Here is a 67660-nt window from a genome sequence, read left to right as displayed (position 1 = left end):
TGCTCCCTGGCCAGACCTCGCATTCAAGGCTGAGGCTGAGGGGCTAAGTGTCTGGGAGGTTCTCTTACCCATCTCCCCCTCTCCTCCCTAAGAAATATGTTTGCATACAGCAGGTGGCCCATAAATGCTAAGCCACTGGATAGAGAAGGCATCTGTACATACAGTAGGTGACTCATAAAGGCCAAGCTTTCTGGGCAGGATGTGGCACCCTCCCTGCATGCTACTGCTGTCTCATGGTCTCCCCCACATCTCCCCCTTCCAGCTTGCTAACCACCAAGGGCCGGCAGATCTGCGCCCATCCCGAATCGCAGTGGGTGAAGAGGATTCTCCAGAGGCTGGTCATTTGAGGAAGGGTCCTGCCCCGATGACCGTGGCCTTGGCTCCTCCAGAAAGGCTCATGGATCCCTACCTTCCCGCCATTACAGCTGCTCCCTAGCCAGAGACTCTGTGCTCCCCGATCTCCAGCCCTGCCGCTGTCATCCTTCATGCCACAGCTGTCACTTTCATCTCCCCTCTTCCTCCTCTAACATCCTCTGTCCCCCTGTAGCCAGAGGGTCCAAAGCTCTGGTCAGTCACTCCCCTGCTCCAAGCCCTTCCATGGCTCCCCACTGCCCGAGGCTTGGGTCAGAGCTCCCGAGCCTGGCTCCCCGCTGCCTCCCCTCTACCTCCTGACCCAGTACCCTCTCAGTCTCCAGCCCCGCCTCATTTCCCAGCATGCACATCGAACTCCAGCTCCCTGTCCTCCAAACCCGTGCCATACATCTCTAGGTTTGGGTCCTCGCCTGTGTGCTCCTGATACCCACAGTGCCTCCCCAACACCAGCACGTGTCTGACCACCAGCCCTCCAAGGCATTGCTCAGCCTAAGTAGCCAGGAATCGAAGTTTATTTTTATTATATTTTCCTTTTATGCTTAAGGTTGGCAGAGTCAATGTCTGTTACTCTCTGCCAAAGAGTCCTAAGAGACACACTATTTCTAAGTAATTGAGTTTTGGTTTGTAGACTTCCGCTGACCCTCTGCCCCTTCTTAAGAGCCCTGGTTACAGTCTGCCCAGAACTTCTGGGACTTGAGAGCTTGTCCTCCAACCTCCCTGGCTGGACCAAGATCCACACCTGAGCCACTTCTGTCTCCTGGCCTCCAGGACAGAGCCCAGGGCCTGGCCCAGAATCCGGGCCCAGTGAGTGGCTGCAGACAGAACCCATAAAAGCAGTGTCCCTCTCCCACCCCCCAAAGCCCTCACACATCAATACTGAGACTCCAGGCCATCCAGGAAGGAGCCAGCGGGGGCAATGGTGGAGCCTCTGCCCTGCTCACATTCACCTCTCCCCCATTTCACTGTGTATTGGGTCTCTTCACGCTTCTTCCTTCCCTCGGGTTTTTACCGCTCCTATAACCTCTCAAACCCAGGCCTGACCTTTTCAGAGTTCCCCACTTTCCCTTCCTCTTTCTCCACATAGCTGGTCACTAAATTTATGCTATGGTGTGAATGACTACCCTTGGCTCGGTATTACAAACTCTATTATATTTGTATATGAGAAGGCAGAAAATGCTTAAGAGGTTTAGGAGGCCATATGGATGGTTGGGAGAGTTTTAGGAATTATGTGGAAAAAGAACAAGGCAGAGCTCTCCTGGCCCCGGGAGAAGTACCCCGGGTATAGTTAAGTGAAAAAGCCTTGGGTGGAGGTCATTCTCAGGTGGCTGAGGCCAGGCTAAGGCCTGGGACTTGAGACTTAATTGCCCCTCCATGGGGACAGTAGGTTGCCCAGGTAAAGGAAATAAGTTTTACACGTCCTGATTCCTTTCCAAGGGAGCCTGATGCCACTCAGTGGGGTGGCTGTCACTCTGTGACCCCGAGGAGACCATCTCCCCTCCCCGAGCCTCACCTCTGAATGGGAACACCCATTTTGCTGAGCTGCTGGGGACTCAGGTCCAAGACATGGGCAGTGGCTTTGGCCATGAAACTCAGTGCCTTCTAGGGCTGGTGTCCCCCCTGTAGTCTCGCCCACCTGCCCACCACGGGCACCGGAAATGCTAGCCTGCATGCTGCCCCTCCACAGAGCCCACGAATGTCCTGGGATCCCCCCCTCCCTTCCTGTCCTACCCCTGGCTCTCTGACCTCTTAGAAATAAATCCTCAACAACAGTGTCTGCTTGTTCCTTGCCATTTGCTATCCCTGGGAGGAGGGGGAGGAGGCACCTGGTGGAAAGCCCTTAACATTGACATGTGAGCTGGCTTGCCCAAGGGAAGGCACCCTGGGAGGGGGTGGGGAGCCAGGACCAGACAGACCTGGAACGTAACTGTTCAGGTGTCAAGAGGGAAGCCTACGCAGTGGTCCACCAGGCCTGGCCCACCCTGGACCCGCTGGTCAGGAGGGTCTGATGAAGGCCTCCACTCAGTCCCCAGGCCTGGAGCTCTGGGGCACATTCCTTCATTCAGTCAGTCATTCAACTATCCAGCCCCAACCTTTCCCCTTCAAGGGTAGACTCGAAGGAAGAGGAGTTGTGTTAGTCAGGAAAGTCTCCTTTATACAACAAACCTCAAAATCTCAGTGGCTTAACCCCATAGAAGTTTTCTTCTTCTCGTGTGAAGTTGAAGTCCACGGGAGACCTTCCCCATGGCCATTCAGGCACTCGGGCTCCCAGAGTGCCTGGACTTCTCACCACTCTGCAGCCAGTGGGGTCAGGGAACAGAGCCTATTGGTGGAGGGCACTATATGAGCCACACAGGAAGAGGGGCTCATCACATTGGCCCACATGCCATTGGTGAAACTTAGTCACATGGCTACCCTGGCCGCAAGGGATGCTGGGAAATACAGTCAAGCCATGTGTCCAGAAAGTAAAGGGAGTTGGTTTGGGGAACACCTAGTTCACCTGGTGCTGAGCTCCCCAGGGTCTTCAAACAGGCCCACTCTCCTGGGGTTTGTGGACACAGCTCGCTCTGCCAAAACAGCAGAGAGGACAGGGAGAAGCACCGAGAAGGGCGCATGTCACGGTTTTAGGCAGACTAGGAACGCTCGCTGGCTGGTGTCCAAACAAGTTGCTCATCCCTCTGATCCTCAGTTTCTACCCCTGTGAACGGGGAGCATAAAAGCAGATGCCAGGCCATGTGGCTGTGAGGATCCAATGCATAAAGAAGATACAGCCCAGTAACAACACAGGCAAAGACGTGAGCAGGCATTTCTTCAAAGGAGACATGCAAAAGGTCAATAAACACAGGAAAAGGTGGTCAACATCAGTAATCATTAGGGAAATGCTAATCGAAACTCCAATGACATGCCACCTCACACCCATTAGGATGGGCATTACGTCCATATTTAAAACAAGGCTGGTGTGGAGACATCAGAACCCTCGTGGTGGGTGGTGGGAATGGAAAATGCCGCTGTGGCCGTGGAAAGCCGCATGCTGGTTCTGTTAACATAGAATCACCATCTGATCCAGTAATTCCACCTCCGGGAATATACACAAAAGAATTGAAAGCAGGGACTCACACACATATTTGCACACCCGTGTTTAACGCAGCACTCCCCACAGTAGCTGAACGGTGGAAACAACCCCAGCATCCTTCGACGGCTGAGTGAATAAGCAAGATGTGATCTACACGATAGTGTTCGGCCTTAACGAGGAAGGACGTTCCGACACCTGGGTGAAGATGCTGTGATGAGTGAAACGAGCCAGTCACAAAAGAACCGATACTGCGGGATTCCTGGAGGGGTCAGACTCACAGAGACAAAAAGTGGAGCGGCAGTTTCTGGGGCTGGGGGAGGAGAGATCCGGAGTTATTCAATGGGTCCAGACTTTTGGTTTTGCAAAATCGAAAAGTTCCAGGGATGGATGGGGTGCTGGCCGCACGACAGTGTGCACTGCAGTCTTAGAAATGGTTGAAATGGCATTTTACCGCAGTAAAGAGAGGGTGTGAGCACAGAGGAAATACCAAGTGCATGGGGGCAACCCTCCTTATCGGCCACAAGCCGGAGCTGGCCAGAGTTGGGTGGGGCAGCGAGGGGCCCTGGAGACGGGCCAACCTGTGCCCCCTACCACCCTGGGTCCCCACAGGCGTGCCCTGAGCCCCCTGCCCTGCTCCCCACAGCCTTGCTGTTCTGCCTCCAGGGCCGGGGGAAATCCCTCATGTCCCCACAAGACCGGTGCAGGCTGCCTGCTCTCTGGGGCACCCAGGAAGGTGTGAGCAGGGATACCCTTGTCGCCCCCACCCCACTGACCCCACTGACCCCACTGCTCGACCGCTGTTCATGGCTTCACCACACCCTTGGCTCTATTTATTCCTCAGCTCCCGTTGGCCCTGAACAGCATCCTCATCTCTTGCTCCAGCTTCCAGCTACCTGCAGCCTCTCTGCCCACTCCTTCCTTGGAGCCAGCGGCATCGGATCATTCCCCATCCCCTGCCTAGGTCTTGCACTTGCCTCCTGGGTTAGGTTTTTCCCTGCGCCTGGAAGGGTCTGGGAAAATCCCACCCGGCTGGGCACTGTGGGCTAGTTGTGAATCAGGAAAGGGACGCTTCCCCTGCAGAGAGCTCTGTTAGTGGAATGACCCGTCTGTTGTGTGACTTGTGGTGAGGAATTCCTGCCAAGAATGTAGCCAGGATCTCCCCAAACCCGCAGATCTAACTCCCGGGTTATAGGAAATGCAGAGGATAGGGGAATCGATCAGATGACGTCATAATCAGAGAAGTTCTTGCCAAGAATGTAGCCAGGATCTCATCAAACCCACACATCTAACTCCCAGGTTGCAGGAAATACAGAGGGTAGGGAATAAATAAGATGACATGATGCTTAGAGAAAATAAGAATGATCACAGTGTGTGAGACAATAGTCTTGACCCTTTGAAAAGTCAATGCCATGTAAATGCACCCGGGCAGCATGGATATGTGGGGGGGATTCAGAATCTGTTGTAGACTGAAAAGAAATAACCGTATACTATGCATGAACCTAGATTGGGTCCTGATTCAAAAATCTGAAGAAGGAAACAGAGATGGGAGGGAGGGAGGGAGGAAGGGAAAAAGGAAAGAGAAAGGGAGAAGAAACTATAAAATGCGTCTTGGGGACCATTAGGGAAATCTGACATTAACTGAGTATTATCTGTAGGAATTACTATTAATGTTTAGGTGGAATAATAGCATTATATTACTAAAAGGCAGTATCTTTACACCATGGAGATGCATGCTGCTGTATTTCAGGGCAAAATATCGAACGTCCATCCTTACTTTGAAATGGCTGGACCAAAAAAAACAAAAAGGTGAAGTAAATAAGGGAAAATGCTCATCATTGCATGGAGGTGGTAGAGATATGAACATTCTTTGTCCCACTTCTTCTTTATTGTTTAAAAATTTTCCCAATGACAATATGAACGAAACAAACCAATCCTCTGCCCATCTTCTAACTGAGCCATCGCCTCTCACTCCGCCTTCCTTGATGCTCAGATAAGAAGGAAGGCCTCCCCTCTCCCCCAGGACTCACACTTTCTTTCTCCTGCTGAGCTGGAGCTCCTTGGGACAAGGACTTGCCTTATGGACTTGCCTTTGGGTCCCCCATCCCACCAGAGTGCCAGGCACACGCCAGGGCTCAGGGACAGCCACAGGTCACTTGCACAGGCCAGGCAGTGAAAGTCTTAGTTTTATTAACTTCCCTGGTGACTGACTGGTGATGTGGCTATAGCATCCCATTTTACAGGTGGGGAAGCTGAGGCCCCAAGAGGTTAAGTCACTTGCCCAAGGCGATACCCTTTGTATGTGGTGGAGTCAGGTTTGGCGCCAGGTCTGGCTGACTTGAAAGCCAGGGTACTGTGTTGGAATTGAATCTGAACACAGTCTTTAACACCCCGATGAGGTCGGTGGGGTGACCATTCCAATATTGGGGGAGGGAAAATTGGACCAGAAGAGGGCAGGCAGGGGACCTCCCCAAGGGCTGAGCAAAGAAGAGCAGTGTCATTCTTTGTGTTTTGGCAGCTGTTTTGTGCTGGGCCCTTATAGACACTAAACTCAATTTTCATAGCAGTCTTCGAAGTGGGGGTGGAGGGGAAGGTGGGGTAGCCTGGTGGTCGTGGGCTCAGACCCCAAAGCTAAGTGCCTGGCGCAGATCCAGGCTCCCCTGCTTCCTGACTGGAGATCCTCAGAAAATTCCTCAGCTTCTGCATGCCTCAGTTTCCCCATCCATTAAATGGGCCACGACAGTGATATCTGGCTTATACCCTGGATTTGTGACCATGATTGGGCAATTTAATCATGCAAAGCACTTAAAACAGTGGACATTGGCCCATGCGGGGGTGGGTGGTCTTTTTTGCCAAGCAGAGTCCAGCTATGGAGCCCCACACTCCAGGCAGCCCTACTATGCGTGTAAGAGCAGCCCCCTGGCCGTGGGAGCTGGCTCCGTAGCCTGGGACTGTGACTCACAGACAAACTGGTTTCCCTGTGGCTGGCAGCCCAGAGACACAGTTAGACTAAGCGGGTTCACACTCACCTCCTACCGCCGGGCTAGGCCACTGCCTTCCGGGAAGATACTAATAAAGCGACTTCATTTCTACCAGCACCTGCAGCAATTCACACAGGCCTGTTGGGAGCTGCTGGCTGTTTGGGTCTGGCCCTGTTGTCCTGGCCAGTCAGAGCTGTGAAGCCCCCTCCTCAGTGGGCCGACCCAACTCCCCGCCTTGTACGGGAGGAGAATGGGACCCCCGAGACAGGCCAGGCGCACTGCGGGTGGAGGATAAGCACCGAGCGGCCTGGGTGAGGTTGCCAGTGGTGGTGTTCACAGAGGCCAGAGCCGGAGATGGGAGGTGGGGGAAAGGGGGAGGCCAGTCAGGTGGGGGTGCTGGAGGCTGGGACACGGGGCCCCTTTCTGTGTCCTGAGCTGCCCACACCGCGGCTCGGGCCACGGTGTCTTCCCTGTGGCATTCTTCCACCCTGATGCTTTCTACGTCCTGGGGTGATGCTGCCCCCTCTCTGTGCCTCAGTTTCCCTGTCTGTCCCTATGACATTTACCATACCAAGCCCCTGCTTACTGGGCACCTGTAGGGGGATGCACTGATGAACAGGTTCCCCCAGGATGAGGCTTCGAGGGGTAAAGGCTGGGGGTCCTTCATGGTGTGGGGGAGATACGGCCAGGCCAGGTGACAGCTTCTCAGACCCAGAGCAGCAGGGCGCTGGGCCTCTCGGTTGCTCACAGCCAGTATTCTCTAATCCTGGGCCCCTCTGTCCTTGGTTTATCACCCACTGAGGAGCTAGGGCCCCAGGCCTGACCAAAGGGCCTGTGCCATCTCCCAGTATGGAGCTCACTGGGTAGATGGGAAGAGAGGGGGCTCTTTGAGCCGTAGCAGCCCTGGTCCAGCCTTCCCAGCAGTTTCTGGTTTGAGGAGCCACGGAAAGCAGCCAGCCCAGTAGCCCCCGCCGTGGGCCCTCCCTCTGCTGAGCCTTCGGTTCCTTGGCAACATCCAGAGGAATCTCATCCGTGTACTGGCTCTCTGCCTTTCCCCTCCCACCGCCTCCCTGCAGGGGGGCTGGGAGGCGGAGGCAGAGGCGGAGGCTCTGAGCCTGGCTTCTTAAGGACAGAGCGCTGGCAGGTCGGCTGCGGGACGGCAGAGAGCTCGGAAGCCGGCCTGGCCACCTGCCCTGGCCTTACCTGGATACCGGCCTGCACCACCGTCTGGCTCAGCCATGGCTTTCCCGCTCTCCTGGCTGCTCCGCGTGGCTGCCCTCTGCTATCTAATTGTGCTGCTGGCCGGTGAGTGGGGTGGACCTGGCAGGAGCAGGGGGGGGTAGCCCCCAACCCCACTTCTGCCCCTCAGGCCTGACATCAGGGCAGCAGACCCTTCCTGGGTAAGGCTGAGGTCTGTGGCATCCCCCTCCCCGGGGATGTGCTGCAGGCGGATGCGGGGCTATGGCTCCTGAGGGAAAGATTTGGCCCAATGGGCAAGGTGGCTACTGCATAGCACGCAGGGAGGTGGCGAGGGAGGAACAAGGGTGCCAGGTACGGGGGTGCCAGGAAGGCGGGGGCTAGGAGCAGCAGGAGGCAGCCTCTGCTGGGAATCAGGGTGGGACCCAGGTTTAATATGTAACCCGAAGTGCAGGCTCCTGAGTCTCAGGGCTAGGGCACAGTCAGGACTTCCTCCTGCCCTGATTTCAAAGCCATCCAGTAGTAGGGGGCCCAGGACCAGTGGAGATCAAGGTCATTGCAGCTCAGAGTAGGCTCATCACTGTTGCTGTGGTCTGTGGCCCCAATCCCCCTGCCCGGGTCTCCCCCGTGGTACGGTCATCCTCCTCCAAGCATAGCTTGGAAAATGTGTACGCCCCCAGTCACTTGCTTCCTGGAGCCTGGGACCTGGAGAGCACTATACATTCATCCCTCCAGCAATGACTTAGATGGAGGCCCACGGAGGTTCAGAAACTGGACCGAGGTGGCAGAGCTGGCAAGAAGAGAAGGATAGGCTAGGGCTGGTTGCAGGAGGGAGCAGGGATGCGTGCTCACCCACTCTGTGGGCCACAGCGAGAATCATCTGAGTCAGCCCCATCCTCCCCGAGCGTCCAGGTTGAGGCTCAGAGAGGGTGGCAGCCCACTTTAGGGTACACAGTGAGTCTGGGAAGATGAGAACTGCTTTCCAGCTCCCAGAACACCGCCATGGAGCAGACCGCCTCCCGAGACCCTCTGTGTGGGGACAACCCACTAGTGGGGCAGGGAGTGGGGGGGTGGGGGTGGCATGGGTGGCCTAGGTGGCAGAAACCCAGTGTTGCTGGCTTCCTGTTTCCTGGGCTTGAATTCTGAGGCCCGAGGTGTCTGGAGATAGTGAGCCCCAGAAAAGGGCAGTAAATGGAGGTGCTTTGCCTTGCCCCTGAATGTGGTTTTTGCCATCTTTGGTCCCAGCTGCTGCACCTTCAGACGTTCGGGAAGTGGGAGGAGGAGGAAGATTATTTATACTAAGCCAGGGGTGGCAGTGAGGGGTGCTACACTAGGGGGGAGAGGGGATCCTGGGGGGACCCTGGATGCTCTGTCTGACAGCCTCAGGTCTCAGGACCATCAGGTTCCTGTCCTGATCTCGGTCACTGACTTCTCTGGGAGACACTTGCAGTATTTCAACCTTTCTGAGTCTCCATTTCTCCTCCCGTAAAAAATGGGCACTTGGCCAGGCCCACCCTAGAGGTTCTCACCCGCACTTGAGTTTGTGGCTCTCAGAGGCCCCCCCCCGGGACCCCCCCGCAGGATTAGCGTGTAGTCAGCAAGCCAGAGAAGCCCTGAGGGGAGGCTGGGGTCTTCTTGTCTGCTGCACTGGCTGGTGCAAGGCAGCTACGTCAGTTCCTGCGCTGTGTCTCCTCTGCTTTATGTAACCAACCTGCAGCTACATGTCAGAGCAGGGAATTTTTCTCCCCAGGCACTGACGCATTCGCTCCCACTCGAGCCCGGCAAGGAAGAAAGATGCTGCCTTCCTCTGCCGTAGTCCTACCACCTGCTTAGCGGTGGGGGTGGGTGGGGGAGGCAGGGGAGGACAGATTCAGGGTGTCACATCCAGGTCCCTGTCGAATTTAAATAAAAACTCCTCTAGTTCTCCATTTGTGAGGGTCTTCTACGTCACAAAGTGCTTCTGTGTGCATTTTGTTGATTCCTCCCACAAACGTTTACCAGGCACTCAGGATGCGCCAGGCACCGTTCCTGGTTCTGAGACCAGCTCAGCGAGTAACACTGCCCAAGACCCCAGCCCTCAGGGTGTGAGCATCAATAAAGGGCAGACACAATCTACAAGATACATTAGTAAATAATCTGATCTTTTAGAAAGAAAAAAAATGCTGAGATTGTTTTAAAGGAAAGGGTGGAGGGTGGGAGAGAGGTGTTGACATTTTAAGGAAGGGGTCAGGGACACCTCCCTGAGAAGGGGGCACTGAGGGAGGGTGGGAGGGCCCTGCACATCTCTCCAGGCAGTAATCCTCAGTGGGGGCTTTGGCCTCCCAGGGAATATTTGCCAATTTCTGGAGATATTTTGGTTGTTGCAAATGCCCCACCATTTTTGGTTGTGGGGTAGTGCTCAGGCACCCGGAGGGTAGAGGCCAAGGACGCTGCCAAACATACTATAGGGCACAGGATGGCCCCCAGGACAAAGAACTGTCTGGTCCAAGGTACCAGTGGTGTTTGCGGTTCAGAAAACCCGCTCTAAGGGCCAGGTATTTAGAAATCATTATCCTCGCAGCTGCCTGAGAAGCAGGTGTTATCATGTCCCCTTCCCAGAGAAGGGAATCAGGACTCACAAAGCCTACATCGCTCATCCCAAATGGCCACCTTGCATGGCTCGAGCCCTCTCTCTATCACCTATCTCTAACATTCCCGCCTCTCCCTGTCTGTAAGCCTCTTAGTGGTCCTTGAGGGCCAGCCTTAGAGGCACCTCCTCCAAGGAGCCTCCCTGATCACTTGCGGTTGGAAGTGGTTTCTCCCTCGCATGAACCCCAGCACAGCTGGGCTGTGTTTTAGAACATGGTGCTTCTACCTGGTATTTGAGGCAGCCTGGCGAAGCGGGCTATCTAGGGCCTGGGAGGACAGCCAGATTTGCCACTAAGCAGTTGTGTGGCCTCGGGCATGTCATCTATCCTTTCTGACTCTCAGCTTCTGCCTCTGTAAGATGAGGATAGTAATACTCCCTTTGCAGGGATGTTAAGAATTAATGAGAGCAGGTGTGTAGGTGTGTGCTGAGCATAGGTTTTAACACATAGTAGGGGCTCAAATAAGAGGGCTCTGGTACTTCGTGTGTTTTAGCTGCCCCCCCAAGCTGGGGGCCTCCTGAAGGCAAAGACCGGCCTTGTTAATCCCATTATTCCCAGCAAGACAGAGGGTAAGCGTTTGTTGGTTAGCTGAGCAAACACAACTATCTGGTAGCATTTATTGGCATTGAGGTTATTACCTCTCTAAGCTTGACACCGGCACCCGTGAAGTTCAGGGTTGAGGACAAGAGGACCAGGGTCTTTGTAGATATTCAGAAATAATTCAAACAAGGTTGGCTGAATGAGGGACATGGGTGGATGGAAGGGTGGGTAATGAGTGGGTGGATGGGTAGGTGGATGGATGGGTGTGGGGGGACGAGATCGAGACATTATTTCATTTAGCGAATATTTATTGAGTCCCCCCCCTTGTGCTGGAGAACATTATGATACCCAGACAGACAAGGGCCTGCCCTCCTAAAACTCATGTGACAAATACTAAGTGACTGGCCAGACGGAGGCAGTATCTCCATCTACAGGAAAGTAAACTTGAGTTTGAAGAAGAAAATCTCCCATAGGTTAGTTATACGAACTACCATGGGCAGGACCTAGAACAGAGCCTGGCCAGGGGCATTCAGGCACTGTGACAGAGAGTGGGGACTTGGGGGACAGGCCAACTCTGTGGCTCCAGAGGGCAGTGGCCCTCCCCACCCTGGGAGGTCGAGTCCAGGGAACAAACTGGCCTTACCTAGCTTATCCCTCCTGCCCACTGGGTAGGCACCCCCTGGCTCCAGGTCACCCGGGGGGGCACCTTTTGGCTGGGGCTTTTCCCAGGAAGACAGCTGTCAGGCCAGTCCAGGGGGGCTGCCTCCTGAATCCACTAGACAGGACCCCGGGGGATTGCCACTGAGTGATTCCAAAGTCCCGCTTGGGGAGAAGGGGGAGACGAGGCAGCAAAGGAAACTGTCACATCCTGGTCCCTGAAAGAGAAAGATAGCCCATGACTCAGGGCCCAGCTGCTGAGGGCTCCCGTCACCCCGCCCTCCCCGGGAGCACATTTGCAGGTCCACGCGTACGCCTCTGTGCATGCGTGGTGCGTGTATGGGTGGAGCTCAGGGACCAGTGGGCGCCCCTAAGGCCTGCAGAGCTAGATAAGATCCGTTTGCTCTGTCTACTCCCCCAGCCACGGAAGTTCTGGTCTCTGGATTTTTGCAGAGCCTTCCAGGGTCTTGCTTCTGCTGCACAGGACCTTGACCCAGAACTGAAACTCAGTCTCTTCCTCATTTTTTTACATACCCCTGCTCAGCTTTCACCAGAGTCAAGATTTTAAGGGAGAGGGGGAGGCGGAAATGCAAGGCAAACAACCCCAAGCGTTTATATAAAATATGTGGGGCCCTGACGCACCTGGCTCCGTTGGTGGAGCGGCACCCTGCAAAGCGAAACGTGGCTGGTTCCATTTCCACTCAGGGCACAGGCCTGGGTGGTGGGCTGGCCCCCTGCTGGGACATGTGTGAAAGGGAACTGATGGATACTCTCTCCCTTTCTCCCTCCCTTCCCCTCTCTTCTAAAGAAAATAAGTAAATAAAGTGCCTATCTTTAAAAAAAATCTGAGTTTTCAACTGGTGAGTCAGCCCCATCCTGTGCTGGGGTGGGCAGCCGGCTGAGACCCCGCCCCCGCCTCTGCTCCCACCCATGCGCCTCCTTCCTGCCCCGCCCCCATCTTGCCCTGAGATCGCCAAAGGGCCGATTCACTTAGCTCCGCTGCTCACCTTCTCCCACACTCATCCTGACTCTTGACAGAACAAAGCACGGTCTACTCAGCAGCACACGCCCCACCCCTTCATCCACGGTCCTTAGAAGGCAGCTGTACTTACACATTTAAAAAACTTTATTGTATTACCTGTGCCCTGTGCCTGGTTGTATGTATGCCTTTACGTGTTTGTGGGCAAGGATGGGCACATACATGCATGCCACTGTGCTTGTTGGTGTGCATGTGCGTGTCGCAGGTCGTCCCACGAGATGTGGATGGCAAGAGGTCTGGGTGTGTCTCAGAGGTGGTGGAAATCCATGGCTATAGACAGCTTGGGAGGGAAGGATGGGATGTGTGTGTTCCCTGCACCGTGGAGCAGGCGACCCAAGGGAGTAAAGGCCCGGGATGGGGGATGGGCAGCACCACAGACCCAGAGGCAGGATGGGAGCCAGGCCTGGCAGGAGAGCCTGTTCGGTCACTTGCCGGCTGTGTGGCCTCGGGCAGATCCCTGTCACTCTCAGACTCCTCTCCTCTGCTTACCACAGACTGACAATAGCAACTTAGTTTTTAAAATTAAACACGTCTGATGTCCCAGGCAATAAGAGCTCTGTACATCAGAATTCACTTCCACGGGTTCTTACAACAACCCTTCGAGGTAGATACCATCATTGTCCTTATTTTACAGGTGGGGAAACTAAGGCACAGAGAAGTTCAGCCAGAGACGAGTGGGTGGGGAGTGTGGCAGCGTAGGAGGCTGAGGTCAAGGACCGGGAAGGCCAGGTGCTCACGGCGTTGGTTCCTGGGGAGGCTGTGGCTGGCGCACACTGTCACGGGGCTGGGAAGCCAGATGCCCCTGGACAGTCCTGCTGACCGGAGACCTCTGTGGGCTCAGGACAGCACCACGGTGTGAGCAAGTGCAACATCACATGCAAGGACATGACCAAGAAGATCCCTGAGAATCTTCTAGTCAGCTACCAACGCAACCAAGCATCGTGCGGCACACCCGCCATCATGTAGGTACCACCCTCTCAGCCTCCGTGCCCCCATCAGGGCCCTGGGGACGGTCCCAGGCCTCTGCTCACCCACGTCCGCGTCCTCCCACCCCCACCTGGACTCCTGGCCAAGGGCTGTGGCCAACGCTGTTCTCCTGGCCCGCTGACCCCGTTGTTGACCTTGATATTGTTCCACATGCAAGGTGGGGAGCAGCTTCCTGCATGGCCCATGGCCCAGAGCGGCTACCAAGGGGGGCCATTTCTCCTGGGCCAGAGAGTGCTCTGCGCAGCTCTGGAGCCCCCTGGATTTCGAGGGGAGGTGTAGCGCGGTGGTCTCGGAGTGCTGGTTGCCCCACCCGGCAGGCGTGAGAATCCTGCCTTCGCCATTTATAGGCTGGGCGGCCCTGCTCCCATTGCCCACCCCGATAAGGCGGCTGGTTGGGAGGATGGATGGGGATAATGTAACTGAAGTGCGTGGCAGGGTGCCCAGGAGCTGCTGACAATGAGAGGCAGAGATGGTCTTCTCCAGGGGACAAGAAAACAGGATGTCTAGGAGACTTCGGGCAGGAGTCCAGCCAAGCCAACTTCCTCCATGGCTGTGGGGACCCCCAGCCATCTTGGCTGCCTGCTCCTCACGGGTGCCTCTCAGGTACTACCAATGGCCCAGCCCCGAGGCCTTTTTCTGGGACTGGACTTTGGGTCCCAAAGCTGCGCTGCCAGAGGCCTGGCAGCCAGCAGTGGCTAGGGAACCTTCGAAGTGGAGGCTCAGCTAAAGGAGGCCATGGCTCACTCCCATCACGGGGTCCTTGGATGGTGCAGTTGCTTCAAGAGGGGCCATTGGCTTCTGCCTGGCTTCTCTGGTCACCCACCAGGCTCGCTTCCCCAGGCTCCCCCACACATTTGCTTCTGTTTTCTGGGGTAAAGGGAAGTGGGAAGCACCAGGGAGGGATCTCAGCCCTGGGGCCACATTGGCGCCTGTGAGGCCTACAGGGTCACGTTACCTTCCTGGGCCTTGATTTTCTCATCTGCAAAATGGGGATGAGCGTGGTGGCCTCCTCGAAGGAGGGGCGAGAGATTTAATCAGGCAAAATGCCTGGCACCGGGCAGCTCTGAGCTGTGGTCTCAGCAGAGAACCAGCCACACACGACTTCAGAGGAAGCTCAAGATTTGGGTGGCACTTGGGGTCCCAATGAGGCCACCACATACGTGGCTGTAGCTCACGAGGTGTCATTTCAACCCGGGGACACACACTAGCAGAGAAGGGGCAGCTTGTAACAAAGGGAGTGGGGGGAGACCATATTGTGACACTGAGTCCTCTCCAGAGTGAGGCGGTCCCACCAGAGAGCTTGCCAGTCACACACCTGGTGGCAGTGGACGCCTGTGACCTCTTCTCCCAATCAGAAGACTCAGCCCAGAGCCCCTGCCTTAATGGCCAGGACAATATTATTAGCAGTGTTATTATTTTCAGCTATTACTGATCTCCTACTCTAAGCCAGGGGCCTTACATACTTTAGGTTGTTTTTTTTTTTCCATGATGACACAGAAGCAAAGCAACCAACTTGTCTGGGTTTGCCTGGACTTTCCCCAAAAGTCCTGCCTCTCAAGAACTCCACAGTCCCAGTTTTTCTGGGACGGTTGATCACCCTGCAGAAAGTAGGTATCTTATCCTCACTTCTCAGGTGAGGACACAGGTGAACTGAGGTCCAGCTTCCCCACCTCAGTTCTCAGCTGGGAAGCGGTTGGGGGCAGAATTTTCGGCCAGGCCTGTTTAGCTGCAGAGCATTCCTGGGAGACCCCTGCCCCACACGGCTTCTGGGCATCACTGGGTCCCTGTCTTCCTTCCTTATAGCTTGAAGACCAGGAAAAACAAAACATTCTGTGCTGACCCAGAGGAGGAATGGGTCCGCAAAGCCATGCGGAATCTAGACCAAAGAGCAGCAGCTGCCGTTGAAAACGATGGCGTATTCGAGAAGCGGACCGCCGATGAGCCCTCGACCACCCTGGCTGCCGGGGACACAGACAGGTCTGTGGGCTCCGAGCCCAGAGCCACAGGCGAAAGCAGTACCCAGGAGACACAGACAGCCTTGGGGACTTCCCCGGAGCTGCCTACCGGTCTGGGTGTTTCCTGGGGGACCAGGCACCCCAGCACTTCAAAGGCTGCCGATGGAGGACCCTCGGCTGGGCCCCAGAGAACTCAGCTTTTCAGCACCGCTGCCGTCACCAGAGCTTGGAGGAGCTCTTCTGGTCACCAAACTGGGTCGGACCTCTGGACTGAGGGAGAGGCCTCTGAAGTCCCCTCCACCCAGGCCCCCTCCACCCAGGCCCCCTCCACCCAGGCCCTCCCCACCCAGGCCCCCTCCACCCAGACCCTCCCCACCCAGGCCCCCTCCACCCAGACCCTCCCCACCCAGGCCCCCTCCACCCAGGCCCCTAGCACCCAGGCCCCCTCCACGCAGTCACCCACTCTTTCACACAGGGCTCCAGAGGACAATACTGGGTCTGAAGGCCCATCCATGCAGATCAGCACCCAGGACCCCCCATCGGAGGGCTCTCTAGGGCCCGCAGATGCATCCACGGGGGCTGGCAGCGTGTCCCATGTCTCCACGGTCCTAACCCCCTCTGAAGGGGCCCTCCCCAGGATGCTGGGGACCTCAAGCAGTGGGGCCCTCACAGCCAAGTCCGTCCTCAACCCCCAGGAAGCTACCAGGAGACAGGCAGTGGGGTTGCTGGCCTTCCTGGGCCTCCTCTTCAGCCTGGGGGTGGCCATGTTCGCCTATCAAAGCCTGCAGGGCTGTCCCCGCAACGTGGCAGGGGACATGGTGGAAGGGCTTCGCCATGTCCCCCGCAGCTGTGGCAGTAACTCGTATGTCCTGGTGCCCGTGTGAGCTGCCCACCTGCCTGTGTCAGTGCGCCACTCAAACAGCTGCCTGGGGTCCCCCACCCCCCCTCCTACCCTCCTCACCCAAGGGCCTGGCTGGAGCTGGGATGGCAAGACCCTCTGGGTGGGGCTGGGCTGCTCCCAGGTCCTGGGAAGAACCCGGGGGGCCACCTTGACCATCACTAACCTACTAGAAACAGAGGGTGTGGCCCCTGCAACTCATGCCACTGTCCCCAAGTCAGAAAACTCTCTTCTGCTGCTGATTGGCCAGAGGTCTCCTCTGACACCGTCCCAGTCCCAATGGACAATTATTTATTCAACGCTTGACCCCTCGGGCCCGCGTCCCCATGTGGGTACCACGGTCATCCCACCTCACGGCGAGCCTCAGGCCAGGCCCTCTGCCCACTCCCTCCAACCTCATCGTGTCTCTTGATCCTGCTGCTGTCACCAGTCACCCCGGCCACCTGCGGTGCTATCCCCCCTGCCCCTTGTGCAGAGCCCACGCCCCGGCTGGGACCTGTCTTTTTCTCCCGCATGAGGTGGGTGTGGTGTTTGCTGGTACTGTTCCCCACGAAGGTTCTGCCCTCAGTGAGGCGTGGGAAGGGGAGATGAAGTTCCCAGCGGTTTTGGTCGTTTTCCCTCCTCGGCCTGCACCGTGTGGTAAGGGAACCTGGACTCTGAGTGGGAAGCCTGGAGCCCTAGTCCCAGGCCCGCCATCAGCCTGACAAGGCGTCCGTCCCTACGGCTTCCCATCTGTGAAAGGAAAGGGGGACAGCAGATATGTGGCGATAACCTGTGTTCCCGACTGTTGCCATCACTAAGTGGTCCAGGGACCCCTTTCCCCAGACCCTGGGGACAGCCTAGCAGCTGTCCTCGGCAGAGCACCTTAGCCATTCTCTACCAATCGGTGAAACTGGCACGTCATGGGCCCTGTCACCAGGAGAGCCCAACGGCCCAGTCCTGCCCTGTTGGAGGGGGTCAGCACCATGGGTCCCCGGGGTGGGGGCACTTGTGGGACAGAGACCAACTTTTAAGGACCCTTTCTGACTTTGAGAACAGCCCCTCTCTGTGTCCACCAGGCTTACAGTGACACTGACACAGCCCTGGTGACGCGTGACAGGCTGAAGGAGGCCTGCAGGCTCCCGGGAAGGCTGAGAGGCCCTCCACAGAAGGGTCCAGATTCCCACATTTGGTCTTTCTGCCTGAGGCCAGGGTTCCCCAATCCTCTCTCCAGCTCCCAGAAAACACTGTTTTCTGCACACCGTCTTCTCCCCACGGTGGGCAGGGCCAGAAATGTCCCTGATGTTTTCTATAGGCTCGGAGCTGCTCATGTTTCTTTCTGAAAGGAGCTCTGTCCGTGGGAGAAGGGATGTTGTGGACGTGGGCTCCTTTCAGCTGCTGAGGACTCAGGCAGGCCGACCTGGGTGAGGCTGGAGGCCTACCGGTCGGCCAGCGCCCTGTGGTCAGAACCTGACCAGCAGGCCTCACCCTTCAAGGTCCCTGGCGGCAGGTCCCCCACCTCCCTCTGATTGTCCCCAAGGGTGATCCTTGCCCTCCACCTGAGAAACCTCCCAGGGGCTGGGCTTCCTCCAGACACAGGTGACACATTCCTTTGCAGATGGCTACTCAGAGGAAGCAGAGGGGACCGAGCCTCCCCACACTCCACTGCTGGGCACGGTGCCCCTCATTTGGGCTTGGCTTGAGTTGGGGGGCACTTTGAGGGGGACAGCAGGTCCAAACGCACTTTTTTTTTGGCTCCTGCCAGCTGGGAGCCTTCAAGGGCTGGGATCCCCGTGACGGGGCTCCCCTCCTTTGTCAGAAAGCAGCTGGGGCAGCTGGTCCCTTCCCACGACTTTGTTCGTCCCCCTCATGGGACACGGACAAGAACAATTCGGGGAGGGCTTTAGAAGAAGTTGGTTGATCCTTTTGCTTTTCCGACCCTCTCACCAATGTCTGTGTCATTTTGTATTTTACTAATAAAATGGAAAAGTCTTGTGAGTCAAACCAAGGTGCTTTTTCTAGGAGCCCCAGGAGGGACGGAAGGAACCAGGGAGGGGACAAGACTCCTTGGGTCAGCCCTGGAGACCCCGTCTCCAGTCCCCGTGGGGCACAGCGGCAGGCGCTTTTACAGTCAGCAGGGGACGGAGCCCTGGCCCGGCTCTGCTCCACCCGGGGCCTTGACGGATGCAGGTGTGGGGCTCCTGTCCCCGTAGGGATCAGGATCCCTCACAAAGCCGCCCTCCTGCCACCCTGCCACATGTCAGCTGACCTTGGTGACCTGGCGGCCCTGAAAGAGAAAATAAACCCCTCAGTGACCGGGTGGCTCACGGGAGCCAGCTGAGCTACATTTTCCTCTTTGCCGCTCTGACTCGTGTCTGGTCCAGATAAAGAATGAAAGAGGGATTGCTTTCCCAGAGCCTTGGGCCTTCATAGATGTGACCCAAACACGGACCGGCTGGTGGCCCCTAAGCCCTTGGCGTCCGGGGGTGGTGTCCTAAGAGCTGCTAGGAACAGTCCTGTGGAATGGGAAGTGCGCAAGGTGACGCAGGGCGACTCCAGCCTGTTGACGTACAGTCGCGTGTGAGTTCTAAGATGCATGCTTTGCCACATCGTGACATCTCTGGAATTAGGATGAGTCTTACCATCGATGGCTTGTCACAGTTTAACGAACAGTTCTCTTTTTCCTTATTGGCTCATTAACTCTCAGAATGCCTTACAGTCCATGGCATCTTAGATCCTATGTCTATGCCATGTTTTTTAAAGTTAAAATCACCATGGAAAAATCAGGAAATTACACACACAAACCCACTTTGTATGCTCTCTTGTTCTTATTCTCTCGGGTGATTCAGAAGGTTTGTGCCCCCCCACAACCCTGCTGCCCAAGGATGATGGTGGGCGGAGCCTGAACCACAGCTGCCCCTTGACCCTTGACACGGGGCAGGCCAGGAGGAGAGCCCAGGCCCCTGCTGTCCCCTCCACCCCAGAAACAGTCCTGCCTGCTCTTGCCCATGCCCGGCCCCAGCAAGGAGCTCTGCCTGAGGCCAGGTTCCAGTCTCCCCGCAACCCCTCCCCAGCACCGCCCTGCCAGCAAAGAACACCAACAGAGGCTTTGAAATGAAACTACTCTTCACGTTAAAAAGCCTGCTGCTCAGGAAGAGGATGGAGCGGGAGAGCCTTCCTTCTCATTCCAGAGCCATTCCCCAGGGATCTGGGGATGGTATGCCTTTTATTTTCTCTTTCAGTTAGAGAGCTAAACTTTAGCTGAAGCGATTCCCACAACGAATGCGGAGGGTATGGGGGTTTGAAGGCCTTCAGAAATCTGTGGCAGAACTACCAGAACTCTGAAATAATAATGATAATAAAAGGAGTAGTAATAATAGCCACTGTTTGTTTCCTGTTTACCATGTGCCAGACAATGTGCTGAATTCTTTTTGTACAAGGGCCCCCATCTTAACAATGACTAGAGTAAAACTCTCCAAGGATGTGTGACCTGCAAGCTAGGCTCTGACCCCAAATCTTCATCCAGAACTTGCAGCTTAACCTGCTGTTTCCTGAAACCTGAAGCCACAGACCCTTCCAAGTGTGCTGGACCCGCCCCACCCCCGGGCCCCATCTCAGACCTACTGAATTCAGACTCCAGGGCTGGGAGGGCTGGGAAATGGCGCCTCCAAACTGTTGCCTCCAAACTGTTGCTGCCTTTCCCATCTTTTTCCTCTTCTGTCTCCCTGCTCCCCAAGTCAGAGGGTTTGGTGCCCAGCCGAAGTTTTAGAGCCACCCCCCCCCCCCGCACCAGGTCCCCCCGCTGCTATCTGCCCAAGGCTGGCAGGGCCCTTTGAATCGCAGCTACCTACAGCCTCCCGACTTTGTCCTGAGTGCCCTCCCCTGCACTTTGTCCCCCCAGCGTTCCTCCTCCCTAGTGGAGAGGCCAGGTGGAAAGGAACTGCTGGGAATTCCCAGCCAGGGTGTGTGTGTGTGTGCGCGGATGCCCTGTTCCTGGGTGTGGAGAAACATGGGCCTGCTTTACTTCTGCTCAGTCACGTGCTTTCTTGGGGAATGTTTCAGCTGCTGGGATTTAAGAAAAGGTCTGGTGCCAGGCTGCCTTTCCTGAGCTCACCGCGAACTTCAGCAGCGGGACCCACGTGCTTAACCTCTGAATGGAGGAAAATCCCAGAGTGGGGCAGGTTTGGGAAGAGAGGCCCCTCTCCTACCTTCAAGGGATCTGTTGCCCCCAGAGAGCAGAATAGAATTACTGGTAGTAAGCATCTTGCTTTCCAGCAAACAGGTGTGGGATATAATGTGGGGCTCTGGCTGTGTGACTTTGGGCAAATTGCTTAATCTCTCTGGGCCTCAGTTTTCTTCTTTGCAGAGTGGTAATAACAACAACTTAATACGTAGATGAAGATGCCATAGATCATCTTTGCTAAACCCTTAGAAAAATGGTATGTCTGTAGTGAGCTCAGGGTAAGTGGAATGTATGATTGATTATGCAACAGATGTTTCCAGAAACTTTGAAACATCCTATTTTCATCGGCTTTTGTTACTGGATACCCACACAAGACTGTGGAATTATAGGATTTCTATAAAGAAATGCGACCATCTTCGTTTTCAGTAAAGCAGGGTGGAAAAATGTCATGGTGTCATTAGGCAGATAAGAATAATTTGTATATATTCCCTTGAGCCAATAGAGGCTGTATAAGTTCATGTGCCATTTCTAAACTGCTTTTGAACTTGGCGAAATAAAAACTCATGAATCCCAACTAATTAAAACCAGATTGGCAAGACTTCTGAGTCTTCGGCTTGGACGGGGAAGAGAGCTCATTCATGTTCAAGTTGGAGACTGCAGTGTCCGGCCCCCTGAGTATTTCTGGCTTGCTGCTCTCTGGGCACAGAGGCAGGGCACTCTTCCTAACTCCTCGGGGATGATAGGGGCCAAACGACCAGTTCTGGCCAGTGAGCTGGGAGTGAAACTGACATGAGTCTCAAGATTCAAAGATTTAATGGTGAGGACACAGTCCCTCAGACCCAGCCCCTGGCCACCTATCAGGAAACGAGGGCACCACTATCCTGAGTCCCCCAGTGGAGATGACTCAGGGCCTCCAGCCCTGGGAAGAGCCCCACTAATCTCTGCGGAAGCAACCAACCTTTGTGCTTCTAAGGCCCCGAGGGACCGAGGTTAGTTGTTACTGCAGCACAATCTCGCCTACCCTGACTGATGCAGCAGCCAGGTAGAAAAAGTGTGCTGATTCCGGTGTTCAGTAGGAATGATCGCCATTCCGACTTATCATTCCCACTTGCACGATGCTGTGAAAAGGCTCGGCAACATTCCTTAACTGGGATAAATAGGCTTTCCATCACGTAGCTTGGCCTTCTTCATGCGCATTCTCTGCAGACAGAATAAAGGTCAACCTCAGCTTGGCTAGCTGTCTACGAATTTATTTGGCATTCTCACTGACTGGAGTGGAAGAGAGCTCTGTCGGAGTTTCCCTGAAGTACGTTGGTGTTCAGTCACTCTAATGCTCAGATGTGCTGCTGATCGAGTTAGCAGACAAGGAAGTAAAGAGGAAGAAAAATGTTAACAGTATTGAGCACCAGCTGTTTGCCGGACGATTTGGAGGAACCAGTCCTGCAGGCAATCTGGGCCTGTTGCCACGGGAACCCGGTGACGCTGCAGTTCTAGGAGCTGAGGCGTGCACTTTCTGTGTCTTTGTTTTCCTGGAAGACTTCAAGACTTCCTGAAAGACTGCTCCCCTCCCCCACAACACCTTTGGCCATGCATTTTCTTATACCCTCAACTCGATCTTTTCTCTTGCACCTCTGAGCCATTGAACTGTGTGCCCTTTATTGTTCTCTGGGCCAGCTCCTCCCCGTCAGCTTAGAGGTCGCTTCCTCCAGGAGGCCTTCCCTGACTTCTTAGCCCAGTGAAGGTTCCTACAGTGGAACCTTCGCCTTCACCCCAGCCATGCCTATCACAACCCTCAGGGGACTTGGCTGTACCTGCTTGTCTCAATGTTCTTCTGGAAGACCCCTGAGGGCAGTCACATGTGTTTCTTGTTCCCCTTTGTGGGAACATGTCCCATAAGGAGTGGGGCAGGACAAAGGCTATCTGTGGCCATTGGCATGGTCTGACTGGTGCCGGTCCCACGCGGCTTTCTGATTCATGGAAAGCGCCCCCGTTCCTGTGAGATTCATGGAAATGCATCTCAAGGCATTTCCTGATGAGAAAATACTACCTCAAAGGGATATCAGAGACCAAAAGTGACCGTCTGTGAAGATGTGTCCAAGCCACCCCGGGGCCCCTTGGACCCTCCACCGTCACACATCCTGGTGAAGAAATGGTTCCCCAGGTCCAGCCAGGACCACCAGGACACCCGGGCTGGGTCAACGCTCTGACTGTCCCCCAAACCTCCGAGAAGAATAAGCAGTTGGAGGGGGAATTTAGCAGCCCCGAGACAGTGGCCCTCTGCTCATGAAGGTCCCTGTCCCCACCACATACCGCTGTGAAACTTACTGAATTTTCTAATTTAAACCCGATGATAGGCCCTGCTTATAGGGGCCCTACTTTCCAGATGGAGGTCCCAAAGCACAGAGGGATTAAGTTTACCCAACATCACACAGCTAGCAAGTGACAAAACCAGCAGGCATGTATACACATATATACACATATATGTATATATTATATTATAGTTATAGAACATAACCATATACTATATAAGCCTATTTTAATATACATATATACATATATGTATATATAGTTCATATGTGTGTATATATACATATATATTTATATATTATATAAATAATATATAAATAATAATATATGATAATAATAATATATGATATATATAATAATATATGATTATATTATTGGAACTGGTGAAAAGAAAGAAATACAGCCCCGGCTGGTGTGGCTCAGTGGACTGAGCACCAGCTTGCGAACCAAAGGGTTGCTGGTTCAATTCCCAGTCAGGGCACACGCCTGGGTTGCAGGCCAGGTCCCCAGTGGGGAGCATGTGAGAGGCAACCACACATTGATGTTTCTCTACCTCCTTTTCCTTCTCTAAAAATCTTTAAAAGAAAGAAAGGAAGAAATGCATGGGCACCTGTCAACATGACAATCAAGTTCAGCTGTGGAGGTCAGACACCGTATGCTGATGTTAACATAAGGCTTAAAGACATGCATCAATACTGCTCTGTGTGGTTTGAGGACACACACACATCTCTCAGTAAACCATGAAGAAATGTGCGGTGCCCAGATGAGTTTCCATCGGTCCACAGAGGGGTGAACTAGGTGAGGCAGGCATGTGGGGCCTCGGTGGGCAGTAATATTTACCTCTTCACCTGGGGCTGGGTTCTCAGTGTGGTTAACAAGACTGGTTCCCTGCCCAGCACCGCCCCCAACCTCCTTTCGCAACTTTCGCTTCTAATGCCAACTCTGGCGCCCCCGTGTGGCCAGGTGGAAGTTACCCTCCTGGGACTTGGTCTGAGCTCAAGGCTCCCATCCCTTCCCCACCCTCAGGCTCCTACTCCATACCCATCTCCCCTGGGAGCACACCTTTAGTGAACCCCACCTGAGGCAATGGAGGGGGTCAATCCCCCAGATCGCCAACCTGCAGCCCATGGGAAGGGCAGGAGGGAGGAGGCACTGGCAGGGGCAGGAGGGATCAGACGGGTGAGGAAAGACTTCGAGGAGTAGAAGGAAAATGGAGGGGAAAGACCACCAGCTCCTTGAGTAAATCTACACGTTCAAAGTGACCTCAACAAAAACACCAAATCATTTTTGGAGCTAGATTAGATCATTTCAGCGCCACTTAAAATTTTTCAAAAAGCAATGATTCAGGAGCGATGAAAGGAGCCTGGCAAGGCAGGGAGGAGGGTGGACTCTGCGATAAGCCAAGCTGGGGCTGAGGGGAAAGCCCCTGAGTGTGGAATGACAAGCCACAGCCCGGCGGGCCCTGGGCCCATAGGCTGCGGAGACGTCCACTTCTCTCTGGAAAGGGAACGGGTGGGGGGCCTGAGTCTCCTCTGGGGGCCCATGCTCCCCCAGCCTTCACCCAGCTCGGAAGCAGCCCTGCACCCTTAGCCCCAGCCCGAGGGAGCCATGATCTCCGTGGGACCAGCCACATGTCAAATGCCAAATGGTGATGGTGCTGTCCCTAATGGCTTCCCGCCCCCCTCCCCCGTGGCTGAGACCGAACAGGAATGTGGGGGGATCGCCAAGCCTTTTGAAGGGGCCAGATCCCCAGGCTCCTTAGAAAGGGTGCCCTGGTCTCCTGCTGGGCGCTTAGCGCTGACCCTGGTGCTGAAAATATCTTCCTGGGAGCTCGGAGGGCTGGCTCTGGCCAGAAGGGTCCTCCTGCCCTCTCCCCCGAAACAGGCCCCCGGGGATTTCTGACCTTTAAAGGAAGGGCCTGGTTTTTGTGCCCCGAGGGGTGAGACTTGCATTGGTCACTCAGCAGTGGAGCCCTGCAATGTCCCAGTGCCATGGGGAGACCAAAGACCTGAATGTGAAGTAACTTGCCCCCAAATGCTCCCTGAAAAGAGAGTTGGGCCCTAGCAGTGGATCAACAGAGCTGACTCACCAGCCCGAAGTGGGAGCCCAGACGGAATCCTGCAAGCCCAGCCCCGGGAGAGGCGGAGACAAGTCCGTGGGTGAGAGTGTTTGTGGACTTGGCCCCAGAAGCAGACCAGCTGTCGATTCATCTGCTCGCTGAATTCAACAAGTAAGTATGTACGGAAGGTCGACCACAGGCCAGGGAATATGCTTCATTGAACAAAAGGGACAAAAGTCTCTGTCCCATGGAGCTGCATCCTGTGGGGATGGTGGGAGCTGGGTGCAGCTGGGAGACAGGCAATGGACAGTAGATAGAATAAGTAAATATAGGAAAGGGTGGGAAGTATTGCAGCAGAAAAGAAAAGCCAGAGAGGAGGAAGAGGTGGGGGTTGTTGCAGTTTTATAAATAGGGCAGGTTTTATTGAAAGGTGACATTTGAGCAAAGATGGGAAGGAGACGAAATAGTGCGTCACGCAGGGATCTAGGGAGGGAACATCTCAGGCTGAAAGGCCAGGCTGTGGGAGCATCCCAGGGTGACAGTGTGCCTCGGTGACTGAGGCACAGAGGAGGCCAGTGTGGTCTGGGCAGGGGAAGCAGGATGGGGTCTCGTGGTCATTGTAGGGTCTCTGGCTGTTCCTCTGAGTGTGATGGTGGGCCACCCCCCTTCCCTGAGGCCGCTGTGCCAGGAAGAGATGATGGGGGGCACGGATGGAGGTAGGGAGCCTTCTCGGGGGCAGAGGAGGCGCCCAGGGGAGAGATGGTGGGGTCGGGATGAATTCTGAAGGCAGAGCCAAGGGGTCACCTGACAGGTGGAAAGCGGGGGGGAGAGAGAGAGGCATGGAGGATGGCACCCTGGTTCTGGCTGGAGCAACGGGAAGGAAGGGGCTGGGGAAGGACGGGGGAGGAGCTGGCGCGGGGGCGGGCGGGAATCGGGGATTCAGAGTCGAACTTGGTGGGTGTGAGATGCCTGTTCATCGTGCTGAGTGGGCACGCAGCTGGCACTCAAGTCTGGAGTCGGCGGGCGAGAGGGACGTGGGAGTCGCCGGCAAGTAGATGACATTTCAAGTCAGAAGCACGAGCTCTTTGCCAGATATATTCGCTCCAAGGCGGTTGGTGTGAACCGAAGCCTTCCAACGTAGTTGCGGTTATTATTTCCGTTTTGCAGGTGTGGAGCCTGAGGCTTGGAGAGAAGCGACTTGCTCAAAGTCTCACAGCCCATTGAAGGCAGAACTGAATTTACACCCAGTTCCCCGACTGGGGGTCTGCTCCTGGCCCCTCGGCTTGCCGTGACCCCCCTGCTTAGTCTTCTATGGCATGGTATGTAAGAGACATGGATAGCATTTGGTCCGAGGGGTGAGTAGTACGGAAAAGGAGAAGACAGAGCAGCAAAGCAAGCCACATAGTGAGGGAACACACAGACTCTCGGGCAAGTTGAACTTGGGCAAGATGAGACTGAACCGGTAAGGAAAGACCAGGCTGATGGTAGGGCTTAAAGGCCTGCCTGAGGAGTTTCACGTGGAGGGGGGAGGAAGCAGGGAGCCACTGATGGTTCTCAAGGAGGGGCTGTAGGAGGCGAGGGCGGCCCTTGAGAAAGGCCTGTCAGCACAGGCATGCGGGCTGGACAGGGTCAGCAGGGGTCAGAGGAAAGGGACATGGTTGATGATTTGGGCCGAGCCAGTGAGAACGAGGAGGAAGCAAGGACACCGAGCGTCACCTGAAGACATCACTGAGCACGGTTGGGGCCCAGCGTCTGAGGGGGGCTGGAGGCGAGGCATGAGTCAGAGGCAGAGCTCCAGAAGAGCAGGCAGGGAATGCTGCTGGCCTACACAGAAAAAAGGGAAGCTGGTTGAAACAGAACTCGTCTTGTTCTTGGGGCCAAGGGAACCGTGAGGGAGCCGACTTCCGCCCAGTGCGGATGACAGTCTGCACAGAGCGGGATGGTCTGCAAGGTGGAGAGAGCTAAGGTATCTGCCAGCGCAGGCAAGAGGAGGTCGGAGGCCAGGGTCAGGCCCAGGAGGGTGTGACTGATCAGTCACTAGTCGGGGCTGGAGAGAAATGCCCATTCCAAGGTCAAAGGCCTGAGTGGCTGACCACAGGGAGGGAGAGGGTCTCCTGAGGAGAGAACACGTCCTGGGACGGAGCCCAAGGCTCACTTCTGCCACCTGCTGGCTCTGTGCATCTTAACCAAGGTATGTAGAGTGTGGCTAACAGTTCTTACTGGCCAGCGTCTTTATGGGGACGATGCAAACTCAGAGATGCAACTGCTGAGACCCGCCCCCCCCTCCCCGCCAGCCCGTGGAGAGAGCTCAGGGATGTTGCTGAGAAGGGAGACCCACAGAGAGCTCACCTGGGAAAGAACCACGTGCCGAATACTAGGTGGGGGTTATGTCAAGGAGGGGAATGGTCCCAGGGATGAAAGGGAGATTCCCCAAACTGGCTGGAGACCCGGGACTTTACAGTTAACTCTCCCAGCGGCACCATGAGGGGGTAGCTAGCAATGTGTCCATTTTACAGATGAGGAGAGTGAGGTTCTTAGGCTTGTCCTTGGCCACACAACCAGGCATAGGTAGGACTGGGACCACAGCTGTAGATAATGCTTCCAGGGCATAACCACTGCCCCACAGTACCCCTTGTGAAGGGATGGCATGTCCAGCGAGTGGCCGTGGGGTTTGAGAGGCCTCGAGAGAGTGGTGTTCCTAGACCTTCAGGGCCAAAAACCACATTACTAAGAGTTAAGTCACAAGTGGGTGGAAAGGAAACTCTAGTGGGAGGTGTGGGCTACATGTGAGAGAGTTCTGGTCATGAAGGAAAGGAGAACTAGGAGGGCGTGCTGGGAGTTAGCAGGAAGAGGTGCTGGGGTCAGAGGGAGGTGTAATGGGAGCGGGGAGACTGGGTCACGTCATCGGCACGGGGGATGGGGACGGACTGTGACTGAGGGGAGGAGGCCCTCTGGGGCTGCAGAAGGAAGAGGGGCACAGAGGAATCTGGGAGCTAAAGAAGGAAGTGCGGGTTGGAGCTGCCTAGGGACAGGGGGATGAGTCGCCGCTGAAACAATCTAGGTTTGGCGGAAGGCTGAGATGGCTGCAATCCACAAGAGAGGCGGAAACCAGGTGGCTGGTCAGGTTCCTCTGCCTCGTCCAGGAGGAATCGGTGTGTCTCATGAACCGGCAGGGCACTCTGGATCCCTAAAAGCTTGTACAGGGTGAAGGAACCCCCGAGACAGCAGGTAAGCTGGGCCCATGTCATACTTCAGACACTTGTTAAATGTCCATTCATTGATCGATCCATCATCCATCCACCCACTCATCCTCCCATCCATCCATCCATCCATCTACCCCCATCCACCCTCCCGTCCATCTATCCTTTCATCCATCCACCCATTCATCCAACTATCCAACCTCTTCATCCATTAAATCAAATATTTTATTGAGCACCTACTCGGTGCAAAGTCCTGTAGGTACAAGTTGGTACGTAAAACAGATCCTATTTTCAAGGTGTTCACTGCCATAAACCAACAATTACAACACAGTGTGGACAGAGCAGGACAGGGAAGTGTGTTATAACTGTGGGGACAAGGAGGAAAGTGAGGGCTGAGGCAGGAAGCGAGGGTTTAAGCTGCAATCCGAAGGATGAAAAGAAGTGGGTGTGGGAAGGCAGGAGAGAGAGTTCTAGACAGGAAGAACAGCCTGTAGGGAGCCCTGGGTGTCGGTGAAAACCTGGAATTTCCCTGGAACTGAAAGGAGCTTGACGTGGCTACACAAAGTGACATGGTGGGCGGCAGAGCTGGGGGTGAAAGGCGAGGCCGGAGAAGTCGGTGGGAACCTGGACTTTTATTCTGAGAGCAACAGGGAAGCATTGAAGGGTTTTTGAGAGTGGGAACCTCGCTCAGATTTGTGTTGGGGGAGATGGCTGGGCTCTAGGGAGGAGGACAAACAAGAGGAGCGAGCCTGGAAGCTGGGACATCAGTGTGTGACTGTGGTCCAGTGGAGAGGTGGAGGGGGTGGCCCTGTGGATGGCGAGAAGGAGGGGAATTCAAGGATTCCAGACGAATCCAGGTGGCCGGCTCTGCAGGCCTTGCTGATTGAATGTGGGAGGTGAGAGACGGCCCGGGTGATTCTGACCTGAGACTCAAGCGGAAGGACAACCTGTCAGGAAGGACTAACTCATCCATGAACACAGCGAGCCCTCAGGACAGGGGACGAGACGTATTTTTTGATTGGGGGATGGTAAAAAAAAAACCACTTGGGACTTTCAAATCTCAGACCCCATGGGCAGGACAGGAGGGAGCTGAGTAGATAAAAGACTAGATCCTTACGGAGAAGCTATGTGAGACCCTGGGCAAGTCACTGCATCTCCTCGAGTGTCAGCTGACACAGCAGTAACCGTCGGTGACAACTTTTGCCATCCCAGTAACACTGTCACGGACAATTTGAGGATGATGAATTGTTCCGACCCCAGCCACCTGTCCCCAGCTCTGCAGCCTGGAGCTAAGTTCCTGGCGCTTCGACAGCATCCCAGGTCCCTCACCCAGCTCACAGCCGAGCCAAGGGTGGGGCAGGAGCACTTATTCCCTCCCTTTCATGGTAAAAGACCCAGAATCCAGCGGGTTCAGGCCTGAAGCAGGAGGTGGGAAGGTGGGGGTGTTGATTCCCTCCATCTGGATTCACCCCAAAGAGACTCCCCGCAGCAGGGGTGGCAGGAGGGGTGTCAGGTGCACAGGGTGTCACAGGGCTGGCTTCGGTCTGAGGTGTTGAGACAGGGAGTCACACCGCCGCTTCCTCCCACGCAGATCCAATTTCCTTTTGACTGTTCCAGCAGGTCATGTCTGGCTTGCTTCCTTGCCCGTGGCCTTGTCCCTTAGTCTCTCCACAGAGGGGCCTCCCTGCTCCTCCTCCAGGGAGCAGCCCTGATACCCCTGATGGGCCTCCAGGTCACAGCACTGTAAAGGTCCCGGGGCCCTTATCACAGGCCCCAGCTCAAGGACATTCCATTTGGAAGGTCCCTTAGAATCTGTTTCGTAGCTGGGAGAAGCAAGGAGGAATCCGTCGGTTCATTTCTAGTGAGGAAAACACCTAAAAAATGTCCCTGGTCTCTGCGGCCTTCCGAATAAGGCCAAGGGGTGTGCCTGCGCTCCCCCCCCCCCCATGGGCTCTCTGAGGCCTCTGCTCCCTCTCGCCTCCTTGTCTTTGGGTCCTGTGCCAATCAGCCATGCCTCATGGGAAGCCCCCTGAGTGCCAGGCACTGTACTTGGAGCTGGGGGTACACGTGGCAGCGAGCAAGCCAGACACCNTACCCCTGATGGGCCTCCAGGTCACAGCACTGTAAAGGTCCCGGGGCCCTTATCACAGGCCCCAGCTCAAGGACATTCCATTTGGAAGGTCCCTTAGAATCTGTTTCGTAGCTGGGAGAAGCAAGGAGGAATCCGTCGGTTCATTTCTAGTGAGGAAAACACCTAAAAAATGTCCCTGGTCTCTGCGGCCTTCCGAATAAGGCCAAGGGGTGTGCCTGCGCTCCCCCCCACCCATGGGCTCTCTGAGGCCTCTGCTCCCTCTCACCTCCTTGTCCTTGGGTCCTGTGCCAATCAGCCATGCCTCAAGGGAAGCCCCCTGAGTGCCAGGCACTGTACTTGGAGCTGGGGGTACACGTGGCAGCGAGCAAGCCAGACACCCCATTGCCCTCAAACTGCTTGCTCCCTCGGGGTCACACCTAGGCCCCTCCACTCACCAGCACTCTGTGCTGTCTCTCCCTCATTTACCTCTGCACATTCCCTCACCTGCACCTTTGCTAATCGCTTCCCTAATGTGGAATGCCTGTCCCTCCTTCTCTTGTCACGAGCTCTTGTACCCCAAGGCCCAGCTCACTGGCCTCCACCTCCAGGCAGCCTTCCAAGTTGGCCAGTAGCATCCTCTCCCATTATCATCGCCGGTAATGGAAATTTAGTAATGACTCCGTGATGAACACAGAGCTGACCAAGAAGGCAAAATGGGCCCTTCACCTTCCACACATGACCGGCACGTCCCTACGTGGAGCCAGGCCTTGTCCCTCCAGGCCCACCTGCTCTGAACTCTGCAAGGGCAGGTGCTGCATAAGGCACTGCCTGCCCCCCAGCCCCCCTACTGTACCCCACCCCTCACAGTCAGGCACACAGCAGGTCCACTAGCTGCCCTGCTCCCCCTCCCTCCCCAGCCAGGCAGCTGGCACCACCCCAGGGTTGGTGCAGACCTTCTGTTCCCTAGAAGGGACAGGGGAATTTGGGTCCTTCTGGAGAAGAGTTCTGAGTGTACAGCAGACCGGGGGACTCAAAACCCACTTGGGAGTTTCCCCCGCCCTGGGGGCTGGGGCTGGGGCCTCACTGCTCACAAACTCCTCCTCAAGGTAATTACAGCCTCCTGCTGTTTTGCACAGAGTGTGGGGCCACCTGTGGCAGGTGGAGAAGCCACACGTGGTGGGTGGTGGGCGAGAGCCACAGGACAGAGGCTGTGGGGAACAGAGGTCAGCAGACTTGTGCCCTCCACCTCCTCTTAGGCCCCAGCCCCTCCCCATGGACCTCTGGGCTGTCCTATTCCTCAGGGGCCCAAGGAGTTCAAGGCTCTGTCTCTAGGTTGAAGCTCCCCGACCCCCAGCCGGGGTCTCCAGGGCACCAGCACCCTCTCCCCCTCCAGGCACGGCCTCCTCTGACCCAGCAGGGTGAGACTGCTACATGCTTCTCTGTTGGAGGTGGAGGTTTCCCCCCACCTCTGCAGGAAGCTGATGTCAAACAGGAGACAAGCAGGAGGCCCCCCTCCCTGCCCCTCCACTGCTTGTGCCTTAGGGATAGAAGGCATGGCCCAGCCAGACAGGCTGGTGGCTGAAACCTGTGCAGCTTCGGCTTGAGGAGTGGGCAGGGGTTAGGGGTCTCTGGCAGGTGATGGGACCCTAAGAGAAGCAGAGAAATGCTGGTGTGAGGTCCGCTAAAGGAGGATTCATCTTTTTCAGATCTACCCAAATGTCTCTCTACAGGTAATGCCTCTGAGGCCCAGAGAGGGTCTGTGAGCTGCCCGAGGTCACACAGTGAGGACCCTGCCCATCGGCCAGTTCTGCCAGGGGCAGAGCCACTCCTCGCCTGCAGGGACTGGAGCAGCCCCAGCCTCCCAAGGTGGCCCTTGGGGAGGAGGAGGAACACCTGGCTTTTCCCTCACGAGTTCTGGTCCAGGATCGTGGTTTCCGCTCACGGGTTCGCTGGGAGGTTAAGGCCTGCGCACCTGCTCCCGGTAGAGCCGGGTTTCAACAAGCGGCCCCTGCTGCAGTTACCACCGCCGGCAATGGAAATTTAATGGCGGCTCCACGATGAACACGGCGCTGACTGAGAAGGCAGCAATGCACCTGACGCTGAGTGGCAGGGCGGTGACATTCCGAGCTGCCCCCAGTCCCCCAGGCCCAGGGCGGAGCCAGGCCTAGGTCCTCTGTGGCAGAATCCAAGTCCAGAGATGCCCTGCTGAGGGGCTGCCCCCCGGAGGTGGGCAGGGTCTCTGCCCTAATTAAGAGACTCATAAGCCAGTCCAGGGGAGCCCTAAGCAGACAAATGACCGTGTTCTCTGGTGACCAGGACCTGACCCAATGCAGTGACATTGTGGTCCATGGGTTCATGGGCAGTCTGCTCAGAGCCTGGCTCAGGCTGGACACTGGGCACGAGTCCAGTGCAGACTTGGCTCCTCCAGGAGCTGGGGGCCTCATTGCTCACACGTCTTTTTGTTTTGCTCTTCAGCCTGGAGGGGGAGGCTGCCTTTGGGGGGATGTGGCTTTCCAATCTGTCAAATGCAAATCTCGACTAAATGATGATTAAAAACTGTCAGACTCTGGTCTTTTTTGTGGTTCAGGGGAAGGCCCTGAACTTGAACTTGGGGGATGGCCCACCATCGGGGTGGTCTGGGCCTCAGGTCTTTCTCAGAATGTGAGGGAGCCAGCCCATCTCAAGAGAAGAGGGGTTCTTTCTGCACCCTGAGCCCCTCCGGCCCCTGTTATGCCACCTTTTTGCACCCCGTCCGGCTGTCCTGCGCCCCGGGGAGCCTCGGAGCAGGAGGAGCCCAACTGAGGATGAAGCCTCCTGTGTGCTTCTAATAGAGGAACCAAGAAGTACCCCTGCAAAAAGGAGAAGTGCGTTGTCCTGACCCCCGGACATATATCCCACCCCACCTCTGTCCCCAGTGGATGGCCCATTCTGTGGAAAGCCACAAACATTCCAAACCTGGACTTCTGTTGAATCATTCCAAATTCTTCGAACTCCACCGGTCGATCTAGGGAAAGATGGGAGGAACAGGTGGTGGGAGGCGGAGCCAGATCCCCAAAGAGGTTAAATAGGTCACCTCCTCCCTTGGTTCTCATCCTGTCTCCCCTGAGCAGAGGGACCCACACGCAGAGACCAGCACCATGATCCCAGTGAAGATGCTGCTCCTAGTCACCCTCCTCCTGGGCGCTTCCCTGCAGGACGCCCATGCAGGTGAGAGCAGAGGATGGGGGGAGGGGCGGGCACCCGCCGAGGCCCCAGCAGCAAGGGGCACCTGTTTGAGCATTACCTGCCCCTCACTTGCCCCTACCAGGAGGTCAGAGGTCAGCAGCAAGAGGATTTTGAGGGAGGCATTCAGAGGACAATAATGACAAAGGTGGTAAAGATCATGAGGGGGAGAAGGAGGCCCCAGCACCCACCAGGGGACTGGCTTGGGGAGGAATGAAGCGCGCCCCCGCCTACCTCACACCCCGAGGGGCTTGTGGCTCAGTGTCAGGGTTGTGATTTGACGGCAGCAAGTGAACCGTTCTCAGAGGTATCCCTCAGCTTGTGTTTGGTGGATGGGTCTTCCATACCACGCAGGAATCGGCATAAAAGCAGGAGAATCGGTTCCCAGAATGTGAAAACAGGTTTTTGACAGCCCTTGGAAAAGGAAGGCTGAAGTCAGACACGAAGCTGGCGAGTGCCCAGCCGGCCAGCCAGGGGCAGTGGGCAGCTCGGAGGCCACCGGCCTCCCTCGGGGCTGCACTTCCACTCTCACTGCTGTGAGCCGCTGGGCCCCTCGGCTCCAGGGTGAGGTGGCGGCCCCCCCACGGCTAGAGGGCCATCGGGGCTTCTCAGAAAACACACTAGTGTGATGTAAACAAGAGCCACACGCCTCCAGTTCACCTTTTTTGTGAATGCTGGGTATTTGTGGTGCAGAGATGAGAAAACGGAGCCCCAGAGAAGCACCTTGACACCTCGGGCCCCCATTTGACCACCTGCACAATGGGGCGGGGGTAGCACCTGTCTCCAGGTGCGCAGTGAGGCCTGAGTGAGCAGCTGCTGGAAACGGCTCCGCCCGGAGCTCGGCTCAGAGTGAAGGAACACATGCAGATGCAGGGCTGGCCCTGAGTGCACAGACACACACACAGGTGCACACAGAGACACACGTGTGAGTGAGCATGCACGACTCCCCCGACACGCACAGACACACAGGCCCTGCACAGAAACACACACATGGACACACACATGCAGACTCCCCTCCACAGACAGACAGACATGTGTACACAGACCCACCACAGACACTCCCCACGGCCACAGACACTCACAGATGCTCCTGCCTCTTCCTCTGCAGCTCGAGGGACCAACGTGGGCAGGGAGTGCTGCCTGGAATACTTCAAAGGGGCTGTCCCTGTCAGTAGGGTGGTAACGTGGTACCACACCCCGGAGGAGTGTCCCAAGAATGCCATTGTGTAAGTCTGCCCTCCACCGCCCCCCACCCCCTGGTCCTGGGAGCTGAATACTGGAGTAGGAGGGCCCTGATCTCCCAGAGGGCTGCTGGGAAGAAAGGAGAGGGTGGCCTGCTCCTGTATCCCACCCTGCAATGCCCGAAGGCCCAGGCCATGGGGTTTGCCCTCTTCGTTCGTTGATTTATGGCAACACTGAGGCTCTGAGAGAGAGGGGACAGTCCCGTGTCACACGGGCAGTCACAGGGGATGTAGTCTCTTCCCCTGGCTGGGGCCTGCACACCCCTCGTTCCCAGCCTCTAGGTGGTCTGGGCAGAAGGCCCAATGGCCCCGACTCTCTGGAAGGGTCAGGGTCACTGAGAACAGAGCCTGATGTCCCAGATTTCCTCCTGATTCTGTGTGACTTCAGCAAGTGCTGGTGGGTGAGGGACCAGGCTGCCCATGGCTCTGCAGGGTCGCCCCACCCTGACGCCCCTGATGGTTTTCTCCCTCTGTGTAGGTTTGTGACTCGCCAGGGCAGGTATATCTGCATGAACCCCGAGGACACCAAGGTGAAGAAGGCAATGAAACACTTGCGAAAAATCATGAAGTCAGGTGACCCCAGCACCCAGAAATCCTGATTTCCCCCTGGACCATTTGGAAACTTCCTGTAGCCTTGGTGTTGGCTGCCCCAACCCTCAGCTGCCTGAGTCCAGTGGAGGCCCTTCAAGGACAAAGAGGACCCTTGTCCCCTCTTCTGAGCTGGAACCATGGCAGGAAAGGGCCCCGATTAAAGTCTGTCTTTCTCAGCCTGGGTCCGCGTGTTCTGTCCACTCCGGGCTGTCACACTGGGGAGGTGGCGGGGCTGGTGAGAGAACATGTGGTCCCGCCCTGTCCAGGTCAGAAAGGGAACTGAGACTTAGAGGCCCTGGTGAGAGAGGCCCAGGCAGGGGTGGGCTGAGGGGGTCCATGGGAAGAACAGGGCAGGCGTGGGTGAGAGGCTTAGCAGACCCTCCTCTGTTCTATGTGCAGGCAACTAGGGGTTCTGGAAAGCAACATCTGGGTTCTTTCTGGTTTTGTCTGCCCCCTAAGGCGTCCCACCCCCCATCAGTTTCGTCCCAGCCCAGTGCTGACCTGTGATCCCTGGTCAGGTAAGGAGCTGAGCACCATCCCCTAAAGCGTTTGATCCATTTCCACATATATTTCCAGGATCCTTCCTTGCAGGGTTCTGCCGAGTGCTGGGGACCAACCTGGCCTGGGGGTTCCTGCGCTCCCCTCGCAATCTCACTCACCTCTCATTGCCAAGCCTGTGCCAGGCCCAGGCCCTTCTCCAGCTCCTTCTCCCAGCTCAACCTCCAGACCAGCTCCAAGGCCCAAGTCCTCTGCCTGGCTTCTGGCTGTCTGTAGCCCAAGCCTTGCCGGGCCCCAGAGTCATCGCCTACTGAGTCAGCCCTCCTCTTCCTCACCAGCAGGCCGCCCCACCCAGCCCTCCAGCCACAGCTGGGAAACAGTGCCCGTCCGATTCTCATTTCTGCTGCTTCTGCCACCTTTCAGGGGCTACTGTAGTGCAGCCTGCCTTGTGACAACCCGTTCTCGCATTGACTCCTGTGTGGGACTGTCTCTCAGTCCTGACACCACCACTAGGCTGAGGTGGGGCTCTGTGAGCCGCCCTGGGGACCCCACAGCCCGTGAGCTCAGGATGGAGGTTATGAACCACCATGCTTTGCCCCCCCTGGCCAGGCTCAGCTCAGGGCTGGATCCCTCATGGGCAGGGGGAGTCAGTCTTCAGATTCCAGTTCTGTCTCACTGGCCATGGGCTCATGGCTTCTCTCTCTAGCATGCAGTCTTATAACAAGGTGCAGCCAAGTGGGGAGTCCCAAATAGGGATTTGGAATGGGGTCCAGAACTCAGGGTGTCCAGGAAATATTAGAAAAAAATATATAGGATGTCCTCACCTCCACCAGTCTGAGCTGGGGGAAGGGACACATGGAGCAGGGCCATTGAGAGATGTTCTGCATAGCAACAGCTTTGTAGCTAACCTCTGGCATGGTCTTTTAACATATCTATAACCTTTAACTGGTTCCATGGATATGTTAAATGGCTGTGGCCATGCTTTGAGCCAGGGGGATGGAAGTGACTTCCACCCAAGACATAACTGGGAGGCCACTCCCCCTGGTTACAGCGCTTGCGTGAGAGCTTGGAGATGACTGGCTCCACGCCATGGGGCCACACCTGCCCAGACTTACTACGGCAGCCCAGTAAAGCTGGCAGGTGTAACTGATTGTGGGAGGAGTTGGAAATGGGGCTGCAGAGGAAGAGCAGCACCGGGATTTAAACCCAGGCACAATAGCCATGCCACGTTGGGACTACGCAGCTTTGGGTTGCTCCCTTTTTCCACGTGGCTTAGGAAGCAGGAGAGACTGCCTGGAAGAAAAAAGAATAAAGGACTCTCGCTGGTGGGCCATGACAAAGTGCCACATGGCTTTGGATTAACTGGAGATCGCGGTGGCGGCTGATGGAGCCAGAAGTCAGGGGCTGCCTGAGCCGTGGACTTCTACTTCTTTTCCTGAGATATGGTACCCCAGATTGGGCGGAGGGAGAAGGAAGGGCATTGTGCATTTGTGGGTGGTCTAAAGGACTTGAGCATTTTAATGAAGACGATAAGTCGTAACTCCAAGTCTGTATATCTCTTTGAATAAATCATTTCTTTCCTTTTCACCAATCTCTGGCATTGAGAGAAGTCTTTCAATGGCGGCAGGCAAGGTGAACCTAGTATGGGGGTGGGGGTCCCCGGAGCACAAGAGTGGGTCCATTCAGTAATAGTATATCCTTCACCACCAACCCCTGCTCTGATCCGTAACAGTTGTTGGTGCCCAACGTGGGGCAATAATTGCCGGTGGCAGACCGACCCCCTCAGGCGTGGGAGAGTGAGACTTCGGAATTTTCCTGGTCTCTGAGAATTTCTCTGCACTCCTCCTGAGGGCATTGGCTGCTTAATCACACCCAGAAAGGTGAAAAGGAAACGAAATGAGGAACAGAGCAGAGAAGTGAAATGGTTTGGCTGAAAACTTGTTTCTGAACCCTGTGTGGAATAATGGACCTGTGGATAACGGTTTGGTTAGTATTAATATGCTGCTTCCAGGTTGCCCTGGTCTGCTCACTTACAGTTCCAGTGAGCCCAGGGGGCACTAAGGGAACCTGTATTGAGGTTTGGGGAGGAAGCAAACCCCTAAGGGCCCTTTCTAGTTTATGGGCTGTGTGTTGCTGCTGCGTGGGCTCCACCAGTCAGGTTCTCTGTGCAACTGGTTCTGATAGGAAGGACTCTGGTTCTGAAGGTCATAAACTGGGATCCAAGGGTGACCATTTGATTTATAGGGTGTTTGCAAGGTCTAAGCTTCAGAAAACTGCAGGGTGTCCCTGCGAATCTAGGGACTTTTAGTGGAAGGTGCCTATAGTGCTAGGGACTTTTGGCTGCCAGATCCTGAGTTTAAGTACTGAATTTAAGTATAGTCCTTCCCAGTGTGGGGAAGGAACAGGGATCAAGAGAAAATTGTGGTTAAATTGGGATGTGTAAAACTATGTAGGAAAGATTGTGAAAGTTTAAAACCTGGAGGAAAGGAAACCTCAACTACTTGTTTTCTGGTTTTATGGAAATGCGGTTTCAATTTGGTTCTGTTTCTGATCAGAAACCCTCTGTACCTGAAGACCTAATTAAGGTCACTTGAAGACCTGTTTAAGATCACCTGTAAGACCTAGTTAAGGTTGCCTGTAACCGGTTGGGGAGAAGGCCTTTGCCACCCGGGACCCAGGAAGGGCCACTCAGGGCAGATGAGTGTTTCAGCCTGAGGCAAAGGAGCGTGTCTCTGCGGAAGCACCAGGGGGCGCACTGGTACAAGAGGCTGCCTCTACCTGTGTACTCTTCTTCTGGGGCTCTGTGTTTTGGATTTTGCTCTGTATCTTCTCTGAAAAGGAAATTGAGGGTTCCGGGGAAGGTTGAAGCTTCCCACTTGGTAGAAAAGTGAACAAGGAAAAGTATAAGATTTGTGAATGAAGAAGGATAAACTATGAAAGGATACCAGAAGGAAGAGGATTTCCCTTCACACAGTTGTGTTTTTCTCCCTACCTGATCTCTCCGGAGTTTGGCATTCTGAAGGGTGAGTGATGACATAAGGTTTCTTTGCATAAATCCATTAAGACCACTGATCAATGGTGGTTTTGTTAACCAAGACTATGACTGGAATGTCATGCCTGGAGGAGGCATGTCTGGGTTCTGGTTGTTACCAGAAAGCCCTGAGGAACTGGGATTGACTTGCGAAGCTAGAAAAAGCCCACGAGAAAAAGCCTGGTACTTTGGTTGGCTGTGTGGTTCGTGGCAGTCTTTCCAAGGAAGAAACGAAGGTTGCTCTCCTGAAAGATGGCTAAAAAGGAACCTGTAGGCACAATGGAAGCCTCAAGGGTTTGAGTGAAATGACTGGTACAGGCAAAACCAGATGGCAGATGTGTGGCTCTGCTTCTGTGCCCCGAGGGGTGGACTGAGAAGTCAATCTAAATGTTCTGTGTGTGAGTTCCAGCAAAGCTGACTTAAAGATTGTAGGTGATCCAGGCTGCTCTTAGTGTGTTTATGCAAATGAACAGGCAAAATTAAAAGCTGGACTCAATGTAGTTCCTTTAATAACAATGGGGTGATCTTAAGGAGAAAGATTGTAGTTCAAGGAAAATCACAATGCTCAGTATTGGACATCAGAATGGCGCAGCTAACTGTCTTGAAAGTTTGTTTTTCATTTGAAAGTCGAAACTGGGTTTGTAATATCACCAAAGAACCAAAGAAGTATAACTTACAGGTGCAAAGGACCTGTCAAATTGCCATTGTTAAATGTCATTGCAGCAAGGGCCTTGCAGCTGGGCGTCTTCCCAAAAGACAGTCTCACAGGCACAGAGACTGATTTGGGGATTGTTATGTGAATTAACCTGTGTGTTCTTCTGTTTTCATAGGGCGTATGCATACGCCTATCATTACCTGAGTGATTGGTCACAATATAGACCTCATTAAGGAGCCCATCTTCATCATTACCCCCTGAGACTCAACAGATTGGCTGAACTAAGTGGTTGGGATGGCGAAGGGTTCGGGCTGTCTGTGGGCTTCAAGCCACCTTTTATTTATTTTTATTTTTTTTAAATTGCAATGGCACTCATGGGTTTTTTTAAGACTTTATTTATTTATTTATCTTTAGATGGGAAGGAGAGAGGGAGAGAAACATCAATGTATGGTTGCCTTTCGAGCGTCCCCTACTGGGAGTTGGCCTGCAGGGAACCAGCCTGCAACCCAAGCATGTGCCCTGACTGGGAATCGAACTGCGATCCTCTGGTTCGCAGGCCTGTGCTCAATCCACTGAGCTACACCAGCCAGGGCCCTGTGGGCTTCACTTTAGAACCGATTTTCCCTTTTCTGTCCCAATGGCTTGGACAGAAAGGGCCCAGAAATCTGAAAGGAGGGAAATCCCAAAATATTCCCCTCAGCCCAAGCTAAGTATAGTGGGCCACAAGGGTTTTGGATAGGTGTAGCATGCCTTGTACACCTTCTTCCAGATAAGCCATTCTTTACTTGCCTTTGTCATTGAGTGGTTATGATTCAATTGCGCCTTCCAACTCTTTCCAAATCTGTCACCTCCAGAATACAACTAGGATGCCAACTGTCCAGTAATGCCAGTCTTTGGACACCAAGCCCACAACTTCCTGGTGATGGCAAACTGACCAGGATTCTGTAAAGTCCTTCCCCTTATAGGAAGGACTCTCTCTGTGCTGTCCTCCCCCCTTTCAGGGCACCCCTGACCCAAGGTGGGTAGGATGACACCCATGTCCAGCTGGAATAGTTACAAGATGAGACCTTCATCCATTGTCCTTTATATGATTATAAAGGGGCTGTATATCTGAAAGGAGGGACTGTAACAGGGTGCAGCCAAGGGGGGGGGCAAATAGGGATTTGGAACGGGATCCAGAACTCAGGGTGTCCAGGAAATATTATATATATATATATATATATATATATATATATATATATGATGTCCTCACCTCCACCAGTCTGAGCTGGGGGAAGGGACACATGGAGCAGGGCCATTGAGAGATGTTCTGCATAGCAACAGCTTTGTAGCTAACCTCTGGCATGGTCATTTAACATATCTATAACCTTTAACTGGTTCCATGGATATGTTAAATGGCTGTGGCCATGCTTTGAGCCAGGGGGATGGAAGTGACTTCCACCCAAGACATAACTGGGAGGCCACTCCCCCTGGTTACAGCGCCTGCGTGAGAGCTTGGAGATGATCGGCTCCATGTCATGGGGCCAGAAAGCTGGAAGGATAGGGGAGTGCTGGCAGGTGTAACTGATTGTGGGAGGAGTTGGAAATGGGGCTGCAGAGGAAGAGTGGTGCTAAGATTTAAACCCAGGTATGGCAGCCATGCCAGGTTGGAACCACGTGGCTCTGGCGAGAGTCAGGACCAGGCAGCTTTGGGGGGTTCCCTTTCGGCATGTGGCTTAGGAAGCAGGAGAGACTTTGCCTGGAAGAAAAGCGGTGAAAGGACTCCTGCTGGTGGGCCATGAGAAGGTGTCATACCCGTCAGGTATGAATCAAGGTTTTGGATTAACTGGAGATCGCGGTGGCGACACAGGTGATGGTGACAGAGAAACCATCAGTCTGGGGGCTGAGGAACTGGATCCTTCTCTTCCTAGGATTTTGTGACCTTGTTGTCTGAGGTGTTTGTTTTTTTTTTTTTTTCCAAACAAAACTTTTGCCTCTCGCTGCCCTCCTGTGGCCAATTGTCTCACTGCAGGCTGCCCTAGCTCACTTTCCAGTAGGGGCAGTGATAAATGAGGCTGAAGGCCATGATTGGCTGGCTTCCCTGTGACCCCGGGTCTCGTGGGCCATGGGTAGGCTCTTGGCCTGCCCTGATCTCGAGCAATATTCTTCAAACAGCTGCCTCAGACCCAGAGTCTCGGGGGCACATCAGTCTGAGTTTTTGTGGAAAAATGTTGTCTGGATCCATGGGGCCCACTTTGGGGCGGGCGGGGGTGGGGGTGGAGGAAGGATCTCGCATATCTGGGGGGGAAGGTGCGGAGAGGGAGCCAGAGGAGAACAGCAGGGGTTCTTCACTCTGCAGGCTGGAGCTGCAGACTCAAGACGTACATTCATTCCAGTGCGTGGCACGCTTGTCTTCAAAGAAGCAAAGCGCTTTCCTCCCAGTGGTCTTCCTCGGAGGCCCATACCCTGCATGTGCAGACTTGGAGCTGCTGCGAGGACTGGGGGGGGGGCACGGGGGTGCGCCCCAGCTGGGGATGCCAGAGAGGGGACCAGCCCCCGCGGTGCAGGTCGCATCAGGCAGCTGCAGGGCTGTGTTCTGGGTCAGTGGGTGCGTTCTCTATGACCCAGGGTTTTACGTGTGGGTCTTTCTGGTTTTTTAATAAAATGCCTTATCAGTTCAAAATACCTAACATATATGTGAGAAACACAAGCCAGTGACAGGATAAACACCTGTGTTCGCACACAGCTGGCGCACATAGCTCTGCCGCCTCAGGTGACTGGACCACAGCAGTGAGGCCCGGCCACGAGAGGCCTGCTCGTGCCCTCAGGCAGGCACCCACCGTCCAACTGGAGTCCAGCTGCACCTGTAACAAAGTCCACCGGCAGGGGCGGAATATGCAACAGCCAACACTGACTCAAGTTTCGGGGCTAATTCCAAAGAAAACTTTTATTTATTGGTAAGACATAAAAACCCAGGTCTCCTGAATCCACACACTGTCCCCAACTACTGGTGAGATCCACCTAAGTCCGTGTGGGTGACGAGAACAAAGGACCTCCTGCTCGGGGAGATTTGCTGTGTGTTCGGGCTGCTGTTCTGCTCACTCTCAACTCTCATCAACCTGACTCGTCTGACGGGGATGGAGAGGCCCTGTCCTGCAGCGCAGGGCCGGCCCCATCTGTGACACCGAGTCTCTCCAAAAACACAGTTCTGTGCTCTAAGCTGAGCTGTGTGGCTGTGTCAGACCACCCCCCGCCCCCGACACACACACGCCCTCTTCACAACTGAGAATACGGAGGAACACAAGTTTAATAGGAACTGCAGACTGACAGAACACAGGGCAGTACACTACCGCAGGGGTGGGGCGGGGGGGGCGGAGGGGCTCCGGCTGTGACCACAGGACTCCATAGGTACCCTGAGGGCCAAGGACACTCGACTGTATCACCAGGAGCGGCCTGCTGAGCAAAGCACTGACTCCAGGAGACCGGCGGTGGCACCTGGTGAGCGCAGAGGCAGGGCAGGGCCTTTGTCACAGAGCACCAACACACAGGAGTCCCACCGGGAGAGGGCCCCTCAGCACACATCCCGTTTCCCTAACACTAGGAAGAAGCTGACCCGCCCAGGGTGACCGGCGCCCTGCAACGCCTTGGCCTTTTGGTCACGGCAGCACTACACACCCCCGGCCCCCACGGCCAGCCTCACTGCCCACCAAGCACCCTCCCTGCAAAGGGCTTCCCAGCAGAGTGAGCAAACGCAGACGGGCCGAGGGGCAGGGGTCGGCCTAGTCGTCGTGGAGGTTGCTGGTGCTCAGGAGCACCTGCTCCCCAGGTTTGAAGGCTGGCATTCCGAGGTAGGGGCAGCTGGCGCAGCGGAAAGCGTCGCCCAGGTAGCACTGTTGAGAGAAGAGACAGTCAGACCGGGAAGCTGACCCCAGAGGCAGGGGCTGTAGGAACGGGACCCCAAATTTCGTAGTATGGCCACTGTGGCCTGAAGGAAATGGGTGGTGTGTCTGTAAACCCAAAGGGGACCTGAAAACTACGAGTTTGAAGACCTCTGGTTCCATGAGAACAAGGGTCTGGGGAAGCTCTTTAGGAGACCGAATGTATTCTCAGCAGTTCAAACCACAGCTGAATGCAGCCAAATGGCTGAGGAACCTCAGGAAGACAGGGATGAAAATAAGAAATAAGACCCCTACCTGGGCAGGGACACGCTAGCCCTGTCTCACGAGATAGCCTCCCTTCCCCAACCGTGACCAGCCCACCCGCTCTCATGCAGTGGCTGACTACCGAAACGGGGCAATGAGTTCCTGCGGCTGGGGCTGGTCTGCGTGTGGTTGAGGAGGGTGCCCGACACCACTGGGGGTCTGGGGGGACACCGAGTACTGATATTTACGTTTCCACAGGCCGACTTGGGTTGGGAGCTCATCTGTTCCCTGGACTTCTCTTTTTCCAGTTCTTCAGCGAGGCCACAAGTGCTGTGGGGGGGTGGGGGGATAGGTAGCTGACGAGTGAGATCGGCCACCACCCGGAAACTCCAAATCCCGGGCAGTGCCAGGCTGCACTCTGAGACTTTTCTCTTCGCACCGGGCTGCCTTAACTGAAACGCCTGCGGGGTCAGGCTGAAGAGACGAGGGCGTGAGGCTGCTCAGGGAGACAGAGAGGGTGGTGGGGAACGGAGGCCCAGCAGGGGCTCTGTCCACAAAGGGCAGCTGCCTCAAAGCGCTCGGCTCTCCCCCTGCACCCTGACTGTCGGCCAAACACGCTCATTTCACCCGAGAGCACAGTGTCCCACTGTGATCTGCTCCGAGGGGACAGCAAGCTCCGAGCAGGACACAGGCAGCAACCACTCCCCCAATCGTATTTCTGCTGGTCATCCAGTCCCTGTGCCACACGACAACCCTGCCAGCAGCATGTCCCTGGTTTCCTGGAACTCACTCCTGACACTCCCCACTGACTTCCCTGGAAGCTGCTCCGACAGGTTCTCAAAGAGGCCAGACCAGAAGCCCCCGTCGGCCCTGCCTTTCCCTGGGGCAGCACGGACGTGGAGATGGATCTTTCTCTGCCCAGTCAGGTCGGGGCTCACCACTCAGCTCTCCACAACCCTGGAGAGCTCTCCACAACCCCTCCACAACTTGACAGGTTGGAGGGTCTCATGGAGCTGCTAAATTATCAAATGGGCAGAGAATGCCCGGCACAAACTTGGAATGGCAACCCCCTGGGGGGAAGAGGGAGCCAGCTGCAGCCGAGGAAGGGGCCAAGGGACTGCCGAGGTTCAGGCAGGTTTCCCCTTCTTAACCTGGTGACTGCCTGGGCGTTCATTTTGTTTTTCTCTGAAATGTCCCCACTTAACACACTCCCCTGCGGGCATGACTCATTTCACAACGAGTCACGTGTCTGATTAATTTCAGTGTGAGCGGCAGAAGCCTCCGGAAGCAGCGCTCACCAGTTCCTGCAGGCCCTCCTCTTTTTCCCTTCTCCACATGAGGGGGCCCGCAGGGAGGTGGGGTCTGGCTTCTTCAAATCCTCTGGGTCCAGCAGCTCGTCTGAGTCGATGAGGTCCTGGGGAGTGTTGGACACCGTTAGTGACACGGTCGGTCACGGGCTCTGCCACGGAGGAGCCGAGGGGGTCACAGGTGAGGGCAGTGGGTTTATGCTGTCTGGGTCAAGAAGACCCCACCGCCCCATGTGGGGCCGATCCTCACATACCAGCTGCCCACCCCAGGGAACTAATGCACACAGTGTGCGCTGGCTGGACGGGGACGGGGACCGATTCACAGCGAACAGACTGGTGCGTGTGGGGACGGGGCAGGCAGAACAAGGCAGTGCGGTACGGGGCGGGCAGAGGCAGGCCTACGGCTGTGAGTACAAGAAACAGAGCTTATTCCCATGTTATTAAGTACTGCGTTATTTCCCCCACAAACAACCGTGAACCTACTTTTGCCCCACCCTGTGTATGCAGGGCAGTCAGGTGAAGAGGGGAATCTGTGATTCCAGAGAAGAGGGCCAACAGCGACACAGACTGTCACCGCTGTGGACCAGGGAACCCGATCGCAGGGGCACCCGCCAGACAGGGAGGAGTGCGGCTCTGAAGACCGTGAGTGCTCGGGGACTTGCCCAGAGGAGCCAGGAAAAGTATCTCAGCCGACAAACTCTCTCCAGGTTTGCACGTGCCCTTGGGGGTCTTTAACGTGTCACATGACATGTGGGGAAAAGAGATGCTGGGGGGGTTCCTCCTAATTCAAAATCGCCGGTGACAGGCCCAGCTGTGATGCTGGGCTTTCACAATGCGAGTCCCGAGAGAGCCCCCCGAATGGCACACGTTCACACCTGCAGTGGGGCTGAGAGAAGGCGACCTGGGCCCAGGGGCCGGACTCACCGTGTCCTCGTCTTCCATGTCATTAGCTGAGAGGGTCCAGAGTTTGACAGTCGCAGGGTCCACCGCGGGCTTCACTGCGTCCACCCAACAAAAGAAAAAGAGCTCTAGGAAGAAGCCCTAAGCAAGCTACAGGCAAACAAACGCTTTCTGGTGAGACTCTGTAGAGAGCATGCCGGACTGAGAGTCAGGAGACCCGTGACAGTCCCAGAAGCCATCACCGTCAGCACCTGCTTTGTAGCAGACACTCTACCAAGTATTCTGTACACGTCACCTATGTAACCCTGCTAACAACCTCGTCAAGTAAGTACCTGCCACCCTAAGTGTACAGGTGGGAAAGCAGGTTTAAAGATTCAGGCTGGCCACAAACAGCCACAAAGGCAGTTCTAATACTTTTACTCCACTCCATGCAACGTTCTCTTCCTTATCTCGGTGCCCACCCCCAGAACACGAGATGGGAAGGGATGGGGAGGGGTGGCGGATGGAGGTGGGGCCGGGTAGGAGCACCCTGGGGATCAGTGTGGCACTGCCTGCTCTAGCCTTCGGCAAGGCGAACTCCTCACAGAAGCTGTCCTCACCCACTCTGGCCCACACACCCCCAGGCCAGGATTCCTGGAGCTTTTTGCAGATGTAGGCTGGACGGTCAAAACACAGCAGTGTGAACATACCTACATATTTGGTACACCTCACAGCTGGGAAAGCTCAATTCAGGTATTAAAAACAGGGTCAGAAAATGCAAAGCAGGGGAGGGGAGTATAATTCTCTGAGCAGAAAAAACATTTTTGCAAGTGTCTTAGGATCCTCAAAGCAAGAAAAGCTGACTTTACTGGCACAAAAGTCAAGGACACATGGAAAGAGGAGGACACTCTTATCTACCATGACCACCACCATGAGATATCCCAAGGACAAAGTCAAAATTCCGGGGCCTGGAGAGACTTCACTAACTCAACTGTGTGACTCAGGCCTTCAAAATCCGGCAGCCCCAATGTCCTCCAGGGCAGGAGGGGCTGAACCAGATAGTGTCTGCGCATCACTCCAGTTCAGGGTCCAAGGACGCCCAGGACGACATTACTCGGAGCATTCTTCCCTTTGGACATGGCCGACATGGAGGAAAGACTGACCCTCTCTCTCATCTCTGGCTCAGTTTCCGACACGCCCTTCCTGGCCTATTCAGACAGAAGACGTCCAGTCTTACCCGAAGGAGCAGACTTCTTGGCAACAGAAAGCTTCAGCTGACTAGAAGAACCCACTTCGAAGTTGGGCTTTCTGCCTGTGATTTGCACGGAGAGCAGGCTGTCGCTATGGTGACCCAGGTGCTCTTGGACAGACTGCTTCTCCTCGGCGCTCAAGGACTCCCGCTGCAGCTGGAACGCAAGACAGTCGCAGGGTCAGGCCACACCCCACGACACAGCGTTTCATGCCCCCCGCACAGGTGTCACACGCTCAGGTCTGTGTCGCCAGTGTCCCAATGGTGGGACAGAGTAATGTGCAGGGTAGCAGGATGACAGACTTCGCCTTGGATCTTTTACTTTGAGTCTCTCCCTCAAAAAACCTTAACACCGTCATTAGATGCCTGTCTCTTAGGCATAAGGCCCTGTGCGAGTCACTGCGGCGGTCACGGTGGTTGTTACTCAGATGCACTGACGTGGTCCTGCTGAGCAGGACCCAAGCCCACAGTGGGGATGCGCGCCCACCTAAAGACAGTAAAATGTGTGTCCTCTGAGGAGAAGAACCACAGGGGAGGGAGATGCTTCTATGCTCCTTGGGAAGTAGCAGACGACAGTGAACACAGGAACATGGGTGGGGGTGCTGTGCCATCAAAACAGTAATAATCTCGGTGTCTGAGATGCAGAGTAGTTCAATAAGCCACAGCCCCCCTACAGCACTGAACAGTGTTCCCTCCTCAACAAGAACAGGGGTACCCCAAGAGATGGATCAGCCAGCGAATGAACAGTGTACACGTATGGCCTTGTTTACATTAACGAATGATGTGCGTACAGGCACACGAAGGGGAGGAGGGTGTGTACACCTGCAAATACACAAAAAAGGTCTGAACAGCCAAACAAATGCATTGGTGGATTCCTCTGCGGCAGGAGTGTGAACAAGGACTGGGATGTCACTTTATGTTTAATATTCTCCAGTATTAGCTGAACTTTTACGAGCATCTCTTATTTTAAAGAACAGAAAGCCTTAGACTAAAGACAAAAAGAAAGGGTGGGCGTGAGTAAATGAAGGCCCTTGGCCAAGCGGCAACTCAGTGGTATAATGGCCCTCAGGATATAACGCCTGGCTCTCACACAAGGATTTCAACTCTGAAGAAGAATACAGAAATATAAACACCTCCGTTTAATGAAAACACTTCTACTGAATTATCAAAATGGGATTTCCCCCTCCAGACTCCCACCAAATATCTGAGGATAAGCTGGGGGACTTCCAACCGGGCCTTGGACACACGTCGGTCAAGAGACCTGCACTGTGCCGCCTTGGTGGTCAGCACCACTAACCAGCACCGCGGCCAGGACCGGCCCGTCCCCGGGCCCCGCAGGACCCCCCCAGAGGAGGCGTAGTACCCGAGGTCTTGCTGTGGGGCATCCCGCAGCTCACAGGCAGAGCGCTTCTTGGCGTATTTCCCAGTCTATGTGAGCTGACTCCCGTGTTATTTCCCCTGACTCCCTCTGTATCGTCTGACAGACACGGGGACTCGTGGCCCCCAGCCCAGGTCCCCACAGAGATGGCGTCTCCAGACATACCTCTCTCACTTCCACGAGGCCAGAAAGGGTCAGGGCGGAGCACAGTTTAGGGGCCGTCCTCACTTTGCCACCGTTGACTGCCAAGAGGAGAACCCTGATCAATAGCTTTGCAGGTCAGAGCAGGAAAAATAATAAAGGCTCCCTCTCAGCTGGCAGTAAAACAGTAACAACCTTTCACGTTTAATGTTCATGTATTTCAGCGACATTTTAATTTGGTTATTCACAATGCTCTTACCAATGCTCTTAAGTCATTAGGATGGAATATAATAATCCCATTACTGCTGCTCTCTGCTTCCCGGAGAAAACCGAGCCTTCCGGGGCTGGTAGAGAATGACCCAGCAGGAGGCTCAGACACTCAGGCGAGACCAGTGCTCTATTCTCGCTTCACAGTCCTGGCAAAAGACACTGCGGGTCGTGTCTTTTGCCCAGCAAGGGGCACGGAGTCTGCTCTCCGTGTCCCAGCCTGCGGCTCCACGTACACGTCTTGCACACTGTAAAGTGCTTTCATTTCTGCCATCTTATTTGATGAAATAACTCATCACATTTGGATGAAAAGTCCAATAAAAACGCTAAAATCCAGAACTCTTTTAACACATCACCAGTTGGACAAATGAGAGTTTATTATTTCCCAGCTTCTCCCACTGGCTCCCATGCGTCACTAGTCCCCTCAGCACCCCCAGACCCCGCCACCGCTCTCCGGAAGGGGTCAAAGCCCCTTCGCCGCGCCTCCCCCGCGGCCATTCCTCATATGTTCCAGCACCGTGTGGGGACCGGGAACCTGAGGCCGTCCACAGAGCTGACCCGAATCCCACCAGCTTTACACGCACCTGTGTGTGTGTGTTGTGTGTGTCTGTGCAATCTCGGCACACGTGCAGGTGAGTGTGAGCACCGCCACAACCGAGACACAGAATGGTCCATGACCCCAAGGAGCCCCTGCATTCCCCCCACACGCCGCCTCCCCGGGCAAGTGCCAACTTGCTCTCCATCCTCTACACCCCGTCATTTCAAGAAGGTTGTGTGAACGAACCAGACAGCATGTGACCTTCCGGGAGTGGCTTTCTCACTCCACGCAACTCCCCCGAGACACACCCACGGTGTGGCACACACGGCGCCTGTGCCTTTGTTTACCGTGGCACAGCCCTCTGTGGCACGGACACAGGGAAGTCTGCCCGTCACCTGCTGGGTCAAATCACCGTTTCCTCAGATGCATTGCTTTAGAGTTCTATAATAATTTATCTCTAAGGAGAAGGTCCACTGTAGGACCACTGATCTCTAAACGGCGTCTCCTGCTCGGAGAGATGCAGCAAAAACACCTAAAGATCGGACCCTGTTAAAGTCCAGCCTTTCAGGTGAAGACTTCCTTACCGACAGCCGTCTCTACCGGCTCTTTCAGAAACAGACATCCGCCAGGCCGCAGGATCCGGGCCATCTCAGCCAAAATCTCGGCGCTGTGCAGAGTGGCGCTTCCAGGAACCACGCCCGATAAAATAACATCAAAGCTGGATTCTCTGTGGGCAGCTGGAAGGAAGGGGGACTCTGTCAGCAATCGCCTGGGCCCCAAACAGTCTCCCAAGCACCCCCAAGTCCCCCCGAGGGCTGCCGGCCTGGCCTGGAAGAATGCACAGCCGCCTGTGCAGCAAATGCTGTCGGATCACTAGCAAGGTCGATGGCGCTGCCACCCAGCTCTCCCTCAGTCTTACTAATTTCTTTTCTTTTTTAAATATTTGTTGATATTTAGAGAGAGAAGGGAGAGAGAGAGAAACATCAATTTATTGTTCCACTTATCTACACATTCAGGGGCTGATTCTTAGAGGTGTCCTGACGAGAGACTGAACCTGCAACCCAGGCACATTGGGACGATGCTCCAACCAACTGAGCTACCTGGCCAGGGTAATTTCTCATCCTTTATTTAATATGCTCAGGGAAAGGAATCAGAAAGGAAGCTGGATGAAGAGTAAGGTTTTAAAAATAAGCGTGGGGTACCTAGCTAAGAAACAAGAGCATACTTTTACAAGTCATTAACTACACTCCTGAGTCCACTACATCTCAACGGGAATCAACAAAGGACCAGCCACGACTAGCACGAGCCACCCAGACAAAAACTCCGTTACCGAGGAACGTCAGAGACGCAGGGCTCCCAGGGAAACCGGCCCATCCGCCCCCACCCCACCTGTAAAGGCAACCGGGGCAGGTACTTACATTGCAACAGCTGGTCGATGTTTTCCACAGACACACGGCCCTCACTGCCCGTTAACACCTGGAGCTCATCAACCAGGCCTTTCAGAGACTCAGCCGGGGAGGACTTATCCCAGACCACTGCCACGAACTGGCCAGCTGCAATCCCAAAGTCTGCCATTCCTGCTCGCTGCGGACCTAAAAACCATGGGCCAAAGGAGGGTCAAAACCGAGCAGAGACAAGAGCACAATCTCATCCATGAAGCACCGTCGAGCATGGTCAGGACCACAACCCGGTTCTGACCGGGGATGACAACCACGCTAGAAAACTGTACTGTGGACGTGACGGTCTGATTAAGTGAGCCCATCATCCTTGGTGAGAACCCTGACCTGGCAATCAGTTAAGGAGGCTGAAAGCAGAAAGGTCATTTTCCCTTTGATAGGCGACAACTTGGCTTGACCAGCACGTAGAACACACAGGACGTTAATTAGGCAGAAGTATGACTCAGCAAGGGAGGCAAATCGACTGGCAGACATAACCCAGCCACAGCTTCACGTTTGTTAGAGGGACAAGTTATGAAATTTAGGAAATTGAGTATTTTCCCTTTCATCAAAACGCGATCAGTGTCAGTGATCAGTGGTATCGGCCAGATTGCTCACAACACTTTGCACACGTGACCGCGACTGCACCAGGTATTCATCCCATTCTACAGCCAGGAAACTGAGGCGCTGACTTAGCCCTGGTTGCGCAACTAGTGAGTGTTGCGTGGATCCACAAAGAGCCGGGGTTTGATGCTAAGTCCGTGCAATGGACTGTGAAGCCCGTGCTTTTCACCCACGGAAATTTCCCCCCGTGGGTCAACTTTCTCTTCCACCTGATACTCAGACGAGTATAGAGTGTGCTCGCGGTGAAATCAGGTAAGGAGATAGCGCTGTTCAGTTCCTCTTTTCTTTCTTAAACATTAATGCCACGGACTCTCTGACTTTGAACTGCGCTAGTAAACGACACAGACACAGAGGCTATGGTGGGGAGACCAGGCATGGGTCAGTCTTAGGCTGAACACTCTGTCTTCTGCAGAGGTGGCTACCTAAGGGACAGCTGTGCCACCACAGACACTCTGGGACTGGGTTTAGGCCGGGTCCACTGCATGCTTCCTTCTGTACAAATGCTGACTTCAAATGACTGGCTCTTCTGCCTACAAAACCCACCCAGGTTAGCCAGTCACCCACAACGACTGCAGTACTTTGGTTTTGTTGCTCATTTCCAAAGGGGTTACTAAATGCTTTCCTTTCTAGAGCAAAATCAAACTCCTTAGTCTTCTGGATATAGGTCCTCCACACTCTGGCTCCAAGTGTACCTGCCACCTCTCCAAAGGGAACCCCACTCCCCCCGTTCCGTGAAACACGGTTGTACTTTCATGCTGTCCTGCTCCCTCCCTAGACCCTTCCGTGTGGAATGCACACAATGGCCTGACCACATGTCACCAGGCAAGGACACCGAGTTGCTATCAATCAGGATTCCTTAGTCATGGCATTATGGTTTTCAAATCCCTAAAATATACACAATAAAAAGCTTTCCAGTATCTTACAGTTACATGACACCGAGAAAGAAGACTTGCGAATCTAAGGCAAGTCATTTAGGGTCAATGTCACAGTTCAGCAGCAGCCGGGGAGGACGAGAATGTGGATTGCTGGGTAGTCGGTTATAAGAAACAAATGACCTGTCTCTAGAATGATGCTAAATCAGGTTTTCCTTTGGGACACGGAAGAGAGACAACAAGCCCCCTGCCCAGCAATGATGGCCAGAACCCTGCACAAAGAAAATCCTCATAAAAGAGCCAAGGGGCCCAAGGTTACTTACTTGCTACAGAAAAACAAAAATGCAGATGTCTGGACCTTTCCAGCAGCCTTTATGGCGGCAGTTTTACACAGCACAGGTCCTGAACACAGATGACCCAGGTTCTATCTACCGCTAGGATCTTCTAGCTCACAGCTACGTGCCATGAGTCAGCTACTAGCTTCTTTTTTCTCATCAATACAGGAGAGGCGATAATTTCCTATTTCCAAGGCTGCTGTCAGAAATAAACGAGAAGATGAAAATACACAAAGCACTCAGCAGAGCCTGGCACACAAGCTCAATAAAATAATGTTCTGAAAGCAACGCCGAGGCTCCACTTCTTGATGGCCAGGAGAAACGAGAGCTTCTTTTTCCCTGTCAGAATTCCCCAGTGCAGGAGCTCACTCTAGGACGCCTCACAGGGCTCTCTAGTGGGGTTGTGCTGGCAAAGCACCTGAATGGCAATGCTTCCCATTCGCTATCCCCCCAAGCCAATTCTGTGTCAAGAGGGAGCTCATAAAATACACTGATTAAGATTTAACCTTCAGCGTGAGCCTGCAAACCACATGATCACAGTTCGATTCCCAGTCAGGGCACATTCCTGGGTTGCAGGCCAGTTCCCGGTTCCCGGCAGGGGATGCACGAGAGGCAACCGTACATTGATATTTCTCTCCCTCTCTCCTTCCCTTCCCCTCTAAAGATAAATAAAATCACACACAAAAAGATTTAACCTTCAAAAAACAGACACAGCCACCACTTTCGGCCAGTATTTTCCAAATGCAATGGGAGAGAATGTTCTTTTAAATATCTAAAAGCCAAAGTGTGATGTTCTTCATCATCCGTGTTTTGTGTTGTTTTCAATCTGTTTTAACAACAACAACAACAATAGGAAAAACTGTCTGGCATTGAGGTCAACATACTCAGAAGTGTGACTCCGAGCCCAGTTTCACAACTGAAAAGAGGTGGAGGAGAAATCATTGTCATGTCAGTGGATGTGACGGTTAAGCACCTCTCTGACCCTCACCGCTGCACACACGTGCCCTGGCCCTTTTCAAAGTTCCTGCCAGACAGTGACAGTAGATGTGTGAGAACAACTTTTGGAGACACACTTGTTTATTTTTAAGGTACCCAATAAACACCCAATCTTGAGGCTTTTGCCTCCTCTCAAGGATGAGCAGGGACAAAAGAAAAAAACTAAGATCAACGTTTGGGTATCAGTTCAAACAAACAAACAAATAAACAAAAAAAAACAACTCCTTTTAAGTCAGGTGCATAAAAATATCTGAGAATCCTGACAGTTATCGGAAAAGAAAACTTTAACAAAAATGAACTAATTGAAGCTTACGCATGCACACACACGGAGCGAGAGAGGGCGAAAAGGGGATAATCAGCAGGGAAACAGTAAACTCAAAGGAAAAGCAATGGAAGAGTGTCGCCAATCAGATGTGCATCAAGAGTTAAGGGTCTCAGAACGGATATCCAAGTGCTACAATTTCCACAGAAAGGGCTCCTTTGAAGTGGACAGCACTCAGAAAAACACACACACACACACAAACTCAGGGAGATATCAGCAGTGCTTCACCAAGGTCCAAAGATATTGACCTGAAACTTAGTGTTTGAGGAGTTTCCCCAGCACTCAGTCAGGGGAGCACAAACCCGCTTGAAAAGACGAGTTGGTAAAAGGTATGCAAAACATAGACAAAATTGTAAACCCAACTGCAATCTAACAGCGAACAAAACGTACAGAACCGCGTGCTTAGCTTTGTCATCACTAATCCTTAATCCCAAAGCCATTTACGTCTTCCAACTCCTAGGAAACCGTCACTGCCCCGAGGCACTGAGGCGCTCAGCCTTTACATTTGTTTGATTCCAATCCCTGACCTTCCAGGGTCACCCAGAACTTGGCACTCACTTCTAAACGAACGCTACCAGCCTTTTCTAAATATGCAAACCCGACACATCACCTGGGGGTATTTGTTAAAATAAAATGCCTGAACTACGCCCAAGTGTACTGAATCAACTCTCCAGGAGAAGCGCATGGGTGTATACGACTTGGTAACAAGCATCCTATGTGATTCTTCTATCTGGCAAGTTCGGGAAATATCTGATTACAGCCATTCAAAACCTTGGAGGTTCAGGAAAATCACTGGCTCGAAAAGTACAACCTGGAGGTTCCCCCAACGACCGAAACTTCAGTTTGAGGAGAGGGACCGAGGCCCAAGGTCACAGCAGCTGGCTACAGACAGAAGCGGGTCTCAGACCCAGGTCTCCCGGACCCCAACTCAGGATTCTTCCTCCTGACCGTGCCGTCCCCGGGGCGGGCAGCGCAGGATAAGAGGCCACCCAGGAAGGACAAGGGACCACGGCGCCAAGAGCCCAGGGCAGACAAAACAGGTCCACCCCTCACTCCGCTTCTCTGGGCAAAAGCCCGCCGTGATCCTCTGGGAGGTGGCCCCGTCTAGGTTCCCGCTAAGGGACGGGACTGGGACTAGCAAAGGGGAGGATCTGGGGATCAGAGTAAACCAGGAGGGGACCGTTGGGGGAGGTCGAGCTCTTGGATCTCGGGACAGCGCTTACCAGGTTCTCCCGTCTCGCTCTCAGTTCCTCCGCATCTGTCGGCGCGCCGCCCACCTCTCGCGAGAGGAGGAGCATCACGCGGCGCGAGCAAGACGGAAGTGGGCGCGCCGAGGTCCCGGTTCTGCCAGTCGCGTCGCCGTCGGCGGCGTGCCCGCTTCCAAGATGGCGGCAGCGGCGGCGGTGTCTGGAGCGCTCGGCCGGGCGGGCTGGAGGCTCCTGCAGCTGCGGTTCCTGCCCGGTGAGGGGGCGGCGGAACCTGGGAGCAGGGGGCGAGGAGAGGGGGCGCGAGGTCCACCTTGACTGGGTGCGGGGAGGAAGAGGCCGTGGTAGCGGCTGGCGAGCAAGGTGAGGTGAAGGGCAAGGGCGCGGACCCTCCGGCGTCCCGGGATTGTTCGGGCGGTCCGTCTGGCTTCTGCCCCCAGTCCACGGCTGTGAGGTCCAGAGCAGCGGAGCAGGACCTGTTACTCGCATTTAGTGGAGCCAGTGGAGCCCCGGAGAGGGTTGTGGGTGCCCAAGGTCACACAGCTCGGGAGTTGCAGAACTCGGACCCAGCCTCCTAACTCCCTCGCCAAGTCCCTGGGCCAGGAACGCTCGAGGCACGGAGTGGGCAACAGCCGCAGCGAGCACCTATTCCACTGTTTCCTGCCGGTCATTTCCCCACCATCGATAATTCCGTGATATTCTTGTACCACCTATGCCACTATACAGTCAGCGTTTTTGTTTATACATCTGAATTACTAAACATACGGACATTTACTTAAAAGGGGAAACTTTGTATCACTACCGTAAATGGAAAACCAGTGTCAATTTCCATAAGTGGGATGTATGCATTGGTACATTAACAAAAATACAGAGCTGATAAATAATAAACATTCTCGCATATTTCACCTAAACTCTCATAAATCACAGTGGTTCCTCAGTGCTTCTTTGGAACCTCCCTGCGCTTTTCAAAGTTTGTGAATATTTGTCCCATTTTTTCTGTACCTACCCTAAAATGCTGATATTTTTACACACATTGTGCTGTGTTTCTTTGAAAATCGTTGTCTCCTGCGTTAGTCCATAGATTTTTTTTTTTTTACCAGCGGGTGCTCTTTTGCTGTTTTTATCTAAAACTCTAAATATGTTCAGTAAAAATGATGCCTATGACCCAGCAGATCCACTCCTAAGTACTTACACAGAGAAATGAAAGTGTATGCCCACAAAAGTGGTTTGTACGGATATGTGCGTAGAAACTTGACTTACAGTAGCCAACACCGAAACAGCCCAGGTGTCCCATCAACAGAATCAGTTTCTTTTTTTTTTTTTAAATATTTCATTTATCTTTAGAGGGGAAGGGAAGGAGAGAGGAAGAGAAACATCAATGTATGGTTGCTTCTTGTGCATCCCCTGCTGGGACTTGGCCCCTGCGGGGAACTGGCCTGCAACCCAGGCATGTGCCCCCACTGGGAATCAAACCGCAATTGTCTGGTTCGCAGGCCCACGCTCAATCTACTGAGTCACACCAGCCAGGGCCCGAATCAGTGTCTTAATGGAATACTACTCAGCAATAAAAAGTAACAACCTACTGATTCACACAAAAAATAGGACTCAAGCTAAAAATATATATATTAAACAAAAGGAGTCTTACACAAAAAGGGCATTGTGGATTCTTGTACTTCCATGAAATTCTAGGACAGGCAAACCCAGAGTGAAAAATTCAAGAACAGTGTAGGCAGGGAATGACTGGGAAGGAATGAACACGAGGGAACCTGCTGGGGTGATGATTGTGGATGCGGTTCAGGTCATATAAGAGTATACATTTGTCAAAATTCAGAATAGGCACAATTAAGACTTTTGTATTTCATTGTATACAAATGTCACCCCAATAAAGGAACAGTAAATGAATATTAAACTGGTTAATACTGTGCATGCTGAAATGTTCAGAGGCAAAGAATACTGATGTCTGCAATAGGTGTATCACAAAACAAGATGAATCGAAGACTGTGATGGCTAAGTACAGAGAATCCAGGTGGTGGATGTTCAGGTGTTCATATTACAGTTCTTTCAACTTGCCTGTGTGTTTGCACTTTATAAAACTGCAGTGTTGGGAAGGAAGAAAGTAGTATGAGTTCATCTTAGCAAACACTACGTATTTTCCAAAAGCCCTTGCCTACAGTGAATCAGGGGTGTTGCAACACCGCAGATGGGAAAGAAGATAGAGACCCCATATAAACACTGGGGAGTCAGTCTTGATAACCGCTAGTCCAGTGCTCTTGCTCTGATAGGTAAATACGAAACATCTTCAAGTCACTTTCACTTTTGGTTTCAACTCGCATCCAACTAAGTAGAGATTATTGCTCCTAATTTGCATACTTTAAAATTATGCTCACTGGGATGAAATGGTTTGCCCATTACCGCATAGCTAACAAAGACACAGGCCTACAAGCCAGCTGTTCTGTTTTCTGGCTCATAGTTTTGTCTGCACGTCATGTCTAAGGGTTGCCAGTTTACCCATGATTCTCGCTTGGGACTCAGCACTTGGGTAAGGGTTCTGGAGAGGTCTCTGCCCTGCTCTTCCCCTTCCCCATCAAAAGGCCTTCTCTGATGTGTGTCTGACTGGTCCAGTTTCCGTTTCAGTGTCCCGCTGCCGACCAGCCCTGATGCCATGTGCCTTCCACACTTCAGCTCTGCAGTTCAGGTCTTCAGACGAGCAGAAGCAGCAGCCTCCCCCCTCTTTTTCTCAGCAACATTCAGAGGCACAGGGGGCAGAAGAACCCAGTGCAGAGTCCTCTCGTCTACCCCCCAGGTAGGCACCAGAACCTAGTCCAGCCATTTCCGGCCACTTTGCACACCTGACTACATCTGTTTGTCCTCTCTCCTCTCTGTCCCTGTTTTCACCTTTCATCATTTTCAAGACTGTCTTTGAAAGGAAGTCATTATTTTTTTTATGAAAACAGTGCCTGTACATTGTAAAACATCTAAACAATTAAGGCAAAAATTACCAGGAAGACAAACCCAGAAATAACTCTGCTAACACTTTTGTTAATATCCCTATAGATGTTTCTCTGCGCATACTCCCTGTGTCTATAATAATGATTAGTTACGCTGTATGCTACACATGCTGTTCCAGAACCTGTTTTTTCACTCAGCAGTACATTTGAATCTCTTTTCACAGTCTGTATTCTTTTAATAATTGCATAATGTTCCAGCAAATGACAGTACCAAAATTTATTTACCCTGTCTTTTATTGATGAGTATTTAGATTTCCTGGGATAAAGTGTGTGATTCCCTCAGCAGCGGCAGCACCGAGTCAAAGGACATGCACTGCACATGTAACATTTTGTTATAGACCACGTGGGGCCACATCACCCCCCAGAAACGGAACAGTAATGAACATTCCCATTAGATATGTTTTCTTCTTACCCACCACTGAGATGAGAAGTTCCTCTCCCTCTGAAATTGGAGTACCCCAGGCACTTCTCTGGTTTCCTGATTAATGTGCTCTTCATTTCGGTTCAGCACGTATTTTTTGAGGATCTTCCTTGTGCCAGGCCCCATGGGTACTGTAATTGTGGTTTTGGACCCCATGGATTTCCGTCTGGTGCAAATACAGATAGAAAACGGTGCTGAGGACTGTGAACAGGGAAGTCCAGGGTGCGGCAGGGGCACGTGTCTTCGCAGCGCAGGACCTCCTCGCTCGCTGCTGCCCTTCTCTTCGTGGCCACGTGGGAGGGGAAGGGTGACAGAACTTCTCCTGTGCTGGCATCACAATGCCAATACGACACAGAAGTGAATGTCCTCCCAACGTGTGCTTAGAGGAGTCACAGAGCTCTGATTTCTGGCCGGGCTCATCTTGCATGCAAGGCAGCAGGCAGTGAGATGCGGGGTCCCCGTGTCCCTCTTGGATTTGGTCTCAGTTACACAGGTCAGAGTGGCCAGGAGGAGGAGGATCATGAGAGTGAGGAGCAGCTGCAGCACCGCATCCTGACGGCGGCCCTGGAGTTCGTGCCCGCCCACGGCTGGACGGCAGAGGCGATTGCAGAAGGAGCCCAGGTGTGCACGCTGAGGGTGGGCAGCCTGACCAAGACCAGCCCGGGGTGGGAGTTACAGCAGCCAGAGCAGAGGGCCTCGTGTGTCTTCCAGCCCAGCTTGGAACCCCTCTCTATTATAGGGTATTCTCTTTCCGGGGGTTTCTTTCCCAGTAAGGTGAAAATGGGTGCATTTTAAAACTATTTTTTAATATAAAAAGAGCATAAGATTGAGGTGGTTCTAAAGGCAGCCATTTAGGCAAGAATTGCCTGTGATAAAAACTACCATATTCATTGACTCTGAGATGCCTCTGCTTATAAGAAGCAACATTGTCTTTGCATCATTAAAAAAATAAAAATGCTGCCTTTGAACTGTGGCACTTCATTGTGCCCTTCACACCAATTGTTTAAAATGGTAAATACGTGCCTCTTCGACTTGACGAAATGCGGGGAGTGAAAACCCCCAAGAATGCACACACCACTTGGGAGACCAGCATACTCTGTGTGTCTCACTAAGTCTAGGAGTCAGCTTTCCCTCCCGCGTGGGAATAGACGGCTGCTTTGGGTTAAGCAGCAGGCTCACGTTTAGGCGACGTGGAACCAAATCATACAGCACAGCAGAGACCGTCCCGCCAGAGGCCCGTGCTGGCGGAGACTGGTGGGATCGCAGAGCCACGTCTCCCATCCCGAGCCTCAGCGCGGCGCCCTGCTCTCGAGGTCAGATGACGGGCAACTCCACTGCTTGACTCAGATTTAACAGTTCTCTCTCGTGTCTCTCACTATCCCAAGAGCACGTACAGTAACAGGTCATGTGCATGGAGGGTGCATGTGATGTGACCCCACGGTATGCTCACTGGGAAGACTTTGAACAGCACAGATAGAGAAAAGAACGAAAAAGTCCATTCATGATCCTACTATAAACATTTTAATGCCCATTTCAGTTTTTAAAAAATCCTTTCGTTTATGAATCATTTAGTCTTTAGACGGTTATTGAACAGTTGGCGTGCACCTGGCACTGTGCTAGGTGCTGGGGACAGCATCATGGTCAAGGCGGACACAGCTCCGCCCTTGCTGGCTTTGTGCCCAGCGGCATTAAACAAACACGAGCTTACAGGGGCGGTGCAGGCTGTCAGGAAAAGGTGCTGTTGAGACGTGCAGTGGTGGGACCTGATCAGGGGAGGGGGTGAGAAGGTGTTCCGGAAAGGCTTTTGAACTGAGATCTGAGGAATGTGTTAGGCTTCAGCTGGTCTGGTGGGGGCGGGGGATGGACAAGCCCAGACAGAGAGGCAGCATGTGTGAAGGGAAAGAAGCCTGCAGCATGAGAAGCGAAGCAAACCTTCGTGCAGAGAGGGAGGGAGAGGGGAGGGAGAGCGACGAGCCAAGTGAGACTCAGGAAAGCTCAGCGGAGGTCCTGAAGGTCATGTTAAGGAGTTTGGCTTTTGAACTAAGAACAATTGAAGGTCTGGGATGACATTTGACGTTTGAAAACCTTCATTTTGGCAGCTGGGTGAAAACTGGATTGGAGGCGCAGAGTCACTGGGGGCTGCTGCTATCTACCCAGGAGAAATGAGGGTTTTCTGGCCTAGAGCGGTAGCAGTGAACACTAGAGTTGCCAGCTTGCCTGTGTGGTACTTGTTGGTGCCCTTTTCTGGGATTAGGACCACTGAGTGAGGACCGGGTTTGGGGCAGCATGGGTAGTCTTGTGTTGTTGAATATGAGAGGTCTTTTGGTCAACCAGTGGGAGAGCTCAGGCATGCAAAAAGGAGCTGTCTGGGGCTCTGCCCCTCAGCACTAGCACAAGTTCTAAGGTGGTCTCTCAAGGCCTGCATTTGGTCGTCTGCACATCTTCGAGGCGGTCACTGTGAAGTCCCGTCATGCAGGTCTGTGCCCCATGCTGTGGGGCACATTCAGGGGCTGACAGAGTGTGGTTAGTACCATTCATGTCTCAGGGGTCAAGAGTGGTGAGTGTGGTGGCCCTCTGGAAAGCAAGCCACCGTTGCTAGAAGAAGAGGCCCTGGTTACGAGCAGGCAGCACATATCCACCACACTTGCCACCACTGTTCTGTCTTTTCTTTCTCTCTCTCTAGTCTCTGGGCCTGTCCAGTGCGGCGGCCAGCATGTTCGGGAGTGACGGCAGTGAGCTGATCCTGCATTTTGTGACCCAGTGCAACGCTCGGCTCACCCAGGTGCTGGAGGAGGAGCAGAAGCTGGTGCAGCTTAACCAGGCAGAGTAAGTCCTGTGGTGTCATCGCTCGGGGTGGCAGCTGAGGACTGAGGGACGTAGGCCCCCTGGGCCCCACCGGGCATCCACAGGAGGCCGGTCTGAAGAGAGCTGCACTGAGTAGACCTGCTGCTTCAATGGGACGGGCCGGCAGCTGCCTGTCTCTGACCGCTGTAGTCAGGCCGTGGTCTGGGGCTGCCGGGCCCTCCTCCCTAGGCCAGCACTGAGCCCATACCTGTGGCCCAGTGCCCCAGAGACTCACTGTTGTCTTTCCCCCCTCCAGGAAGAGGAAGACAGACGAGTTCCTGAGGGACGCAGTGGAGACCAGGCTGAGAATGCTGATCCCTTACATCGAGCACTGGCCCCGGGTACAGAGTCCATACCCAGGCGAGGGGCAGCAGTGTGTTCAAACTGATGACTGGCAGTGCCTTTTACTCGGAGGGCATCGCACTGTCAGAAGTTAGCTCGCTGGTCCCCAGAGACCCAGGGGTGCTCTGTGCACTTGGCAGAGCTAGGCTTCAGATGGGGGGGCGGTGCCAGGGAGGGTAACTCAGCCATCTGTGTCCCTGGAGAAGCAAGTGGCCTGGGTACTGGATCACATCCTGGGTGGGGCCTTGGTGGTCAAGTGTGCCAGCAGGTCCTCACTGAGGAGGAATCCACGAAGGAGATCAGAAAGTTGGCAGATTGTATTGGCCATGGTCATTAACAGGCCCATCGTGTCCCAGGTCTCAGAGGACTGGACTTCTTTTCAGATTGTCACTGTGATGCTTGAGAATTGGAGTGTTCGTTCCAAGGGCTTTTCTCCCCTTTTCTGAGGCTTCTTTCTCCTTTTTGAAAGCATGTCCCAGTGTGAGCCATTCTCTCAGTCGAGAAAGTCAAAGCACATCAGAGAGGAGAGGAGGAGCGCGCAGATCACCTGGCGCCCCCCACCCAGCCGGACGCCGCTGAGCACATCACTTCAGTCGGCGGCTGACAGACGTTTGAACTCCCCAGGCTGGGGGTGCAGGGAGTGCAGCCGGCAGTCACATCCATCCCCTGCCTGTGCTTGCCACACCTGGTCTTCAGACCTGTGGCCTTGACTCACTCCACCTCGCAGTTCAGATGATAAAAATGAGTGCCTCCTGATTCAGCGCATTTCCTTCTGGGCTCCTTCACTAAGAGGAAACCCCCCAGTCAATCCAGGACCTCGCTGTCCAAATCCCATATGCCACAGCTGAGGGCGGTACGGTTGGTGAAGTGGCAAAACCGTGCGTGGTCAGGACTTGTCTGCCCAATGGNAGGAGCGCGCAGATCACCTGGCGCCCCCCACCCAGCCGGACGCCGCTGAGCACATCACTTCAGTCGGCGGCTGACAGATGTTTGAACTCCCCAGGCTGGGGGTGCAGGGAGTGCAGCCGGCAGTCACATCCATCCCCTGCCTGTGCTTGCCACACCTGGTCTTCAGACCTGTGGCCTTGACTCATTCCACCTCGCAGTTCAGATGATAAAAATGAGTGCCTCCTGATTCAGCGCATTTCCTTCTGGGCTCCCACTAAGAGGAAACCCCCCAGTCAATCCAGGACCTCGCTGTCCAAATCCCATATGCCACAGCTGAGGGCGGTACGGTTGGTGAAGTGGCAAAACCGTGCGCGGTCAGGACTTGTCTGCCCAATGGAAGAGTCTCTGGGTTGTGCCATTGCCTGTATTAGTTGAAGGATTTTGGTTTCAGGAACAAATCAACTTGAGTTAAGCAGAAAATAGAGTGGTGAGGAGGAATTTATTAAGGCTGCAGCGGGATATCAAGGGCAGGAATGTCACTGGGCCCTGGGGGTGGCCTAGAATTGGGACCCGGAAACCAACCCCAGATTCCCCTCATCTCTGCTGCTTCTTCCACATGTCCCCCGCCCCCCATCCTTGCCCTCAGTTCTCAGAGACCAGGCCAGACACTGCTGTCTACACTCCCAAGTCTACATGCTGGGTGGGCATTGAGAATCGGATTGGGCCAGGAAGGGATGGTGATGGTGGGTCTCAGACTGAGAGCTGTGCAGGCCCCACACATATCTCCGTGGGGAAGTGAAGCGTCGGCCTCCTGTGCGCTGTTGTCACCTGTGTGCGGACCTGTCCCTCTGCCATTCTCTGCAGGCCCTCAGCATCCTCATGCTCCCGCACAACATCCCGTCCAGCCTGAATTTGCTCACCAGCATGGTGGACGACATGTGGCATTATGCTGGGGACCAGTCCACTGACGTGAGTACTTTCTGCAGGCCCACAGGATGCCACAGAAGCTTGGGTTAAGCATTTCTTCCAGAAGTTGGTGGAATTCCTTTGGTCACACTCCCATTCAGGGGGTCCACAGGCCATTCCCACCTGGGTGAGGAGAGGCCAAGGTGCAAGGAAGGGCTTTCAGCAAGCCACAGGGGTCTCAGCAGTCTTCGTTCAGGGACCAGCGCTCTGGCCACAAACCAGTGGCGACACCAGATGTCAGAGCCTGTGACTGGGCTGGCATTTTACAGTCCTTTCTGCCTGCAGTCTCCTGAAATTCAGATTCCGCAGCAGTATTTCTCAGCGTGTGACTTTCATGAGACTTTTTTTTTAAACCATGGATACACCATGGCTTTAAGAAGTTCCCACCCCCCCCAGCCCATCTTCGCCTACTTTGCTAGGAGATCAATAAACCTTTAAACAGGCACTGGAAAAGAACGTGACTTGTTGATGCTGTTAGACTTGTATTAGGAAAAGCGTTTTAAAGTATACCTTCATAAAAAGAAATTAACACCCAGGCCAGGGAGGCAAAGCAGTACTCCCACCATAGTTGTAACAAAGTGCTTTAATAAGCTTACCTCCTGTGGGAATGTATAGCAACAGAGATGGCAGGAAAGTGAATTAGAAAGCAAAGAAATTAAAGGAATAAAACACCACGCAGCTGAGCCAGGGCTGTGAAGGGTAGTTTGCCCGGGTAGTCAGGGCTGCTAACAGACTTGACCACTCAGCTTTTCCGGGTGGTCTAACCCGGCCGTGGCTCTGTCTCAGCCCACACTTTCCTCGGAACACCCCGAGGTTTGGTCATACCTGGCTGACCACAGAGCCTGCTGGGACTTAGATATGGTAAGATGTAGTCTTTGCACCAGCAGTTCCAGAAAGGACCAGATGTAGCAAAATCGCCTGGGATGCTTAGGAAACTTGAAGACTCCTTGCACTTAGTGGAGACCCACCGACACTAAACTCAGAGGTTGGGCCAGGCCTTGCCTTTGCAATCTCCCAGGGGATTCTCGTGCACAGCGTGTTAGAGAACAGTGTTGTCCAGAGGGCCATATGTATCTGAGGGAGAGAGGAGATCAGGGAATCCCACAAGGGCCTGTGGCTTTGGGTAGCTGGGCACTGCCCAGACCATCCCCGCCCTCCCCCGTTCCCGCTCCAGCCTGCTTATTCAGTGTGTCACTGCTCCCAGCCCCCAGCAGGAGTGGTGGCCCATCTGCCTGGGTGGGTTTCTTTGCAGCTCAATTGGTACACCCGCCGAGCTGTGCTGGCCGGCATCTACAACACGACAGAGCTGGTGATGATGCAGGATTCCTCCCCAGACTTCGAGGACACTTGGCGTTTCTTGGAAAACCGGATTAATGATGCGATGAACCTGGGCCACACTGCCAAGCAGGTAGTGGGGGGGCGGCTAGCCATTTGGGAAGCCCCCTCCCTAGGTGCACCATCCTCCTTGGGTCACAGCCGGGTGCTATCTATTCTCTTGCCCCACTTTGGTCTCAGCTGACAGCCACGGGGGCCTTCCCAGGGAGCCTGGCCGGTTCTTCCTCATACCCGCCCTTCTGAAAAGCCACACTCGGCCCATTTGTGGTTACGCTGTCCATAGGCTCTTCCTCCAGTGCACAGGGCCCTCTTGACTCTGCCTGTTGGGACTAATAGGCCTGCTGGTTTGTCCTGTCTGTCTCCCCTTTAGGCTTGTGATGGGGACTTAAGAGAACTTGACTCTGATTCTTTCTAGGTGCAGTCGACTGGAGAGGCCCTGGTGCAAGGACTCATGGGAGCAGCAGTGACGGTGAGTACTGCCCAGATCATCCCCACCCTCCCTGACCTGACCCTCGCCCAGCTCCATGCTTCTTATGTAATTCAATGTATCACTGACCCAAGTAGTTTTGTAGCATTAAACTGGAAAGTTCATGGTGAGACTGACAGTGACTCAGTCCAAGTTTCTTGATTCCAAATATCCTGTCTCTTTAGTTTTACTGGCTGGCTCCTAGGACACTGGTATGGCAGACCTCTGTACCATAGACATGTGGGCCGCCTTGCAAATCCTGATCCTTCCCATTGGAATCCTGGGGTGGGGCAAGGCCTCAGCACTCTCTGTTTGCATCCCTTCCGTCAGCTCAAGAATCTGACAGGTCTGAACCAGCGCCGGTGAACAGGAAGGGGTGTGAGCTAGAGTGTCCAGAGGAATACCTGCGGATGTATTTAAAGGGCATCGGGAAGTAGGATGTGCCTTCCACGGGACAGGGTATCATTGAGAAAACACTGCAGGACTCCTGAGTCACCGCCATCACCGCCACCCGACAACCACAGGGCACCTGATCATGCGGCTGTAGCCCGGGATTGGGCCACTTCTTCCGTTCCTGATACCAGGCCCAGCCTCCTGGTGCCTTTCCACATGGCAGCCGTGTAACTGAAAAATGAGGCTCCCCTCTAAGCATTTGAGCCTCAGAGACCCAGCACGTCCCTGCCATGGTCTCACGGGCACTTTGATCGTATCTCAACTTCCCTAGAAACGCTCTCCGGGACTCCCAAGGTGGAGTTCGAGTCGGAAGCCCCCCCGAAGTAGCAGCCAATCCACAGCCCAGCCCAGCACAGGCACCCGCCCCCAGGGGTGTCCCTTGCAGCCCTCTTCCTCCAGCACTCTGACACGCTGCACTAGGGACCCTCCAAAAGCTGCTGACCTGCGACCGGTGCCTGCTGGACGGTGGTTCTCGGCCTGGCCAGAGGTGATCCCAGACCTGGTGTCACATTATACCAGTATGCGTGCAGTATCGTTAGTGAACTCAGAGTCTGTAAAAATATTAATAAATATGTTTGAATTCGTTTCCTGTTGTGTAGTCAGTTTTCGTACAGACCACAGCAGGCATGCAAGACCTCGGAGACAGCAGTGTTGTGGGAAAGGCTCGAGACGAGCAGCCAGGAAACTGGAGTTGTGGTCCTGGTGCTGCCTGATGGTACTGGGCAATATGACTGGGCCCTGGTTTCCCGTCTGTGCAGTGTGAGTGACAGGCCGTCCTCTTCACCGTTAGCTGGTTGCTCTTATCTGTTGCTAACCATTTCAATGATGCATTCTTCAGCTTTAGTGATATCCTTGGCCTCTGCACTGGTGGGCTCCCTTTGCAAGTCTGGTTAACTCTTGAATTGGTCTGCTCAGGTTGCTATAACCAGATACCATTGACTGGGTGGCTTAAACGTCAGACATCTCTTTCTCATACTTCTGGAGGCTGGGAATTCCAAGATCAAGGTGCCAGCCAGTTTGGTTCTAGGTTAGGGCTTTCTTTTTGACTAGCAGATGGCTGTCTTCTCTCTGTTCTCACATGGTAGAGAAAGTGCTGCTGTCTTTTCCTGTTCTTATGAGGGCACTACCCTCGTGACCTCCCAAAGACCCCCATCTCCAAATACCATCACGGTAGGAGTCAGAGCATTCTGGGTGGCCATAGTCCAGGCCATAGCACCTGTCTGCTACTTTGCAGGCTCCTCTCTAAGCCGACCATATTGTTGGGTGAAGTCACAGCCAATAGGAATTTCCAGTCTCTTCTGCTGGGCCTTCCACTGGTCCCTGTGGGCACCTTTCCAATTCTTTTCATCTCAACACCCTGTCAGCTTCCCTGCTGTAGCTCTTGCCAATTTCATTCCATTCTCCTGTATCCTTCCTAGCATCCTATTCTCTCAGCAGACAACGGCCTTCCTCCCTTTCTCAGAAGAGATGTCACTCCTTGCTAAGGCAAACTCCTCTTCATCTCTTCTAATTACTCTTCTTTGGCCCATTAAGTCTGGCCCCTCCCCTCCAACTTCTAATTTAGGGCCTCTTTTCTCCATGGGAGCAGCTGCTACCTTTTTGAGGCCCATTCAAACCTCTCCATGCTGTTGAAGGGACTCTGGTCATTCACTATGGCACATTCACTCAGTGAGACGCACGCTGGTAGGCACTTCGGGGCGCGGAGATGAAGAGCCACTCCCCTTCCCACCCACTGCAGCTGCGCAGTTCCTGGGGGTTGAAAAATAACCTGACCCAGGCTGGAGGGTGGAAGGAGAAGGGCACAAACCTACCGCTCAAGTATACTTTGCTAAAGTATACTTTTGTTTTTCCATAAATGTACAAATTTCATTCTTTTTAAAAAACATAGTATTCCTATGTTGGTATATTTC

At 54.1% G+C, this 67660-nt stretch overlaps 5 protein-coding genes across 7 annotated transcripts in view; 4 read left to right on the top strand and 1 right to left on the bottom strand.

The window, feature by feature from the left end:
* Positions 1-2144, top strand: part of CCL22 (C-C motif chemokine ligand 22) — a 5503-nt gene extending 3359 nt beyond the window's left edge. The window contains exon 3 of the mRNA XM_037041648.1: positions 263-2144. Coding sequence (XP_036897543.1) covers positions 263-347 — 85 coding nt within the window. The 3' untranslated portion in view covers positions 348-2144. The remainder of the gene's footprint in view (positions 1-262) is intronic.
* Positions 2145-7523: 5379 nt separating this feature from the next.
* CX3CL1 (C-X3-C motif chemokine ligand 1) lies at positions 7524-18303 on the top strand. The gene is made up of 3 exons (XM_037041647.1): positions 7524-7725; positions 13322-13442; positions 15271-18303. The coding sequence occupies exons 1-3, from the start codon at positions 7659-7661 to the stop codon at positions 16304-16306; spliced, it is 1224 nt and encodes a 407-aa protein (XP_036897542.1). The 5' UTR covers positions 7524-7658; the 3' UTR covers positions 16307-18303.
* Positions 18304-33226: 14923 nt separating this feature from the next.
* CCL17 (C-C motif chemokine ligand 17) lies at positions 33227-35344 on the top strand. The gene is made up of 3 exons (XM_037041699.1): positions 33227-33326; positions 34450-34567; positions 35061-35344. The coding sequence occupies exons 1-3, from the start codon at positions 33257-33259 to the stop codon at positions 35179-35181; spliced, it is 309 nt and encodes a 102-aa protein (XP_036897594.1). The 5' UTR covers positions 33227-33256; the 3' UTR covers positions 35182-35344.
* Positions 35345-42261: 6917 nt separating this feature from the next.
* CIAPIN1 (cytokine induced apoptosis inhibitor 1) lies at positions 42262-55112 on the bottom strand. 2 transcript variants are annotated; one of them, XM_037041646.1, is made up of 9 exons: positions 55046-55112; positions 50656-50829; positions 49822-49974; positions 48457-48533; positions 46902-47070; positions 45710-45783; positions 44777-44892; positions 43727-43808; positions 42262-43226 (listed from the first exon to the last, which is right to left on the bottom strand). In XM_037041646.1, exons 2-9 carry the CDS (start codon positions 50810-50812, stop codon positions 43116-43118), a joined length of 939 nt encoding a protein of 312 aa, XP_036897541.1. In that variant the 5' UTR covers positions 50813-50829; positions 55046-55112; the 3' UTR covers positions 42262-43115. The 2 variants fall into 2 exon arrangements, with proteins under 2 accessions (XP_036897541.1, XP_036897540.1); XM_037041645.1 differs by lacking the exon at positions 55046-55112 and adding an exon at positions 52493-52868.
* A 57-nt stretch (positions 55113-55169) lies between these two features.
* COQ9 (coenzyme Q9) lies at positions 55170-66064 on the top strand. 2 transcript variants are annotated; one of them, XM_037041643.1, is made up of 9 exons: positions 55170-55283; positions 57650-57830; positions 58942-59077; positions 61140-61282; positions 61557-61641; positions 63395-63499; positions 64749-64904; positions 65247-65300; positions 65628-66064. In XM_037041643.1, exons 1-9 carry the CDS (start codon positions 55208-55210, stop codon positions 65661-65663), a joined length of 972 nt encoding a protein of 323 aa, XP_036897538.1. In that variant the 5' UTR covers positions 55170-55207; the 3' UTR covers positions 65664-66064. The 2 variants fall into 2 exon arrangements, with proteins under 2 accessions (XP_036897538.1, XP_036897539.1); XM_037041644.1 differs by having other exon boundaries at positions 55171-55283; positions 57662-57830.
* The last annotated feature ends 1596 nt before the right edge of the window (positions 66065-67660 follow it).

Source organism: Sturnira hondurensis, unplaced genomic scaffold, assembly GCF_014824575.4.
Source record: "Sturnira hondurensis isolate 20B ecotype Veracruz unplaced genomic scaffold, ASM1482457v3 Scaffold0003090, whole genome shotgun sequence".
NCBI classification, from domain to species: Eukaryota; Metazoa; Chordata; class Mammalia; order Chiroptera; family Phyllostomidae; genus Sturnira; species Sturnira hondurensis.
This window is presented reverse-complemented; position numbering and strand designations above follow the sequence as displayed.

Excerpts from the sequence above, each read along its gene's own strand:
- CIAPIN1 (XM_037041646.1), bottom strand. The coding sequence starts at position 50,812 with ATGGCAGACTTTGGGATTGCAGCTGGCCAGTTCGTGGCAGTGGTCTGG. Across the intron at positions 48,534-49,821 it reads GCCGGTAGAGACGGCTGTCG|TCAACGGTGGCAAAGTGAGG; the intron begins GTAAGGAAGTCT and ends TCCTCTTGGCAG. Across the intron at positions 44,893-45,709 it reads ACATGGAAGACGAGGACACG|GACCTCATCGACTCAGACGA; the intron begins GTGAGTCCGGCC and ends AACACTCCCCAG.
- COQ9 (XM_037041643.1), top strand. The coding sequence starts at position 55,208 with ATGGCGGCAGCGGCGGCGGTGTCTGGAGCGCTCGGCCGGGCGGGCTGG. Across the intron at positions 63,500-64,748 it reads CTGGGGACCAGTCCACTGAC|CTCAATTGGTACACCCGCCG; the intron begins GTGAGTACTTTC and ends GTTTCTTTGCAG. Across the intron at positions 64,905-65,246 it reads TGGGCCACACTGCCAAGCAG|GTGCAGTCGACTGGAGAGGC; the intron begins GTAGTGGGGGGG and ends GATTCTTTCTAG.
- CCL17 (XM_037041699.1), top strand. The coding sequence starts at position 33,257 with ATGATCCCAGTGAAGATGCTGCTCCTAGTCACCCTCCTCCTGGGCGCT. Across the intron at positions 33,327-34,449 it reads CCTGCAGGACGCCCATGCAG|CTCGAGGGACCAACGTGGGC; the intron begins GTGAGAGCAGAG and ends CTTCCTCTGCAG. Across the intron at positions 34,568-35,060 it reads TGTCCCAAGAATGCCATTGT|GTTTGTGACTCGCCAGGGCA; the intron begins GTAAGTCTGCCC and ends CCCTCTGTGTAG.
- CX3CL1 (XM_037041647.1), top strand. The coding sequence starts at position 7,659 with ATGGCTTTCCCGCTCTCCTGGCTGCTCCGCGTGGCTGCCCTCTGCTAT. Across the intron at positions 7,726-13,321 it reads TCTAATTGTGCTGCTGGCCG|GACAGCACCACGGTGTGAGC; the intron begins GTGAGTGGGGTG and ends CTGTGGGCTCAG. Across the intron at positions 13,443-15,270 it reads TGCGGCACACCCGCCATCAT|CTTGAAGACCAGGAAAAACA; the intron begins GTAGGTACCACC and ends CCTTCCTTATAG.